Source organism: Vanessa cardui, chromosome 3, assembly GCF_905220365.1.
Source record: "Vanessa cardui chromosome 3, ilVanCard2.1, whole genome shotgun sequence".
Taxonomy (NCBI): domain Eukaryota; kingdom Metazoa; phylum Arthropoda; class Insecta; order Lepidoptera; family Nymphalidae; genus Vanessa; species Vanessa cardui.
The window spans coordinates 8653516-8725604 of record NC_061125.1 but is presented as its reverse complement, the minus strand read 5'-3'; the positions used below and the strand labels follow the sequence as shown (position 1 = coordinate 8725604).

At 31.7% G+C, this 72089-nt stretch overlaps 2 protein-coding genes across 2 annotated transcripts; both read right to left on the bottom strand.

Annotated features, from left to right (window-relative positions):
- Window positions 1-24349: 24349 nt before the first annotated feature.
- On the bottom strand, window positions 24350-29603 carry LOC124543728 (transmembrane protein 272-like). Its single transcript, XM_047122003.1, has 3 exons — window positions 29421-29603; window positions 25442-25622; window positions 24350-24988 (listed from the first exon to the last, which is right to left on the bottom strand). Exons 1-3 carry the CDS (start codon window positions 29558-29560, stop codon window positions 24947-24949), a joined length of 363 nt encoding a protein of 120 aa, XP_046977959.1. The 5' UTR covers window positions 29561-29603; the 3' UTR covers window positions 24350-24946.
- A 15976-nt stretch (window positions 29604-45579) lies between these two features.
- On the bottom strand, window positions 45580-48405 carry LOC124543888. Its single transcript, XM_047122208.1, has 4 exons — window positions 47515-48405; window positions 47081-47193; window positions 46668-46860; window positions 45580-45638 (listed from the first exon to the last, which is right to left on the bottom strand). The coding sequence occupies exons 1-4, from the start codon at window positions 48344-48346 to the stop codon at window positions 45580-45582; spliced, it is 1197 nt and encodes a 398-aa protein (XP_046978164.1). The 5' UTR covers window positions 48347-48405.
- Between the last annotated feature and the right edge of the window lie 23684 nt (window positions 48406-72089).

Below are 72089 nucleotides of genomic sequence, written 5' to 3'. Positions count from 1 at the left end.
CAAATATACTCACGAAAAATTAAAAATTATAGAGGTTAAAAGAAATGTCTGTTTTTAAAGTAAGCACACATGGAGCATTGTTAGACTTATAGTACGACACAACTTAGATTTAGCATCGGAAACATTCGTAAAACCGATCACATCTGAATTAAGTACGCTATCCCAAATTATCAATATTTATTTCTTATTTGAATATGATATTCACACAAACGTAATAACTTGTAATATCATATGACCCAATATATTCGTCAAATTGACAGGTCGATTTCACGAGAATTTATAGCGACGAATAGCGTCGCATGACGCGATTGGGAGCTTTCTATTGGCTGTATAAGTCGGCAAAAATCGGTTTCTTTAAATTTGCCGATGCTATATTTAAGTTGTGTCGTACTATACGTGCTTACCTTGACAGTACTGTTATATTATATTAATCATCAAGACGAAAATTGTAAGGCGTGTTCTACATATTATCATCGAAAGTGAACACATAAGTGTTGCCAGATGGGGGCATGAACACTGCCACCTAAGTGGCATAGTTCGGTTCGGTAAAGTCGTCGTTGGCTGAGGCGCTATCTGCCTGGAAACTATACAATGTTTTATCGCTCAATTTTACGACGTTCTGAAACTTCAGTAATTCTGTCAAATCTTTTGGTCGTTTGCTAATACTTATGTATTTGCGTTGTCCCAAAACTTGCACGTTGACTTTCTGACAAAATATCATACGAGTTTATCCATAATGTCTTGGATACCACTGTTTTTGCACTTGGCAGTTTATTTGTTCCGTACTATACTCACAATATTTTAATAATTTTATCGTAGTTTTGCGTTTGCGTGTTCAATGTTTTGTCATCATATCGTTAAAAGGTACTTTTAGGGCACCACCATCAGTAGCGCTAGCAATATATATGTAGATAGATACTAGCTCTTAAGAATACTGATTTTATTATATTATTTATTAGTATTCGCCCGTGTCTTCGATCGCTTTAGTTATTGATTGTCATATTTCAGCCAAAAAATTTGTATGTCCTTTCTTGCAGTTCAAGTTTGCTTCATACCAAATTTCATCAAAATTCGGTTCAGCGGAAGAGCGACAGACAGACAAAGAGACTTTCGCGTTTATAATATTAATATAGATTTGTTTATGTCTCATTTTCAGGCTCGTATTACCTGAAGTTAGGACGGACAACTATTACTCAAAATATCCAATTCGTACTAGAATAAATAGCGATTTCGTGGAATAAATCGAGTCTAAAATAACAATTTGATCAATACCAATAAACGTCTATTTCAGCAGTAATGTTTTTATACATAGTAATAATAATAGTAATAGCCTGTAAATTTTCCACAGCTGGGCTAAGGCCTCCTCTCCATTTGAGAAGTAGGTTTAGGATTCACATGTGGAAGAATTTCATTAAAATTAGAAATTCGGGTAAAAGTCATATATTATATAAAAAGGAGCCTATAAGAAATAGGCTCCTTCTTGGAGTTCAAGCTTGCTTAATAGAAATTTTATTTAATTTGTTTCAGTAATTTGGCGGTGTAGGAGAAACAGGCACACATTTTGCATTGATGATATTAGGATATAATAATTGCCCCCACTGGTGATAGAAGGGCTGGTCCGTTGTCTGCTAGTAGTTTCCCGCGGCTTCGCTCATAAGGGTTGGTTATCTTGTGTCGAGCAAAAAGTAGCCTATGATCATTTTTGGAGTTCAAATTTGCTTCATAGCAAATTTCAATGCAAAATGCAATGCAAAATGTATTAGATAAGAATTAATATTGTATTGCTTAAAATCGCTTGGTAAATAAGCCATTATTTGTCATAAAAAGTAAAAAATAAAAAAATAGTTATCGTGGGTTATCCCTAAGAGATAGACATATAATAATTATATTTAATACTTTTTTGTATTATTTCACATATATATTAATTGGCAAGGCTACATATATAGTCAAGGTATAATTTAATTCTAAGAAGTCTAAGTCAAGATCGAGTCTACGCGATCTTATCTGTTATTAGTGCTCTTTTACCAGTTGTTTTACTTGTCTATTAAGAGTTTACAATCTATTGCGTTTGAAACGCTACCTCTTCAGAAGGCGGTCAGACTAATCGCGTGTAGATAACATTTATCTAAATAGGGTAAGGGTGATGTCTTTGTAGGTTTATCGAGGTCACGACCCGGTTATATAAGTGTCATTTTTATAATGATATCAAAAGTTGACTTCATAAGTCATATAACATTAATACATCTTTTATTGAGTACGTATTAAGGTTAGATTATTAGATATTATTATTTATAAATAAAATTATCTCGTATAAAATTTTCAGAACAATTAATTAAATATCAATGATATTACGTATAAGTGGTGCGCTAGCACAGACTCACTCTTATAGTATAATGGGATCTCTTATAGGAATAGAATCAATAGAACACAAGACAGGGTTTACGATATTACAGGCTTTTCAAACTGCTACGAGAAATTCTTGATAGCTCAAGTATGAGTGTAGTACTTGTAGTGACGAAGAATATTGGCATTGTCAGCACTGAATGTGAAATGCACACGTTGCACTAAATTACGCTACGCCATGCTACGCTACGCTACGCTGAGCTTCGCCTGATATGCACAGGCTACAATATCCCAAGAATCTACTGTTAGTGTTACATTGATATAGAGATTTTGGTCTTGATGTAATATTAATATCTTTTTTAATATATCCTGTTTACCTACTTTTTACTCGTATATTCTAACCATTTTTATACGCTTATTAAAAGTTGTAAAAACTAAGGTTGATTGTTGGTCAAACTATATATTACAGCTGTAATTAAACAACGTTCTTAACAAACTCCGTGTAATTTAAGTGGAGCCAATAATAACTATGCACGATTTTCTTATCGACATAGTGGAGGAAATAAAATAAACCATGGTGAAGAAAATTGCATTTGACCGATTAAAATCTGCCACATGCATCCAGGTATATAATATTGGAACAGAATGACAGCAGGTAAATAAGTTCAACTTCTTAAGATAAGAGGAGTCAGATTTTAGCCTGCAAGAGTACATTTGCTAAATGTTAATTTTAAAATTATTTACTTAAAATTAAAAATCTACTAATGATTAGAGCTTATTTTTAACGCCTAACTGACTAATCCTAAAAAATTACTTTGTAAAATCTTTTCGTACATACTGTTTCTTTGTGACTTTTAAATTTAAATAATTCACAAGACATGTCTGTATCTGTATTAGTCACATATTTTTTCATAACTAATACTATTCCAATTAAAGAAATAGCAGTTGATAGACGGATAAAACAACGGTAGCAATTTGATGTGAATGATGGAGCGTTCGTGTTACATGCGAGATCAAGTACCTGCGTTTATAGTTAAAGCGTAACTTATTCTTTATTCGAATCAATTTTAAAAGAACTTATAATCTATACTATTTTTACTTATTTATGTACATTTTATAAATATAATTTATAGTGCACAAGTATGTGAAACTCCACGAAACGCGTAGTAAAACAACGCGACAGAAAACAGAGTACGTGATCTACGAGGCTTAGAAGTATGACATTATAGCATTATACAAAAACTAGTTTTCTACTGAAAACTTTTCGAAGAAATACGTCGTAGTGTCTCAACCCCAGATTTAGGGTCAGGCTCTGGGTCTAAATTATTTGCAGGATTGTAACTAAGCTATGACTTATATAATAAATGACCGACTGTAATACCAATAAATTGTGAATACAATTACAAAACCGTGTTAATATTCTAAAATTAAGATGATGAGGATTGTAAAAGAAACCATATGATAATGTTTATTTTAAGAACATTTGTGGTAATAAATAAAACTCTGTACAAAATAAATGTTCCGAGCAAGAATAGCTGACTATCATTGTGTCTCATAATCAGGTTTCGCGTGAAAATGTTGTAAGTCCTATAGTCTTGAAATTTTAATCATCGTCAGATTTCCTCTCCTTTGCTAATTAAGCGGCGACTTTGACTAATTAATTGGATGTGAAAAAAATCGCGACTTAATAATTTTCTTACGTCGTGGTAAAGTCTAGATTTTTAATTTTAAATAAATATTACTTTAACTCGCTATACACGACTTTTAATAAGCTTAAATAACATTATGAATTATATAAACGTAATACTAGATATGGCTACAGATTAAAATTAAAATGTAAATAATATAACAAATACTTTGTATCAAAAGTTATTTTAGTCTCGGTACAATTATGGTGTTGTGTCCTTCCCAAAACATATAACAATCCCTCATTTTATCACATCATTTCGCTTTAGTAAATCCGAACAATATGCCATAGAGTGATTTCACACATCAAATATTATTGATAATATACTGTATTTTGGTAGAGATAAGTTTTCCTTTGTAACAAAATTTCAGTCCATGTTAAATTATTAAACCTTTAACAAGTTACTGAGAGGCCTAGCTCTACTAAAAAATGGCGCATACAATGCATTTGTTGTGTAATGTACCTTCAAGTTTAGTCAAAATAATAAAATATTTTTATGTAGTTTGTTATTTATAGTTTTTCACAATATTGTGAGAATCTATTTCTTGAAATCATGCGCTTAAAGTATATTTTAAAATTTTTGAAAAAACCTTATTATACGAATAATATAGTTAAAAATACAGATAATTCAGAATTTCTTATTGCATCGTTTTTTATTGCAAAGTCTAATCCAAATCCAGTCCAATTAGTTCCACCAATCCTTAGTGACTAAGTAAACCAATTATTAGTAACAAAGTAAGCATTATAATTCTTTGTTGACTTACTTGAACACAAATGAGCTTCTCAGGCCCGACGGCATTACTTACGCAAAGTAAAAGCTTAAGAAAACAATGTTTGAGAAAACGTCAATGTTTAAAGGTTAAGAAAAGGATTCACAAATAAATTTGTCTATAAATTTACTCAACATCAATACAGTAATAATAATAATTTTAGAGTCATTCTACCGCTGAGAACATGTACTTCTCGAACTGAACGAGAAGGTCTACTACGTTCGGTATGAATTATGTATTAGATAGTATTGATAATAATCACAAGAGATACAAAAAAATGCTTGATTAGATCGAAAGCTAGTTTGTATTTCTTCCTCTACCAGTGGATATAAGGAAACTAATTGCCACTAGATAGACTTTCTGGAATAAGAAAAATTTTATAACATACGTACTAAGGGTAAAGCTGACACATAAACATATTTCATTTTTTTTTATTCTCATGATTACTTATTATAGTAATGTGCCATAAGAAGTTGTTTTATGGATTAATTAATGAATACACTCGCTTAGTGCCATGACAAAGGTTAGTCAACTTAATTCTAAATAAAACGAAACTTGACTTGTTGTTGATAAACTCAGTTATCCTCCAAAACTTAAGATCCACTTAAACCCTTATCGGGAGACACGATTCAGGGTTGAAAATTATTTATTCGTAATCCCGCCTCGCTAAAAATGGAAAATTTATTCGATAATTCTTAATTATCAATTTAAAAATTTCTGATATCATCCGACGACCAACCCTTTATTTTGTAAAAAAGAATGAAATAATGATAAGAATGATAAGTCACTGTATTCTTCAAAGTATTTTTTTAAAACATTGTTCTAATTTTAAAAACATTATGCCCCTTTTTCATAAAATAAACTTCCTAATTATGAATTATGCTTATGTACAGCCCAATCTTGTAATCAAATCTAAAATGTATATATAACACTAAACTAACAAAGAATTGATACAAAAAATGCTTATAAATATATAAAATTCCATTGTAACGTTTGTGTAATAAATGTAGAACTAGTTGTACATTCATGCAGATTGTATGTGAAGCACTAATCCCTACATTGTATCACTACAAAGTATCGTAAGCCCTATACTTAAATCAATGGATTCCTTTTACATAAACAATGTATGCACACAAAGTATCACAACATAATGTGACACTGGCACAACACTAGTATATGTTGTGAAACATTCATACACAGTAATTCACACAAATAAAGCTCGTGTCAAAAGGGATGAGTCGGTAATTCGATATACATAAAGTTAGGCACCAACAAGTTCAGTGGGCGGCGGCCTTGACCTTTAGTGAATCGAAAACCGATAAGGGACAGCGTACACAGTAGGATTTTCATGGCGAAATTCCGATAAAGAATATATTACACGGTAAAAATCGAATAATTTCTAATCGAAAAATCGTTTCTATTTACAAGCTTAATATTTAGTTATCAGAATAGCTGTTATACGAATTTGAACAGAAGTAATACTGTAAGTTCAATTTGTATATTTTGTAATGATTATAATTTAATTGTAATAAATATATTTATTAAAGAGTAACTAACAACAGATTTAATTTCAGAATATATATAAACGAGTTTTATTTTTAAACACGTAAAATTATATGAACTATTTGTTAAAATATATTTTTGAAATCAAAAAACGAGTTCATTGAAAATTACGATGAGATAAAACTGACAGGCTTTACAAAATGGCGACGACCGACCGCCATTCTTTTTGCTTGACGTCATATATATGATTCCAAGAATTCGTCTTCCAATATTTCATTTGTGAATATTGAGTGAGTGAGGTGTTACGCAGTTATATAATCAAAATTATTATTATTGAATCTTCCGGTGGTAGCGGATTTGACGTATCCGCTTCATGATGATGGGAGCCGCAATTTCCTGAAACATGTCATTATCATAAATATCATATCTATAAATGACTGAGTTAATACGAAACATTCAATAATAGTAATAATGACTTACGACTGCTTTAATACCAGATCATAATTAACATTTAATATTGATAGACTGATTGCCTGAACTAACAATAAATAATTATGAAGGAGAATAAAAGATCTATTTTCATATTAAATTACAAGTATTTTGCTGTTATCGTCGTGAGCAATCGGTAAACTCCGAACAGTATAAATTTTTATAAATAAAAAAAAACCGCCTTCAAAAATGAACTAAAAAGAAAAAAATAATCAGTTACATCCATATCCAATTTACGATTTTTTAATCACCTCTCAAAGTCGGTGCCAACATTGCTATATATGCATATAGGTACACAATACATACATACAAAAACTAAATCTATTTATTGTATAGATGACACCATTAGACAAACCTTACTATCGATACAAATTAAATGATTTCAATATAGGAATTTATTTACTTTGTTGGCACCGCCTTCAAAAGGTGATTAAAAAATCGTAAATTGGATATGGATGTAACTGATTATTTTTTTCTTTTTAGTTCATTTTTGAAGGCGGTTTTTTTTTATTTATAAAAATTTATTTACTGCTTTTCAGTGTTGTTTTGTTATTTATAATTACAATTGGTAGTGTTTGTCATTCACTTTAATGCCGTTAATCATTGAGGAGTTCTCCTGGTAGTCCACCATCAGCTAGACTTCATCATAGGCATGTTTACTAACATCAATTGCTTGACGACTATCTTAAAGAAATAGAACTAAGCCCGTAAAATAGTTACTTACTAATAGGTTCTCATTACTAGTTGTGGTCTTCATCATCAGTTCCACTTCATCAAATGTCACTTTTCGTGAGCATATGACCAAGGCACTTTGAATAAAACCGAAATCACTATAGGTGTGCCTATAAAATTTGAGGAGTTCTCTCGATTTCTCCAGGATCCCATCATCAGATCCTGATCTCCTGACAATGGGACCACCTGTAAAACATACCCTTTCAAACAAAAAAAGAATTGTTATAATCGGCCCAGCCATCTTCGAGTAATTCGGTAACATACATAAAAAATAAAAAAAAAAAAAAAAAAAAAGGCCCCGACGAATTGAGAACCTCCTCCTTTTTTTGAAGTCGGTTAAAAATACAGCGTAGGCGACAGAAAAAACAATGTCAGTGTCTTCATTTCGGGGAAGGTACTTCATGATCAACTTGCAAATATTGAATTAAATATCAGTTACAATAATTATACTAAAAACTGATGAAATATTTATTCCTTGGACCTATTATTGATAAAAGTTCGAACGTGTTATACCGGTATGACCATTATTAAAACACGTACAAACGGCAACGATATGTTTAGAGACTTCTGGACGATATAAAAAGATGATGACTTAATACATTACTTTGTATTTTTTAAATGTTAAAAAAGAGTAACTACTGAGTTTCTTGCCGGTGCTTCTCGGTAGAATCTACTTTCCGAACCGGAGGTAGCTTTATTTAATTGTAAAAAGTGCTTGTAAAAGTCTACTTGAATAAAGTTTATTTTGATTTGATTTGATTAAGGCGTTTGAGTCTTTTTTAATACGAAGTCCATTTAACTTTGAATATCTGATACATTTTAAGCATTTTACTTCCATCGAACCATCGCAATTGTCTGATTGATGTAAGAAATCTTCGAATGTAGACCAAGAACTGGTAAACATCGATCACATATTACACTTATCCATTCATGATTACGTATGGTTTTACCATTCGCTTAATCAGAATTAAAATGAACCTTTCCACTGTTATCTCAAACGATGTGCTTCAGCGGTAATGGCGAAACTAACAAAAGTAAGCTTATTATGAAGCTATATTATTTAACGTCTGGACTAGACTTTAATAAACACAGTCTCTGTCTATACAAAATTAACTGACGAGAATTCCCAGGCTATAAAACTAGAGTACAACGTTAATAATTAAATAAACGATTCGCTTGTGAGAAAAGTCCTGCTTAGTCCTTGAAAGGTTGATAAATATGCTATTCTAGTAACACATGTTTTTATACATTATATCCAATATACTATATGTTTGTTTTTTTTTTTAATTAATTTTTTTTTGATTAACAGGAAGGCTATGCATACGATATAATCTTAGTATCATAGCTCTAACTTTAAAACATACTTTTAATTATTATAATTGATTATTATAGATTGACAAAATGACAAATTTTATTTTTATTAAAATAGCGTTATATGCTATAAATAAAGAATTGGACAGATACATATGAGGTTTTAAAGTTAGTCATTGTCGTTCGTTTTTATTAAAACCCTGTCTACCTTAATTACAACAGATATAATTTTATTCTATAATAAAATATCAGTTTTAGCCGTTATAATATGTATTTAGTTCGTAAATGGATTCATATAAAGATAATCTAACAATTATGTATCACAAAAACATAAGACACAACTATAAAGGAGTTAAATAAATGTTTAATATCAGATGTATCTTTGTATATAATAGCATTATATTTATAAAGACAATAAATAGATTAATCGAAGGCTTAAGAGAAGTAAGCACTTTAAATAATTAAATACTAAGGGTTTCGCTAAGCTGAAAGAGGACACTCGTTCGCCTATAAAATATTTAAAGGAAAACGAGATTTTTTTGTATGGTTTTGTGGACTTGACTCTCTACCTTTGTCGTTAATTGGAAATGTAATCTGTGTTTGCCTGGACTTGATTAATTATATAATCGTAGTACTAAAGTTCAGTAAGTAACACAGCTGCGGCGTTGAAATAGACTGACATCTCATCAATAAATCAATAAACTACACCGTAGTCCAGTGGGTATTACTGCCGTAGCTGCCATGAATATAAGGTACTAGCAGTCACATCAATTACATTAATAAATATCAATGTCAAACAAAATTCTGGAGAAGAAATGCCAAAGGGACAAGAGGTATGGTATAATAAATGGTGAAATGGCTCTTATACCTGTTCCTCCATACATATATTCAAAATATATAGAAATTACTTTGCATTAAATAAATATCAGCATTTCAATATACTGCGCTGTAACGCAAGTACCACTTTATTAGATTTTATTTTAAGGACGACACGGCATTCTTATTACTATGTAAAAGATTTCCTCGTTATTATTATTTAAATTATACTAAAACTCTATTTTGATTATAACCCTTGACGTAAGCTGCGGGGGCGTTCGTAAACAAATGAGCTGTGTTGATTGAAACAACACTTCTGGTGTAAAGTGATCCTTGCATGAGGATTTGGATTATTATAAACGTAATATTACAGCCTCCACCACTCCTCGCATATTACGTCGTGAACCTGGTCAAACTGGAGTCTGGTCACCAGCGGTCAGTATCACATAAAACTCATACAACTCCAGCATCCTGGTAACATAAAATTAAGTTTAGTATCATATTTCTGTAAACATCATGTAATAACTTCAAACGTCAAAATCATTTCACTTCGATAGCACATCCTTAGCCGATGGAGGCACACTGTACAACTGTCTTAAGTCTTCTATATTAACATCACGAAGGTTGACTTCTTCTTTTAAGTGCCATGAGATGAGATGAGTCCCAGAAGAAGTCGCTCTTCCTTAACATACTCATACTTTAATTCTCACTCGTAAGTTATGATTGCGGGTTCAAAGCCAGGCAAGCACCACCATATGAATGTGCTTAATTTGTGTTTATAATTCATCTCATGCTCGGCGGTGAAGGAAAAAATCGTAGGGAAACCTGCATGTGTCTAATTTCATAGAAATTGTGCCATATGTGCCCTCCCCTTAATGGAAGAGGAGGCCTTATCCCAACAGTGGGAAATTCACAGGCTGTTAGTTTACACTTTTTTTACTTAACTGTATTTTCTTAGTAATACTAGTATTTCTTCGCTTATTCATATTTTTTGGATTGTAATATAATTTTGTGTACTTTTTTAATATTATATCTAATACGAAAAGCTTTCTTGAGGTTATTTAACGTATCCAAAATAATGATATTTTGATTTAACCAAAAATAAATAAAAACGTCGTTAGTACTAGATTTAAAATGGTACCATGGACCATTGTAAATCCAGGACCAAACAGATTCCACCTAAACCAGATTTCGAATAATATTAATGAGTCATTGGTATAATCTCTAAACGAACTTAGACCGTTAATCGTACTTCTCTGGTTTTCACAAGAATCTGCATCATGAAAGCTATAGCTGTCATCAAACTTACATAATTATATTCAGCTAATTTTAATATGATTGAAAGATCTTTAATCAGTATTTTTCTTATTATTATTAGGTATATATTATATTTTATTACCTTTATATGTTTAAAAGCCATCAATGCAATCCTCAATCATCAGTATGTATCGCCTGAAGGCTACCATTAAATCGTAATTATAAGGGTATTTTGCATTTTATTCGTTCTTATTTTATGGTATTCGAGGTAACACCCGACCGTCACACAGCTTTTACGATTTAATTTTACACTTTAATAATAACGTATTAAAACATTAATGTCACCGTCGGTGTGTTACCACTATGCGTCATTTGATTAATGAAGATCCATATGTGAAAATGTCACCTGGAATCAATGACTTCTAACTCAGGTAGACCATATACATATACACGATTATAATATAACTCAAATTGAAATTGTCATCCTGCATGGTAATCAATTATGCATACAAAAATAAAAATAACAACGTTCAAACAAGATACAAAAAAAAAATTGACATGTCTTTTTTATGGAATAGGTTGGCGGACGAACATATGGGCCACCTAATGGTAAGTCACCATCGCCTATAGACAATGACGCTGTAAGAAATATTAACTATTCCTTACATCGTCTATGCGCCACCAACCTTGGGAACTAAGATGCTATGTTCCTTGTGCCTGTAGTTACACTGGCTCACTCACCCTTCAAGCCGAAACAAAACAATACTGCGTAATGTCGTTTAGCGTAGAACATCTGATGAGTGGGTGGTTCCTACCCAGGCGGGCTTGCACGTAGCCCTACCATCAAGAATGTTTGTGTTTGTTTCTTTGAACATTAAATACAAGAAATAAAAATAACCTTCAAGAAAATTGCCAAACATAGTATGGTTTTAGATTTATACTAACACCTTTTGTCATTGGTTTATGAATATACCAACTCATGTCTTGCGCTACCCCATATGTGAGGAAAATCAAAGGGGGCAGCCTAGTGGCTTCAACGCCTTGCTGCGCAACATAGTATATTTCATATGTGTCAATTTGTCAGGCGATTTAGACACTAACTTTTATTTATCAGTTATTTTAAATTTGTTTGGACAGACTCTGTATTGTTTTACATTATATTTTGTTATGTTATTGATACAATACATTTTATATTGTGTGTATTTATTTTTTGAGAATATTTGGATTAAACTCTGTCCCCCTAAACGGAGAACCTTCAGCATTCCAGGCCTTTTTTAAAATTTCAATATTTCTTATTTCATCACTAGTTGTAGTTGTATTTGTAGTTATCTGGCAATCAAATTTTGTAGTGTCGCTGAAGATTTGTAGAGGTAATGTAATGGTAAGATTAGAAAAATATCGTATCGTCAGATGGATTATTATTCCGTTTATTTTCCTGCTGAAATGGAGTTTTTTAAACTTTAAAAATATATATTCATGGAGTCCAGACAATACGTGACACTTTGATAGAATCTATTCTATTTCTTGTCCTATTCGTTTTCAATAATGTTCAAGTCTCTTCGTATGATTATTTATGAGGTGTTCAGAAGGGCGAGTATCGATTATACCTTGACGCGTCTTGACATCGAAGATTTTATTAAATGTCACATTTTTATGAAATCATTTTAACTCGATTCTTTAGCGAGAGATTTCGGTTCGTTTAATAAATGATTGATTTTTCTGAGAAGCTTAAACAGATTTAATAAATCACCCTCGATTTTAAATCTTTTAATTTTATTAGCTACATTTTTTTTAATATAAATTTTATTTCTTGTTAACCTCATGATTTAACAACTACATACTAATTTAATTTTTAATCTCCTTAAAAATAAAGAACGGAAAATTTATTTTAATACTAACAAAAGGTAAGGTATCAAGTAAATATACAGTTATATATCTCTTAACTCAACTCAAACTAACTTTTATTTGTTATGTTGTTTTTTTTTACGTAAATATAAAGTAATGTAAATTATAAAAGATATTATTTAATTTTGCACTAAATTTGAAATTGAAATGAAATTGGAACCTGCCTGACATCGAAACTGTAAATTCTTCTCGAAAGTACTTTCAACCAAAAATACCTTCATATTTTTGGTAAATATATTAAAGATATGATGAGTCCTTCCATCGAAACTGAAAATTCTTCTCGAAAGTATTTTCATATTTTAATTCCTTCATATTTTTGATAAATATATGAAATATGATGAGTCCTCCCCATTGTTTATAGCTTTAGAGAAAAAGAATGGCATAGGTAAACACAATTTATCCCATACTATTTTTCATATATTCGAACTCATTCATCATGTATCCGCATAATTTAAAAATCACCTGACATAAAATATATAAAAATTAAAATATCATCAAATATATAAAACATAGTAGGTATACAATGCGTGTAACTTCACATGTATTGTTCGATCTGGAAATATGTCTGCGATGTTGAATTTATGGTTCGTTGCTTATTCGCTTTCTGTTCAGTCTGAATCTGTAGCGAAATATTTGAAGCGATAAATATAAGAGAGCGAATTTATTATGACATCAATGTAATAATGTCAATGAAAGATATTTAAAATGGTTTATTTAATATGAGTACCTGTATTGATACAACAACAACAACGACAGTCTGTAAATTCCCACTGCTGGGCTAAAGGCCTCCTCTCTCTTTGAGGGGAAGGTTTTTGGAACATATTTCACCACGCTGTTCCAATGCGAGTTGGTGGAATACATATGTGGCAGAATTTCTATGAAATTTGTCACATGCATGTTTCCTCACGATATTTTCCTTCACCGCTGAGCACGAGGTGAATTATAAAGACAAATTAAGCACATGAATCAGCGGTGCTTGCCTGGGTTTGAACCCGCAATCATCGGTTAAGATACACGCGTTCTAACCACTGGGCCATCTCGGCTCTCATATATCTGTATTGATAACACAATAAAAATGATAAGATGGTCAAAGTACCAACGATTGAAATAGTTAATAGCTATAAATTCAATGTACCTTTAACGCTGTTTGGCATCATAGCCGGGGTCTCATGACTTAATTCATTTATCTACTAACTATAGTTATTCTCCGAATTATGCTAAAACTTAATAACACTGATTTCAGAAGTAATTTCAATAATATATATATAAACCACTTTTTCAAAGGTAGTTACATTGTATGAAAAATTAATTATTCATTAAGACCAATCAAACTTAACTGCTCACCAGATTCATGGCTAAATCAGGATTTTAAAACAATAATAAACGAACTATCAACAACTTATATATAATAAACAGCTGCGAAATCGTTGTAGTAAGCATTATCACGATGCTCAGCGGGTTGGCAGTTATTAAACCATTGATCTCACTGAATATTGGACGTCAACAAGAAAAAATACGGAGCAATATTGGGTATAATAATAAAACAAATATAAACCGAGGTAGATTTTTGTTTCTTCAGCCAAACTTAATATTGTTATGTCCTGGTTGGAAGGTTAATTGAGTCTTGTCACTACACAAGGGACAACACATCTTAATTCCCAAGGTTGATGGCGTAGTTGGCGATATAAATTTGCGGTTACTATTTCTCGCAGTGCTAAGGTACGTATCGAAAGGCCATGGCCATTTAAATATCTGCCATCCTCTATTAATATATACATGTAGTTGTAGAGAACGGTTTTGCAATACTGTTATATCTGTGCTCGTGTTACGTCATAAGACATACCACTTAAGATATATCTAGGAATGTAATGAAACCTCATTTGTCAATATTGGTTGAGGCTCTAAGGCACTAACGCTCTAAGTGGGGTAGTCGCAACTATGTCTCATCTTATATATATGACAGATCGTTTAATCAACTCCGACGTTAAACACCTATATCAAGGGTTACAAGGACATAAGGACAAGATATCGTATACAAATTACTTGACAACCCTTATCGCTTTTGATTAGTTATCTAATTACGTAGTTCACTCTTTTAAGCCACTAACCCGCAATGGCCCACAGATACGCATAAACATGTTTAACGTGCGGTTGACGAACAGTTAATGACAGTCCTGCATAATTTGTGAATTGACTTAATACAATGTAAAGTTACCGCGCTGTTGGTAACATCTTTGGATGACATTTTCAAATATTACAACATAGCTAAAACAATGTACTATATAATCGTATCTAATAATAAGACTAATTCATCACAATTGAATTGAATTGAATGTGTATATTCAATTCATACATACGGCCCTTACTAACTTAACTTGTAATAAAATAAGTTTTACTAAATTTGTCGATCATCCGGTCCATTTTTCAGAAAACACGCTGCCAAGACGGCCGTTTAAAATGCATGGATGTTTGCATTTAAAAAATGCAAATTTCTTATTCTATAAATATAGATAGAAATAGAATCTAATAAGATATTTATAAAATAATAGCACAATATTAAGAAAAAAAGAAACATTTATTTATTTCTCTTATACAATAAAATCGTGCATTGCATACATTATTTATACATTAAATATAAGAAATCAATTATATTGAATACAATAAAAAATCACAATGCAATAACTAATACATTAATTTCTCTATATATTTAGTATATTTTAATCTACATTTGAATATAATCTATGATGGACAATATGGAATATAAATATAAGTACAGTCGGGGTAAGAAAAGGTTCGACACCTTAAGATCTATTTTCGTGTGCTCAGTCTGAGCGATAATCTTCTTTACTGATCTAGAATGATATATTGCGTTGCAATTATTTGATGTTCAGATTCAAAAGGTACTAAGAGTTTAGGACTTGATAAAGGAATTAATTTCTTGAAGGTTTTCTTACACTGATTGTACATGACTCCTACTGTGATATGAAAAAAACATTAAGAATATATTAAAATCCACATTTGTATATCTCCTACGTCATTTATTGTATAGTATATTTTATGTACCACTGATTAAAGTGGTAAGTAACCTACTTATAATATTAAGTACATTTGAATCATGTCATGTGGATATTAAAAAATAAAATCATGTGAATCTGGCTCAAATGTTACTGAACTTTAGGCGACATTTGACTGTAATAAATAATAATTACTTACATTGTAACAATGATTATTAAGTGAAATACATATAATATAAAGCCAGTCGATTATTATAAATGTAAAATGAATGATTTGTTTTCAAATGACATTACTGACTCAAGTAATATTCGTATTAAAGTGTCTTTTAAAGGCTTTGTAGAAATGATATGACATGTCTTAAGGTGATAACATAAATTTTATACTAATTAAATTTTGTATGAAATCATAGTATGGATTTGAAAATGCCAGTAATTCCTGGCATAATAGCCGCGCATTTTTAATATCCTTTGCAGTTATCTTATTTATTCTCATTGATTGCTTTTCAAGGAATATAATTTTTTGAAAATAAATACAGCACATGATGAAAATCCCAAGAATTGTTTTCGATTTGTTCATCATTTTTAATCAAAACAGTACTGACATATTATAAAAGGATTTTAGTAGTGCACTGGAAAAATTTAAATAAACTCATTCGATATGTGACATTTGAAATTGCAAAGCATTTTCCATTTGAAAAACATATTTAGAAAGGTATATTCTTTTATTAATACTTTCAAAAATAATCTACTAACGACCCATTTAATTTAAAACGGCTACCTGATATTCCTTAAATTGCCAATACATTATGCCAATAGAACTAATTTGATATGCCCTGCGGTTACAAGATTATTTGTAGATAAGTATACTATCTTATATATTTCATGACTTTTACGGCGATCGCATCTATTTCGGTATTAAATATCAATGTACACGACAATAGTACCGTATATTTTATTGTTAAGAATATTACAGCACTGTCCGGTCTAGAATATAATTGTGGATAAAACAATACAATATATAGTTCGATAATTGAATATCTGGTAAGTAGATTAAAGCCTTCAAATCTGGACAAGTCCCAAACAATTTCGGTATTTGGCAATATCAGGAGCTATATTAATATCTATAGTATATAAAACTCCTCCAGATTGTTTCAAATTAGACCAAATTTCTTCTTCTTTTTCAATTTTAAGCATCTATCTATGCATTCAACCATCATCGTCATTCAAACCACGTAGGGGTCACGTCTAATTAAAACTTTGAAACAATCAAAGCAAGGTCGGAGTTTCTTGTTTCAGATCCGTCTCGTCTAGTAAATTAATTATTTAAATGGAGGATTGACAGATTGTTTTTATGACTTTCAATAGATATATCAATGCATATAATTCCGCTATTTAATAATTTCATATGTGTGTATACAAGGTCCATATATCAAAATAATATTTATTACAACCTTTGTCTGCTTCTCTGGAACTGCTAAACCGATTTTGACGTTACTTTTAATATCAGATAGCTGATGTAATAAGGAATAACTTAAGCTACAACAATAACTTTTTTGTTAAATCCAGACGCGCACGAAGTCGCGCACACATCTAGTTTATATAATAAAATTAAACCGTATTTAGTGGCGAGTGATCCAGTGTAAGGGACATAACACTTTAGTTTCCATGGTTAAGGGCACATTGGCAGCCAGGTCTACAACAATGGTGACCTTTTACCTTTTCATTGCTCTATTTAATTGACCGCCTACTAATTACAACATTCGTTTTACTTATTCATCTGTAATTTCTACGCGAACACATTCGGACATAAAAAATTGTCATTTGTCGTCAAGGTAATAATAGAGAAGGACAAGCAATTTGAAGCCAAATTAAATAAGGGCGAACAAAGTGGAGTATTACACCGCGTGGATAGTTAAAGTATCATTTCATTTTATCGCCCACGTGAATAAGACCTTAAACATTATTCGTTTTGCATTTGATTGCGAATTTAGCTTGTCACTTTATGGCAATCGAATCGACACGTAGTCGTGCAACCGTTTCCAGTTACACTAACACGATTCAGTTGATGTTCGATTGGAATATAATCATGATCGTATTATAATCGACAACATCAGAAGAATTGGCTCTGAGTTATGATTAAACTGAGTTAATTTTTTTTTAATTGTCAAAAATTTATCGGAATCGAATCGGAAATCTGTTATAACCTTTATGTGTCAGTGGAAATTGCTCCAGGCTATGAAATCACTTGTGCCTCTATAGAAAACAATTTATTAAATTCAGCAATGACTGTTCGTATTATTTTAATTTAATTATATTTATTCACAGAAATGGAAAAGTTGAAGATATTTCGATAAAGAATCGAACACACCTGTGCGACCTAGCGGAGTGAAAGCGAGCCCGACGTCTAATCATCTGTAAAGTTAGAGCCACACGTGTGCTACCAAGCGAGATAACTCACTATACATCAACGTTGGATTTTGGTTCTTCAGAAACGAAATATATTTTCATATTTTTATTTTTATAGAACTAGCTTAAGCTTTTCTTCATTGCAAACAGTAATTATGGTCTCCTTGCAATAGCTTTTTTTTATGGTATAGGTTTGCGGACGAGCATATGGGCCACCTGATGGTAAGTGGTCACCATCGCCCATAGACAATCACGCTGGAGGAAATATTAACTATTCCCTACATCGTCAATGTGCCACCAACCTTGGGAACTAAGATGTAATGTCCATTGTGCTTGTAGTTACACTGCCTCACTCACCCTTCAGACCGGAACACAACAATACTGAGTACTGTTATTTGGCGGTAGAATAACTGATGAGTGGGTGGTACCTACCCAGACGGGCTTGCAGATATATAGACGGGCTATGCAGCTGTTATATAACGCTTAAATTAAATAGTAAATGAATTCTTGTAAAAAAATCTGATTATAATACGACTAAATCAAAATAGAATAAGTTATTCAGTTATATACTACATATTATAATACCTTTTTAAATGGTTGTAATAACAATGCTGTAATTGTGTTTGCAGGTAATTGTGCAGAATCATCTGGTAGTTAGCCACCCATTCATCAGTTAAGATAAGATATATTGTGTTGTGTTGATTGAAGGGACAGTGCACTAATTACAGGTTTAATGGAAACTTAATTTCACTGTTAACAGTATGTCGATAATTTAGATATTAGCATCATAGTTATCATACAACGCTCACAGATGTGATCACTTACCAGCACCTAACTATGATTCTTTTGTTATCTAAAAGATTTAATAATGGAAAATAAATGTAAGTAATATATCAGATTTTAATTATATATTTATAAATATATAATTGTTTATTTTAAAAACATAAGTAGCACAAATATGAGCAAAAAGTCAATAGTGAAAAATAATAAAAAAAACTAATTAATGGAAAAATTTAGTTTCTTGATAGCATTAATATAAATTACTTTAATAATTAAAGAAAACAGTTTTTAAGATAAATTGCGGAATAAATTCATTAATTAAATAAGTAGTACTTATATTTATGTACTTTTATATATTTTGTTGGTCTGAAATTTAATGTTTGTCTTTAATAGTTTAAGGTTAAACAATTTATCTCCAAGTAAAATTAATTCTTTGTGAATGTGGGATGTGATCTATTTTTAAGACCTCAAAAATTTTGAAAATAATGAAAATTTTTCTCGGACCGCAATTACGTGTAGTTTTAATTTTTTTTATTAATCTTTATATACAAGTAAACAAAAACAATTCCTTTATTCAATTCGATACCCAGTCAACGATTTTCCAATATTTTATAACAACGAAACAATATTTCAAAACAACGCAAAAACTTACCAAAATTGAAAATAAATTGAAGTAAATTCCAATTTGTCTAATGGAAATTTTTAAACGGATTTTTAGTTTACTAAAAGCTTTTTTTACGGTGCATAATATATTGTATGTGACGATTCACGTTATACGTATTAGTTTGGGCTTTTTCCACAAATATTCCTCTCAGTTCATTACGGTAAAGGTCAGTAATAGGTAGCTTTGCCAAAACGGTCAATTTTTAATTGAAATTAAAGGCAAAGTATAAGAGGTGTATTATAAACAGAAACAATGTAGAGCGGTGAAGGTTAATTTATTACATCTGCCGCAGCGTATTTCATATTTTATGGAGGTCACGGGTTTGAGGTTACGACCGTAAAATACTATGTTACGCTTCGAAAATGTCACAATATCGGCTTATAAAATACAAACGATCCTCCTTGGCTTGATCACTAATCAAAAATTGAGGTCGTTACACTTGAAGGAAAAAAGGCCGTCTATTTATATGTATGTAGGTTTTATATTACGTCTATTATTTTAGCAAAATTTATCTTTTGAATTAAAAATCTACGAATTTTACTTTTTTTATACCAGGTCACTGGCAATAAAATAAACTTTTGACTATAAATATTTTAAAACAATAAATCTTTGATAAATTAATAAATTTTAACGAATTGTTGGGAACTAGTATTAGTTATACTTTCACTAATTAAAAAGGTATTACATCGTACCTCACGATCTTTCCGAATTATACTTTTAAGCGTCTTTTAATGTCTATAAAAAAAAATTCGAACGATATTTTAAAAAGTATGATTTATTTACGAGAAAATATTACGTTACAAATAAATTGAGCTGAAACCACTTTTAATTATTATTTGGCTATGGTTTATTTTTCCCTCTGCCTTTATAAATATCATATTTATGTGTGGGCGGGCTGTTGTTATTAGTGTGTCATATATAAATTCCATTATATTTGTAGTCAGAAAGACTAGATCATTGTCTGGGCTGTTATAGTTTGTCCTAATAATAATCACTACATATTGTAAATAGTAACGAAAAATACTAAGAACCCATTAGACATAATTATACATTTAGATATAAATGCATGTATGTCTGTAATGTTGTATGTAATGATTATATAGTAAAATGATAAGCGACAAGCTATTTCACAATCTCCTGCATCATTGTACTCAATTCGAGGCGTTGAAGTTATTGCCTCTCAAAATACCTAGAGTCAGTAAGCCAGATAAGTGTCAAATCTTGAACCAAGAGATCAGCCTTCTAAAAAAAGTCTTTAGACGGTTGCAGATTTTAGAATGATGTAAAGTTTATATCATATAATTTTGGAATATTTATGGTCCAAAATATTTAAATAACTTTAATGATCATTCGGGTGATAACTGTTTGAAAAATAACATTACGAAAAATGATCAATATTTTTTGTAAGATATTTTGATTCTATGTTTATTTTGTCTATATATAATTGTGTGACAAACTTTGATATGAAAACAAACCACAAATCATTTGAAAACACCAATAAAAGTTAATAACAGTAAGACATACTTATTTTATTGTATAATATCTAATAATTACACAGTGATTATTTATGTTGCATAATTTCGATTTTATCGTATATGTTTTAATATGTTTAGTTATGTTCATAAAAATACAAGACTAATACTAGTGATTTATAAATACAATTTATTATGATGTAAATACTAATTACGCTAACACGAAACAAAATCTCATAATGATTAGACATATTATAGATATATAAATATGAATTTGTTTATTAATTTTGTATTTAATTACTCATAAGAAGATCAAATTGTTGATCAATGCTACAATAATTTCCTCGTCAGATTATGACGAGCCATCGCTGAAACAGTCTATGCAATTGGATCAAATATCTATTTATAAAAATACTACATAAAACTATGTTCCCAATTCCAGAAATAGTTTTTCGATAGGTTAAATTTTACAAGAAAAAAATGTATGCTAATGATTTACCTACATGAAGAATGAAATAGGATATAATATTACTTAGTACTACACTTAATCAATACTAAGATTATGTAAATTGTACGATATATGCTTTTCATATTCTATTCATTACAAAAGCGTTACAGAAATGAAATGCTGAAACTTAGGCGAATATCTTCGTTATTACATCGATTTACTTTGAATATTATTATAATCATCATAGTCTGCTTCTAACTCGCATCAGTTATTATCAAGATACTTACCTATTCTACATTTATTTCATTGATATTAGGTATATTTATTCGAAGATATATCATACAGATTTCAGACACAAAAGCGCAGACGGCTGCAGTGCTATTCCGTAAGAGTTAACGTTTTATCGCCCGTGAAATGTTAATAACCATCTTACAGTGATATGGTAGTTTGATACGTATCATTTATAGTATAGACAATATTGCAGATCATTATCTAATCGTCATATTGTTTTGTCACAAAATAGCTCTTTAGTATTATGACTTTGACATTCTCTTTAAACTGCACTTATTACTATTACTACCTAATAAAATATTAGTACATTTCAGTTACACACTACGGAAATCTATACTTTTCCTAAAATCATAGAATTATATATTTTATATATGTATCTACAAATTTATCTACACAGAGATTTCAAATCTAAAGCATTCTTGCTAGACATAAATATACTTATATTATATTTAAATAATTAGACACCTATAAATAATAAATTCCATTAAATTGGTACGAATATTGTATAGAGAAGAATAGATAAAAGACAGATATATATAAAAAGCTTTTTTTCATAAATTGGTCTATTCTGGGACGATTTTAATTTTGTTTGAAGTTTTGTTTTGATCATTTCAATAGTTTACTTGCTTAAACATACATAAATAACCAAGATAGTCTTGTTTAATAAAATATTTCCGATTAAAATCTGGAAATCATTACTGAGTTTTTAATCTTCTAAATTTGTGCGTATAATGCACCTTGCGTTTGACAATCACAAGGAAACACATTTGTCGTATAAAACTCTTTTACGTCTTTCTCTAAGCTAAATTAATATTAATAATTATTGATCTTTCTATAAACAATAAATAATTCTTTTAATGTATAATAAAGCAATATGTTTTAATGTGAAATAGAAAATATTTGATTTTTCGGCTTGTGATAATATGATAATTTTATATGTTGTTGCTTAAAACGAATATTAAATTCGTATTTGATATGAAACAATATTCTTGTTTTATTTATCTATATTTGAAATATTCCTCTACTAGTACTATAGTAGTACAGTAGCATTATAAAAGAACAAACACTATGATAAATACTATATTTGTTATCGCTCGTACATAATGTTTGTTATCTAACACGGCAAATAAATATTCATATAGTAATTTTTTTTTTTTATAATATGGAAAATTATTTTCTTTATTATTTATTTGATTTTGAATCGACAGTCTAAGTTTTACGACCGATTCAATCAGTTTACTCTGCAAAGAGATATCGGATTGCTATTCATCTTTTACCACTATTTTCACCATCATTTAAAAATTCCAAATGTAGTTCAAAATATCCATAAATTCATGAAACGGCGATTTTTCCAGGCAAATTTTATGTCGAACTACCACTTTGTGGAATCAACTGTCTCTGTTAATTTCTCCGAACCAGTATAACATAAGCATCAGAATCAACAAGTCTACTATTTTTGCCTTAAAAGCCGGCAACGCACCCGCAAGCACGCCAGTGTTTGCACGTGGGGTGTGAAGATGTTGTACCGGTGTAGGTAAGATGACCTTCCTGCTCGTTTGCCAACTGTTACTTTAGAAAGCTGATTGTAGCCTACGATAAAATTACCGAACCGATAACGTTTTTATTCAAACTGGAATCTCATATAATTTCATTATTAAAGTTACTTTTTATATTGTAAAATTTACGTATTCGTTTCTCATGGAATAGTTTCAAAGATCATGTTGCAAATAATGTTACTCAATATAAATATATTATTCTAATATTAAAACTATGTAAATAATATCAAGTTTCGATAAGCACACCAAAACACAATATCCAAATATCACCTATTTATAAAAATATCATGTTACCACGATTTCTATTAAAGCCCGTTCCACGCAGTTACTATGATTCCATTTCTCTGAACCTTGAGATAATTAACCCCGATAGAAACTGAAATAAGCAATAACTTACTCTAATATACACTCAAATTTAATGATACTTCGTCTGTGTATAACTTACTTTTGAAATAGATGAATTAAATTGTTGGTATTTGAAGTGAATTAAAATATAATTCGATTATTATCTTTTAAATGCATAAAAATTGGACAACAATTTGATCATTTTTAAATATTATATTTTTATGTTTGCAACACAGTATGACTACATAGATAGAATTACCATAATCATCAACGAGTGGTTGACATCGGCCAACCTCGTACAATTTATGTATATTATTATTATAACTTATAGCAGTTTTTTTTAATGTTTCTTTGAAAACGTATAAAATGAAAATCACTATAATATTACAAAAATCTAAAGAAGATAATGATCTCAAGAGTCAGATTCGAATCACAAATATAATAATTTGGACAACACATAATTTTATAATATTAATAATAATTTGTATATTAACAATAATCTATTTGTGCTTTTATAATTTTATACAAAATAACATACACTACTACACGCAGTTGTTATAAGATATGTTTACAAAGGTGACTATATCATATTATATTAAAATTGGCCACATATAGTTCTACTATATTTACATGTATTCGTTGTTACATTTAATTATTCACAGCAAATAATACATCTTACATAGCGCAAAAAAATAACTAAAATTTATTATATCACAAAGTTATTATGATCGCTTTGGTAATGAGCACGCACTTATGCACTACTGCAAAAAGCAATGCTAGACGATGAATGACGTTTATATCACGAGCAGTCTTAATTAGAAGTAGTATACTCTGTCTGCCCCCTCGAAGTGCACGTGCTTCTTGCCGTGCGGCGGTAGCACGACCAACAACCATCAGGCTTGACTAACACTATTTCTTCTACTAACATTTTTGATATCGTTTTTTGAACCTTCGTCATCACTCTTATCAGGTTCATTTATTTCTGGAATCTTCATTTTAGTGTCCGGTGCGTCTTTATCAGCCTGAGTAAGAACTTCTTGGACGTGGATAGTTAGTTCAGGGCGGACGACTTGGGTGAATGGTAAGAGTGCGCCAGCTACGTCCATCGTGTTGTTGATGTTTCTGTGCCACAGCTCGAGCACGACACTGCGCCGTTGCTACTTGTATCTCGGTGGTCCCAGCCAACCGCAGCCGAATACCTAATTAAAAGAGTTAAATGTAACCTACGGTATGGATAAATAATCTTGATCATTTTAATAGTATCTATCTTTTTGGAATTTACTAAAATTCACAAATTTGTTAAATCTATAAAATAGTAGATATTGTGACGAAGGCCTTGATCATGGATGTGGATGGATATATGTAGAGGTATAAGACGACCAAAGAAACGATGGATGGATTGTGTGAAAGACGATATAATTAGGAATAATAAATAAATATATAAAATATATAAAAAATAAATAAATATAATAAGGAAACTTGTGAGATGACGTCTGACAGAGAAGTATGGAAGGAGAAGTCATGCTGCACCGATCCCAAATAAAATAGGGCAGGAGGATGAATGGATGAATAAATTGGTGTAACTCTTGTTTTTATTGACTAATTGACTTCTACGTCGAAGTCAAACAACTTTACTTGAAAAATTATCTTACTTGACAGATCACCAGTGCCGATATGATCATCAGTATCAGAGCGATCACGCCCCACACCAAGCCCAGCTGAGTCAACGCAAACACGTACAGAGTTCGGTGGCACCATTTGTTAGGTTCAAACAGAGTTGGTGCGAAATCTGGCCACATGATGTTGAGTATCCAGTAGTTCCCAAAGCCGAACCTGTTGAACAAATAAGTCAGTTCAATGAACTCAATAGTAATTTGGACGTTCTGAAAATTGCCTATGAAAATCAGAATTATGTCAATTTTATATATTTATATCAATTTATTAGGAAAATTCAATCACAGATTTTTCACCTCATATAAAAAGCATTTTTGTCTATCTTGTAAGCAAAATGTATTTATAATAATGAAAATCAAAACGATATTGAACAAATAACATATTATCAAAATGGTATTGAAGTCGGATCCCCAAACAAGACCACTATTTAACACATTATTAGACCATAGATAAAAGCAGTTACATAAATGCAATAATTATTTCATTCAACTTTTCAACATATATTTTTGCGTTAATATTATATTAATAATTATTTAATTTTATTTATAATTTTTATTTTGGCCTATTAAAAGATTTGACATGACAAAAAAAACAATAGCCTAACATATACTTAATTACTTTACTACTAAGTAATATAAGATAAAAAGGGTAGTCTTAGTATTTACATATTTCTAGGCAGGATATATATAAATTTAATGTTCCCTAATTGACATACTCTGTAATAAAAATGGTTTGAAAGATTACTATGTAATTTGGCGGTTCTTGTCGGTTAAATCTACTTTTCGAATTAGTGGTAGCTTTACAAAAGTGATTTTATGAGCCTACTTGAATAAATAATACTTTGATTGTTCACAGGTTTTCAATCATTGAGTTCACGTATACTATTGGCACGTCTATTTGTTTGTAGTTAATTACTGTGGCAGCTGCCAGCTGTCATCGCTCGAGGGTATTCGCCGTGACTGGTTTCATGCGCTTCAATTATCAGATTGACTTTGACGATTTTAGCAATTTAACTAAACAGTATTAGATGTCATGGTTTTAAGGCGATTTCTATTTGATTCGATGGGTAAACCTCAGGTTTTTTTAAAGATTATTATTGATACAATTTATAATTAAAGAAAACTTTCTATTATTATTAAGCCTTATTAAGAGCTTCTTAACGATTTTTTAAGATTTTTTTTTGTCATGATAAAAGCTTATTTTATCCGATTTTCCCTAATAACTTATTTTAATATCAATAATGCGAGAATAAAATATTTTTGATTAGACATCAATTCGATATACGATTGTACGGCTTCTTATATTATAAGAATTCCTTTTGTTCAACTTCATAATGCCAATCAGTTTTAACTATACTAAAACTCTAATGTTAAAAACCATACTATGGTAAAATGTAATCAAAAATCATGTGGAAGATTCATAGCAATCAGAATATCTGTTTTTAGAACGAAATTTTAATTGCAGTTCGATATCACATATACGGAAAAATCAACTTATATATGGTATAAAGTTAAAAAGTAAAGTAACAGCCCGTAAATTTCCGACTGCTGGAATAAGGCCTCCTCTTCCATTAAGGAGAGGGTTTGGAAAATATTCCAACACGCTGTTTCAATGCGGGTTGGTGGAATGCACATATGGCAGAATTTCGACGAAATTAGACACATGCAGGTTTCCTCACGATGTTTTCCTTCACCGCCGAGCACGAGATTAATTATAAACACAAATTAAGCACATATGTATATATAGTGGTGCTTGCCTGGGTTTGAACTCGAAAATGCACGCGTTCTAACCACTAGGCCATCTCAGCTCCTATATATGGTATGGTATGGTATAATTAGATACAAATAATTACACAAAGAAATAAGACAAACGTATATAATATGAGTATCTATAATATATACAAGCAAATGCCAAGATTGTTGTTGGTTTTACCAACTGAAATTGTCTAATTAATGTTAAAACAATATAAACATCGTTCCCGCAAAATGAATCGCTAACAAACGCGTTCGGATGAGAGATCCCGAGGGATACCAATTAACATGACACGGTATCGCAAAACAAAAATATGACTGAAATGGAACGAAGGGGATTCATGAAGTAACATAAAAAAAAATCAGAAGAAAAGATACATGGAAGAGCTGAGCTTGCGCGTGTTCAAAGTTTACTTGTTTACAATTCATCTTTTTGATTCGTCGAGGAAAACCTGTATGAGTCGACATTCTGTCACATGTGTATTTAACCTGCATTGGAGCAATGTTTATTGAAAGTGAATGTTAGTTCGAAACCTTATCTTCTAGTGTAGAGCAGGTTTTTTTTTCGCTGGAAAAACGCTTTACGCGCTTCCCCCACGTGATGGAGGGTGGGGGGGGATCGTTGGACTCCCCGATTTCCTGGACGCCGAGTGCGCCCGTCCACCGGGTTTACCCACTAAAAAACCAGCGGTACACCCTGACGGTCGGCCCGCCTATGCGGGCCTCCAATACTTAGAGGGGGTTCCCAGGGTACTGAGACCCCTCCTGGTCCCTGCGGCGTGTAGAGCAGGCCTGAGCTGAGGCGTTAATCATTTACTTTGCATTGCTATGCATTGCGAAGCACAAGCAGCCGTTACTCAAAGAAAAAAATTGCTTTTAGGTACATATTTTATTTATTGGTCCAGTGCTCAGGTTTATAGTCGTGGTCTTACCAGTGGTCTTTAGGATGTATCAATACCCTATTTAAATAGCATCACAAAACTATATAATTTGTACACTTGTTACTAATGGATTACGATGTTATTACAAAACTCGATAAAATATAAATATTAAATTGTATCTATTATCCTTCATAACATTGCCGAAATACAAGTTTCAAATTTTATATCAAGTTAAAAAAAACCTTCGTAAATTTTCAGTCTATTATTTCTCGAAAACTTTTCACGAACTCTATTCACAATACCCATTAAATTAACTTGAACGTTAAAGGAATATTTTTAAAACTTTGAAAGAAATCTTTAAACAGCCTAACTGTACAGAATAAAAAAAAAACTTTATTTTAGACTACACTGTACCAACAATTTCGTTAAGAATAGTAGTTATATATAAAAGGGATAATAAGATAGCGAATAATAAAACTAAAAAAAACTGCGAATGGCTAGTTAACCGGTGGGTAATATTTATTAATAATGTAAGATTTACCAATAAATTCACGTATTATGAATTCAATTTCCTACCAAAATAAATCGAGATGAGCCAGTTAATAGGTACTGGTAAATCGGCTGGTATGATCTGCATAAGTACTACTGAATTTGCATGCCACTGATTTTTGTTTATAATTCATCTCGGGCTCGAAGTCGCAAGAAAATATTTTAGAAAACTCTAGTGCGCTTGACGAATATTTGTCCCGAAATGAGTCTTTTTCAGGGGGAAAGTTATCCAAAATTTCATTATTGATGGGTTAAAAATACATTAATTACTAGAGGGAATATAATAGGTAAATATTGTAGGTTAGTATTTAAAAGTAAAATAATTATAATTTCTCACAGTATATAAAGGATTTTCCGTCTTAAAATTGTGGTAGAAAATAAATTATACCCTTTGCAGTTCTTAAAGGAAACTGCTTATGAGTAATATTTTGTTTCGGAATTTTTATTAAACATACTTTTTTTAGATGTATACGCCCTCCCCCCATACGATTAGATTCAGTGATGATTAATTAAAGCATATTAATAATTAATTAATACATTTTAAATCGAAGAATATAATGAAGAGATCGTTCTGTAATTACGAATAGAATTTATAGCTATACCACACACTAAAATTTCAAAGGAAGTAGACTTTGATAAACACTTTTCAATATTAATTAGGTATAAAACTATCGACAACTGAAGTAGACATTTACTGAGAAGAGAAGAGAAACCTTATAAGGTTCTATAGTTCCTCGTACCTTAGTAACTCGTATTTATTTCACAACTAAACTTACCAACATATAAGAAATATAGTCAGAGTGTAAGCGAGTATCAGCTCGGGTACGCTAGCAGTCGATGTGGCGCTCCTACTAGCAAGCTGAGCCCAAAGCAGCCAGAAAATGCCAACACCTCCAGCGGCACCGCCAACGACCATATACACTGGTATTCGAGGCTCGGCTGGGCAGTCACGAATGTATTGAACACCTGCATAAAAGATAAATATATTTAATACACTTGTGTTTTTCTTAATTGACCTCCGTGGTCGAGTAGTGTGTACACCGATTTTCATAGGTAGGCCACTCCGAGGTCCCTGGTTCGATTATATACCGACCGCAAAAGTACAAACACACACACATACAAGTGCTTTAGCTACATACATTGGGATCAGAGTAAGGTATGTGGTGTTGTCCAATATTTATATTTATATTTATGTTTATATTTATATTTATATTTATATTTATATTTATATTTATATTTATATTTATATTTATATTTATATTTATATTTATATTTATATTTATATTTTATATTTATATTTATATTTATATTTATATTTATATTTATATTTATATTTATATTTATATTTATATTTATATTTATATTTATATTTATATTATCCGTGGTACAATAGTAGTTATATACCTATATGAAACACGATTGAAACGGTATGTGCGATATAAGTTGATGTCGCTTAGAGACTCTATGATTGCATTCCAAAAAAGGGAACGATGGGACGGTGCTCCACTTTCACAGTTCCGATATCCCAATTACGAGTTGTCAAATCGTTCGCAATATGACACCACACTCATCGAATTCAAAAAGGAATTCGAATATCGCATCCTCAGAGATATGATGAACAAAAATATTAATCAATATTTATATCTTTCTTCACTTCTAATAATATAATAAATATTAACCAAGAAGAATATTCTGTTTATCTTGTGGTTTCAAATCAAATGCATTATAATATACAACATAATGTTATTCTATATATTCATTAAGTGATCATATTAGTATCTCGTGTTATTAGATTGAATTCGACTCGACTACTTAATTTTATTAAATATAAATGTAAAATAAACAGAAAACACATAAAGAAACACCAACAAAACTATATTCCCAATTGAATTAAAATATTAACAGTATAGTTGCTAAGATTATTCTAAATAGTTTAAATTCTAATGAACATAACATAGTAGATATGTATTTAATAGCATATACAAGTGTTCATAATATATAGTTATGAATACTTGCATAATACGAGCTTCATTGTGTGATATTTGAGTAGTTTCGTATTCCAGCCATTCGAAATTTCAATGTATGTAATAATTTCAAGATACCTTTACAAATTAATTCAAGTATCATTCTATATCTATACATGTAATGAAATTGGAGTGTCTGTTTGTAACATTAAAAAAGCCCTTTTTTACTCAATGCATATGTATGTGTACACGGCACATAATATACCAAAATATAATTTTTTACAATTTTTGTCTGCCTGTCTTTAGAACGGCTGGACCGATTTGACGGGACTTGCACTGACAGATAACTGATAAAATAAAGAGTAACTTAGGCTACCAAAATTGTTTTTGATTAAAATCGAACGCCTGCAAGGTTGCGGGCATAGGTAGTTCAAAATAAATTGAAATGTAAATAGAGATTAGAAATATATAGAAATATTAAATTGATTATTTAAGGTTCGAGTTTGTAACAAATAGTTTTGCGCCAAGCATGTGTATTAAGGTAAGTACTCCTTACATAAAAACAAATGTACTTAATTTAGAAGTAACATTAAACGTTAGAGATACAACATAGTTCCTTGGCATCATCATAGATGCTAAGCTCGAATAGAGCCACTATGTTAATAGCTTGGCAAGTAAACTCATCTCTGGAGCAGTCGCAGTAAAAAACTTATGTAGATACGTAGATTCTTATGTTGCTTATGTATTTTATTTACTTTTACATTATAATGACCTCTTTGTATTCGTTCTTTGTCCTGGAGAATGTCCTTCTAAACGAGGAGTTTATAATCTAGGCTCTAAAGATACATCTTTAAAAATATATATATTAAAAAAACATAAAAGATTTATCAAAACTAGTGGTCACTCATTGATCGAAATTCGACCGTATTTCATTGCTAATAAAATATCAGATGCGATAATTCGATAGATAGGTAGGGAAAATGAAGCTCAACTGGAACCTTGTCACTACAATAATAAAAATCAAATATAAGAGAAAATGTTATTGATTTTCATCTTTGACATGGGTTGTCATTGGCAGTATGAACGTATAATACGACACAACTTAGATGTAGCTTCGGCAAACTCATTAAAACCGATTACTGCTTTATACATGATACTGATTATATAAGCAGTAGAAATAGCTCCCTATTGCGGCATTTTTAAATGGTGACCGTCTTGAAGTAGCTGATACTACGGTGTTTTTAGGAATAGAATTGGATTCCAGACTTCAGTGGACTTCTCATTTATCATCCCTAACAGGAAGACTCAGCTCCGCAACATACGCGGTTAGAAAAGTTAGACAACTAACTGATATTGATACCGCTCGTTTAGTTTATTTTGGTTATTTTCACAGTATTATGTCAAATGGCATATTACTTTGGGGTAACGCTGCAGATATTGAATCTGTCTTTATTTTACAAAAGAGAGCAATTCGGTTTATTTATAATCTTGGAGCTAGAGACTCTCTTCGGGATGTTTTTAACAGAGTAGGAATACTTACTGTTGCGTCGCAATATATTTACAACAATATCATGTATATTCACAGTAACATTGATCACTTTGATAAAATCAGTGATAATCATTGTATATGCACTAGAAGTAAGGATAAACTTATAACGCCAAGTTTCCGACTCCGCAAAGTCAATAGATCCTTCTTGGGGCAAGGTATCCGTTTCTATAATAAAATTCCGCAGAAATTTTTAACTTTGCCGTTTAGTAAATTCAAATCGTTTGTTAAAAATACATTGGTAGAAAAAGCATACTATTCGATACAAGATTTTGTAGATGATAAAACAGCGTGGAGTTAATACCTGTTGACTTCCAAGCAGGATACATTAATTGAAATAATTGTATTTATTTACATGACGTTGTATTTTTTAAATGTTAAAAAAGAGTAACTACTGAGTTTCTTGTCGGTTCTTCTCGGTAGAATCTACTTTCCGAACCGGTGGTAGCTTCACTTAATTGTAAAATGACGATTCAAAAGTGCTTATAAAAGCCTACTTGAATAAAGTTTATTTTGATTTTGATTTTGATTTGACGCTAATCGTTGCTATAGTTTCTCGTGTCAGAGAAAGCAAGTGCAAGTGCATCGACGTGTCAAATTAACGAATGTATTAAGTCATTATAGTCCAGGAATTTTAGCACCAAAAATCGTTCCGCTCTGCATAAAATCCTACTACGTGATTTTTCGATTGAAACAAAATTTCCCACCTTTTTTATACCAAACTTTTCCCCCTATTGTTGATATTTTCCGATATATTTAAAAAAAAACCAAATGTTTTGTTTTTGTAAAGTAACTCAATAAGTTTTGGAGATACGAAAAAAATGTGTGAATTAAAGTTTGAGAGCATGATCTTAAGATGTAAACAGGGAAAAATTTCATAAATCTAACATCGACTAATGAAATTTATCGAATACAATTTATTAAATTAATATTCTGTAATCCTGATTTGTAAACAGCGACTTATATCGCGCAAATGATAATGAATTTGGATACATTAATACGTTTTCATTCCTTTTTCCAATAATTCATTAAAATATTTTAGTGTGCAAAATTTCCTTTTTAATCTTTCATTTCCCTTCTCTTCACGATAAATATAATAGTTACTGTTTCCATGGTAAATTTTTTTGATTCTACTGTTTTGTTTGCGTGCCAGAGTAACGTATTACCACTCGCCGCTGATTTTCGCTTCCCGGTGACAATTTTTATTCAGCAAGAACTCAGCAACTAATAGTTTTACAAGAAAAAGTTTTATACAAAATGTGTAGGAAATATCATGCTCTCAAACTTTAATTCACACATTTTTTTCGTATCTCCAAAACTTATTGAGTTACTTTACAAAAACAAAACATTTGGTTTTTTTTTTAAATATATCGGAAAATATCAACAATAGGGGGAAAAGTTTGGTATAAAAAGGTGGGAAATTTTGTTTTCTACATAAAAGGTTTCTTCGGTTTTTAACGTCAAACTTGCCGTTTCCGAGATATATGCAAAAAAAAACATTTTCCAAGATGGCGGCTAACGCTCGCGGTTTCGGACGACAGAAACTCGGTTTTATACTTAGGAGGCACCCTCTGACATAATCCAATCGAAAAATCACGTAGTAGGATTTTATGCAGAGCGGATATCTAAAAATCTTGGACTATTATGTTTGTGTAAAGTTTGTGTGTATTCACATAAGATTGATTATTTGGGATATCGTACTTAATACGGATGCGATCGGTTTTACGAATTTTGCCGATGCTATATCTAAGTCGTGTCATATAGTAGCAAAATAGCTAATCTAATAAAAATAAAAAACAATCGCAGAAGTTATTGTTAACAGATTAAAGCATGAAAAATTTTGGTCTCATTTAACTATTTCCGTAAATCTGATTTTTCAAGACATTCAACGATATGAACTAAAAATTAGGTTGGGACTCAGTAATTGACCCTAATAATGTACAACAATTCATAATTCGTCGTATTGTAGTAAATTGAATAGAACCCGCTTCTCTCTACATCCTGTTACACAACTCGATTCGAATTGTGTGCTGTGAAATTAGTTCAAATGCTGCATACTGATAGCTAAGATGGTACACATCAAAATGAATGCGAAGTACGTGGTGAGTAAACCTTAACTATGATGGCTTAGGTAGCAGAATATATACTATATCGTTTTAAACAATAAAAATTACATATATGATTCAATCACTACCATTTAAATAAACAAAGAAGACGACAGTAATAGTAACGAGCATAAGGTTAAAATTTTAAAAAAAGAACATGTGACCTTAAAAATGCAACTGACGTTTTTCGTCATATCTTACTTTTCTCTTATGTAATGAAATATATGTGGCGTATCCTTATAATTTACTTACACCACTGATGAAACACTAATCTCGAATGTTATGTCTTAATATTTTATTAATATTATAAATTTGAAAGTAACTCTGTCTGTGTGTCGCTATTCAAGGGCTCTGCAAACCGAACCGAATTTGTTGAAATTTGGTATGAAGAAAACTTGAACTCTAAGAAATGACACTAATCTTTTGCCTGAACACATAAAAACCAATAGCCTAAGACGCGAGCGAAGCCGGGGGCGACTACTAGTATAGTATTATAGTATTATTGATGATTTGCGGTATAATAATTAATAACTGGGCAGACAGAGCCCAGAGTTGTGTTTTGTTTTTCGTAACAAATCAAACAATGCATACCTTCAATTACAGAAACGGTACATCTATCAATCAAACTTAAGTTACGTCTACTTTCTTTAAAAATAAAATAGAAAAACAAAACACAACGTCGAAATATAATTTTATTCTTAATAAGATATTTCTTTTTGAGTAATATAAAGCAATCGTACTAAACAAAAAAAATATAAATTAGATTAGTATAAATAAATTATGAAATATTTTATTTAACGTTAAAAGTAACAATCCTAATACCGTCTATAGGTAGTTGAAATTTTTCATTAGAAGTAAAATAAAACAGTTTTGCTGCCAAGATATAATTCGAGATTCAATTTCATTGTCTTTCCAAAAAAAGAGAGTCGAATTTCAAACGCTTAAAATCCGAGATTGCTAGTGATCTCATTTAAGGTGACCGCAGACTTATAACAATATGTCTTAATATTAATATAAATTTGACGATTGATATATTTCGATGTAAATCTATACATATAAAAGCGAAATACCACTTATTGATTAATTACGAAATCTCAAAAACCTACAAACTTAAATTTGACAGTTAAGTTCCTTATAGGTTGTATACGTCCACTAAGAACGGATTGTTTGTTTGACTCACACTCACACACACACACACACACATACGCATTCTTGAAAGAAACATGTAAATATGATATTGATAGTTTCGTCACCGACGGAAATATTTGTAAGACTAACTATTCATTTAGATTTACGAATAAAGTATAACTAATAATATATAAATATATATTAACGTTAAAAATATTCTTTTTATTTGAATAACGCCTCCAGTTTGCGCTGCCTTTAAAATGATAATAACAATGAAAGGCTAACTCAGTTTACTACAATATTATATAAAGGAAGGTATTTTAATAAAATCTCTTTCGATTCCAAAAGACAATTAAAACTATGTTACGAAGAGTTTTATTATTAAATTCTTTAGTCCTTAAGAATTTTTAATGCAAATTATATAATTATTTAAAATACTCCTATTAAATGTATTCTTAGTACAATAATTAGTACGTTGAAATTATTTAAATGTTGAACTGCCTGCTTTTTGATATAATTTTTATTTTATGTGGGACACTACGTGATATATCTCAGTATATGTACCTACAATACTTTCTAGCTTCTACTATGTTTGAGTTCCGGTTTGATCCAGACATTACAACCTAGTTTCCAAGGCTGTTGGCGCACTGACAAGGTTTAGAAACTGAGTTCATAGTTCAGTTTTTTTTTATCATAAGTAGATGAACTGACAAATGAGCCTCCAATTATGGTAGTATACCACTGGCCATGTCAACCCTCGTATCAGCAACATGCAACAAACTTGGAAAATAAATATGTTATATTCTTTGTGCCCGTTGTTGCACACTGTAATGTTCACGTGTAAGGTCGTAAGATCGATTTACGAGGTACATATAAATATATATTATATTTAAATATCTACTCGCCTATCTATATACAATATAAAAAAAGTAAAGTAACAATCTGTTAAATTCCTACTGCTGGGTAAGACCTCCTCTCCCATTCAGTTGAGGGTTTGGAACATATTCCACCACACTGTTCTAATGCGAGTTGGTGGAATGCACACGAGGCACAATTTCGATGAAATAAGACACATGTAGGTTTCCTCACGATGTTTTCCTTCACCGCCGAGCATGCGATGAATTATAAACCCAAATTAAGCACATATATATAGTGGTGCTTGCTTGGGTTTGAACCCAAAATCATCGGTTAAGATGCACGCGTTCTAACCACTGGGCCATCTCAGCTGAATACAATATAAATCCAATGAAAATTATTATATTATTACAGATCTGTGTTTATATGTATTTCATAAGAAACAACAGTGCAGTATTTTCATTTCATACGTATGATATAATTCACTTTCCTTTATTAGGTCAACGTAGTAGAGAGACAATTTTCGGTAGGAATTTTACAAGCTTAACACCGCTGTCAGAATTATAACAGGTGAACTTTGTTTGAACGATTTAGATCCCTAAAATGTCAACAGAAATGTCTGCGGGTTATGTACTACTTATAATAGATAAATTGCAATACCTTTATTTTAAGCTGTATATTCATATATATCTTTTTTTTTTTTATTTATATACTGGCTACTTGGTAATTTAAGTACAATATTTAATAACTAGCTATACCCGCCCGCTTCGCTGGGCATTAGTCGCAGAAAAATAAATTTTTAATTTTTAATTTTGTACTTAATTACTGATCATCAACAATATACAAATAATAAAGAAACAAATAAAGAGATAAAAACATGCGAGATCTAATCAAATTCTTAAAAAAAAAAGTATTTAATATTCGTCATTCATTTCATCTTCTTCTGCAACCTATCGAGAACACCAGTTCTCGATAGGTTGCAGATTGGTCATAACACCCATAAACTTATACGATGTTCTATAGGTACGATGAAATTTTTAATTAAATTTCTATAGTCTGTAAAAGTTTGTTTCAAACCAACACGTCCTTTTATCCGGTTCTATCGAATATCAATGTTATTACATTTACAACCTTGTCAATACTTGCGAACGTACGTCAAAGCATCCTGAGCGTATTCGTGCAAATGTCTTGGACTTCCACTGTACGAAGATCTTTGTCCAATATCAGCAGCTACTTTATCATTCGATATTGTATCTCGTAAATAAATGTACTCTTTAGCTCAGAGTTTTGATTGTTTTTTTTCGAATGTAGTTTAATGAACGAACGATTGACCACAGCATACATGTCAACAATGAATTGTTAAAACAGTTGACGACACTTCACAATATGGTTAGATTGATTATCATTGATTTAATCATTCTACGACACGCAAAAAAAATCCATACAACTAACTCTTCGATGTCACAGAGCCTGTCGTGAGAATATTTTCATATAGTCCGAGATGATATCCATCTTCTGTTTGCATAAACATAATCGGGTAATCGTAATAATTGTCATACGATTGATGCTTTTCAGCGACACCTTGATTGTTTTTGTGTAGCATAGTGATAACAATACCTCGTTTTGTAATTTCTGAACGAACAACTACAGCCGTGACTTCAGGAGCTACGGCAGCATTAAAACGACTTTCTTGTTCTGCATTCAATGGCGTTCTATCTGCATTGATAATGACTTTGAATCATTTGTTGTTTCACCTTCTAAAGCAGTTTTAAAATCTTTAACTAAACATTTATTTTCATAAAGCATAATCCTAAATTTAGCGATGATTTCTCGATTAGTTGTGGTACTGAACATGCATCGAAGATCAATCTTTGTCTACGTTGTCCATGGAATAAATGTCCAGAAACTGGAGATTTTATTTAGATACTGGAAGAAGTGAACCAATCATGTGATACACTTTAAACTTACACGCGAAATTATTGTATTGCACAATATTTGTTGCTCCAAATGATGTCATTTCAAAGCAAGAATTGTAATTTCTAATATGCAGAAGGAAAAATTCAGACTCCTCAGTAGTTCCCACAACGTAGATAAGAAGAAGTTCTGGTGGTTCAACCAGTTGTGGTAAATACATTTTGCCAGTGGAGTAGCACTAAGCAGTTTATTTTAAACATCATAGCGTGACAATATGGGCATACTATATTCATTGAACCAATGATCACATCGGGATTTATTGAGATTGGTTCTAGTTTTTGACTTAGTCTATTTTAATCACCCAGTAGTTGGGCTCGCTCGTCAGGTTTTTCAGTATCTCTTAATGAAGATGCTTTTTCGAAGATCTGAACTTGATCATTACGTTGACTAACTGTTTTGGCAACTCTCAAAGTAGAAATTCGGATTCTATTTGTTTATAAACGTATTTCTTGTTGCTGTGTTGTTTCCGTAGCTCTTTTGGATGACGCTGCTCATATATTGTTGATGTTCCGATATTTTGTTTCTTCAATGGCATGGTCTTTTCTATTTATATAAATTATTTGATTCAATGATGATCAACGATTTGCATTTTTTGTTTCATATTTTATACTTATCGGTTGATCGGCATAGAAATGCTACGTGATACTCGTAAGGACCATCTGTTGGTTATTTTTAATGACACGGATGAAATAATCACTTTCTCCGTGAAAAAATACACGCGAAATAATATCGGTTGAACGATGCAGATATATTTATATCTCAGCGCTACGTGGTGGCGAGTTACATCAATGGGGATAGCATAATCTCTTTATTCATTTAATCTTAATGATCGATCAAACAGTTTCTGAGCTTATCGATGACACACATACAAACACATCCACTTTTGTATATAGATAGCCTATCACTTGCGCAAGCACATGTTTTTCCTGTATACCAATTTTTATAAAGATCGGTGCTTCTGTTCTCGAGTTATATATACAGCAGCAGAACATACAGACAGACAAAAATGTCAAAAACGGTAAAAAATATGTCAGTCAATCAAAAAAGAATGCTTATGACGAATTACGACAAAAATAAGTGTACAGACAGACTCTAGAGATTTATATAGTAGTATAGAGTTAGTATTCACGTGCGATAGCTTTATTAGTAGCGTATTTCATGTATAACTTTGGTGTTTCTGTACCGATTTCTATGCTTCTTTTTTATGGAATAGTTAATACTGTTAACTTTTTAAATTTGGGATGATTGAGAGTGTTATAAACGCAGAAATAGACAAATATAATCAGAAAGCTTCGAACTACTAAGCTATTGGGAGTGACACGTGATATTGTGAGTCAACCATAAAAGATAGACAAAGGCTGCCATGGGATATTTTTTACTTAATTTTAAGGAGAACATTTCCGTAGTACACAATTTCTATGTAGCTTTAACCATTAAGGTTGTACACGCGACGGAAGCTTAAAATGTGGGGTAACTTTTCCATTTCCCTTCACTGCTCTGCTCCTATTGACTGTAGCATGATGAAAAGTATACTATAACCTGCTCAGGAGTATGAAAAATAATTGTACCAAGTTTCGTTAAAATCCGTCGAGTAGTTTTAGTGTCTATAACGGTTATACGGACAGACAGACAGACAGACAAAAATTTTACTGATTGCATTTTTGCCATCAGTATCGACCCCTTTTCAACCTCTGATAGTTATTTTGGAAAAATATTTCATGTACAGAATTGACCTCCCTACAGATTTATTATAAGTATAGATAATAATATTTTATATACATAACATAATGAAGTAATCTTATAAGTATGTGAAAATTTTTAAACATTTTGATGCGTGATACGGATTTAAATGAATATTAATTACGAGCCCGGATATCATTAATCTTACATGGCTCATTAATAATTAATTTATTGAAAAATAACAAGTACATTTTTCTGAGTTTAAAACTTAATATTTACAATGTGTAACTTACCTTGAGATTTTTAAAAAGCATTCTTACTTTACGGTATAGCTGACGTTCTACTTATCATATTGTGATAATTTTGACTAATATAAATCACACAATCAAAAAACCTACGGTTTTGTTAACACGTGACCATTTCTCTTATAATCTCACTCGCTCGCTTTTTTTCGCTTTTTAACGTTTCAACATATATGAAATTTCATGATGAACGATTGAGTTATTCAGAGGTGAAAATGTAAAAAATAATTAAACTCAATTATAAATTTATATTATTAAATTATTTGTCCCAATTCTGGTAAATAAAATATATGTACACACACGTTTATAATATTCATTTAATCTTACTGCGATTTCTACCCGAGTAAAGTCACATCTCACTCATCCCGTGAGTGTCGTGAGCAACGTAGTTAATCAAGAAACCGTGTTGTTTTAAAAAAAAAAACAGCTAACATAATATTTTTCTTGCAGTTTTACAAAACAAACTGCCCCGACCTGGGATTAACATTTCTTTCTCTATGTTTTCTAAATTTTGATGAAACGTAGTTAACTATATACACTGGCCGCCAAAAAAATCGACCAACCCGTATTTTTTTACTTACAAAGTTGTTATCTTAACTATGCGACGACCTAGGTGAATTGTTTTACTTATGGGACATACTTTTAACATTTTATTACCCACTTGATATTGAGTTGGAGTTGTTGTAAGTGTTATTGAGGATATTTGGAATATTTTTTAAGTATTGATAAGAAAGCGTTACTTTGTGCACAAAGTGCATGGTTAGTTTATATCCAGTTCTTAACGCGGAATCATCTCGGTTCGATGCTTATTATTGATTAAGTGTATGAAACTTTGTTGAAACAATAATTTTAATAAGTTTAAACATAAAAAATGGATACTACTGAAGCAGAAGCCGCTCAAGTCGTAGCTCTTAGTGAGGGGTTAAGTCAGCGAAATGTGGCTAGAACACTAAAATTAAGTCGTTCAACGGTGCGAAGAGTGTACAAACGCTACTTGGAGACTGGGGAGTATCGCCGGAGACCAGGATCTGGCCGGGGGCGTGTCACGAACTCGACCGATGACCGTTTTATTGGTTTGACGTCTTTAAGAAACCGACATCTTTCGGCTGTTGACGTTCAAGGTAGACTCCGAGAAAGTCGTGGTGTGTCTGTGAGTGAAAATACTGTAAGAAGAAGACTTCGAAAGCAAAACTTAACCCTTCAAGCCAGCAACAGGACCAAAACTCACAGCATCCCATCGACAAGCAAGACTACAATTTGCTAGGCAGCACGTCGATTGGACACTGGGAGACAGTATTGTTCAGTGACGAAAGTCGAATGTCTTTAGTAGGCTCTGATGGACGGCGTAACGTCATGCGAAGGCCAGGAGAACGCTGTCTTGTGTTGTATTGTGTTACATTCGACAAACAGTCCGATTTGGTGGAGGCTCTACAATATTTTGGGGAGGTATTTCTTTGACGGGACGCACAGAGCTGGTTTTTTTCCGTAATCGTGCTGTTAATGCTGAAACTTACATAACGGATATTCTGGAGCCTCATGTGATGCCTTACGCTGGATGTATTGGGGATAATTTCCAACTTATGCACGACAACGCACGACCTCACGTCGCTAGAATTGTTAAAGACTATCTCAGGGAAGTCGCAATTCCAGTTATGCAGTGGCCAGCCGGTAGTCCGAATTTTAACCCAATAGAGCACCTCTGGGACCAGCTAAAACGTACGGTTCGAGCACGAAATCCAATTCCAGAAACCCTGAATCAACTGGAAGCTGCCCTAACTAAAGAATGGCAACGGACAGGAAGACATTAAAAAGCTAATCAGGTCACTTAATAGGCATATACAGGCAGTGATTAGGTCAAGAGGACGAAGCACTCCCTATTAAAGTAAGATTTAGGCACCCAAATTTAAAAACAAACGGCATAATCGTTTTGTACACAAAAAAATAAAATCGCGAAAAATTTTGTGTTTTCGTGTTTTGTCACATATTAACCTAAAAACCTATTTTTGCGCACTATTTCTGTTTTTGTACAATCCTACATTTGCTTTTTTTCATTATCAATCTTAAAAATATAAATATGTGGTAGTTTAAAACCATACGATGGCTTTTTTACAAAAATTGGTGGGTTGATTTTTTTGGAGGCCAGTGGATACATATTAAACGAAATTCATATATGTCGGTAAAATATTATTTATTAAGTTCAGTCGATAATTTGAATGTAACAAAAATATAAACAGCCATGAATGGCTAAAATGGCTTGTAGATAGATTAAGTTATATCATTACGGTTGTCGCTCGAAACTCGGAACCAAGGTCTTAATTGTTATTGTGATCATATAATAGCTGTATACGGAACATACAATGTTGATAATGTTAAACATATATTTTAAGAAAATTTCTGATATATTCAATCTTTACGTATTTCTAAACATACTGTCGTTAACTTCACAGCTGTGACATAAAGTTGTAATCTAGAATTATTTATTTAATTAATTCTGTCATTTTATTATGTGAATTCATTTAATATTCAATTATTAAGGAGCCCTGGAAATTTTTCAAACAAAAAATAAAAGTAAACTGAAATAGGACAAACATGAGTCCGTTGAGATGCAAATACATTTCGTACTAGCAACCGGCTTCGCATAGAATTCATTTATTAATACAAAAAATGATATGTTATAAAAAGTATTTTGCACCACATAGTGCTCTACTAGAATAATGTAGTTTAGTTCCGGAGCTTGCCGGAGCGGATAACCCCTAACATTCAAAAAAATGCATCTTTATAATATTAGTATAGATAGTTTCATCGTATTATAATAACATTAAAGAATAACAAATGAAAAAAAAATTTCATACATAGCTACTAAAGTTGGTAGCTTATTGCCAATGCTTATGGCCAACGTGCATCGACCACCTTCTATCACGTAATACATTGAAACGTCCTGAGACTATATATTTAAAAAAAATATTAGTAATAATACCAGAGCACCAGTAATGCTTGAAAATGTAGTTAAAGCTAAATAATGTAGTGCTACTCGAAACATAAGTAACATTGTTTTCAACGACTTTAAAGATATTCAAATTTAGAATGACGAATATTTGGTTTGCAAAGCATTTCAAAAGTTTTAAGGTTTCGACTGTGTAAGATTTATTATAATATAATATGTGAATATTTAATCTTCGTGAATATAAGCCTTGGAAAGTAATGCTCTATAAAATGGCGGAAGTGTGTAGAAGGTACAGTATAGATTACAGAAGAGAAAGTGTCAGGAACTTCCGTTAAAGTATCCTAAAATAGGTAAACATCCAATCGATTATAGTACTCTGCTTGAGAATGATCCAAAATATAAAGTGCAAAATAAATGGTTTCCATTTTTGTCTCTGACGGTACGATATAAATTAACCCATTAATGAGCTTGCAGCATTAGAGATAAGTTATCCCGACTCTAATTATAAATCTTACAAACTTATAACTTGAGATAATTATTCTTTAGACAGACAAAGACAATCACTTCAAATTTGACTCCTAAACATTTAAAAGGGATGAATGAACAAGGGGCCACGGAACTAGACATTTTCTTAATTCTAAGTTTTTTTGTTTAAATTATAAAGCATTGAAGCTTGAAACCAGGCGTCGTAAGTAAGGACTTAAAAGTAAGGAAAATCAAATATATTGCAAATTCTCATACGTCTTAAATTTGATACGAAATTTTCCTTAATTATGTGTTACATTGTATTCTTACGAATTTTAAGAGGGATAAATATCGCGAACGCTAATATTACACAAAACACTAAGGAATTTTATTTGTCGTTTAAGAGCATTGTGCATGTCCACTCAGTAAGTGCTAATTTTAACACTAGTGTGGCTGACTTACGAGTTATATAAGCAATATATCTTCGGATTAATTCATGATTTTTGTTATATTTTAAATGGTTTGTGGGAAACAGTAACCAGCCGCTATTATCCTACAGACTGTTTGCTAGACTAATTTCTTAAAATAAATGATAAAATACTATTTTCAATCATTACAATAAATTTCACTATTAGTCCGGTCAATCTATGGGACATAGCATCTTAGTTCCCAAGGTTGGTGGCGCTTTGACGATGTAAGGAATAGTTAATATTTCTTACAGCGTCATTGTCTACGGGTGATGGTGACCACTTACCAGGTGGCCCATATATATATATATATATATAAACTATTCTCAAAAAAAATCCCGAAGTTTATAATTACGTACAAGATTCGGAATATCTTACGATATGTTATACGGATCTTTACTTTTGTCGTCCTTTTTTATTGTTTGAAAACCAGTCCAATTTAATGTTAATGAGGTCATCGTCTTTTACAAACAAGCAATTTCAGTTATTAATTTTAAGATAAGTAAGCTATATTTTCTTTAATTATACGAATATTCACACTTACCCATAATTAACATGACCACCGGCAAAGTTGAAAGACAGGCCAGGAAAACGGTCATGACAACTGTAACAAAAACAATTTACATATAAGAATTATTAAAGGATTTTTTTTAATACTATTTTTTTTTATATAATTTTACTGTGTGCTATTAATGATTTTCAACTAAAACGGAAGTTTAATGTAGTCCCAGAATAATACATAAATCTATATACCGTATACAAAAATTGATGGTAAGTTAGGTAGTGATTTGATGAACTACATAGATTTAACTAGACTATACTGGTTATTACACAGGGGTACAGTTTTGAATACAGTCATCTGAGTACACACCAGTACCACATTCTCAACGGATATTTTACGGCCGGCTTTACGGCCAGCAGTACTGTAGTGTCACGTTTAAAAGGATGAGTGAAACAGTGTAACTACGAGTAAAAGAGACTAGCAGCTAAGTTTCCAAGGTTGAAGACGCATTAGGAAGATGGCCTATTGTCCCCTGAACTTTCCGTTTACTTTTAAAATAAAAAAAAATGAAACAAAAGTACTTGCAGTATATTTATGGTTAGTGCATAGATTGAAACGTTCTTTCTCGTTATGATGTTATTTTGAAGTATGACGAAGTTCTCTTACCATCTAAAATCTATAGCCTCATGTATATGTAAACATGTTCCAGAAAATGCTATTACTAATCCCTTGAATCGTGTTCTTCAAGCATTAAAATGAAGGAAGTGCTCTCCTAAACAATGCTGCCTTCACGAATAAGAACCCGGATCTCAAGGGTCGTTTTGCCCTTTTTACGATATATATATAAGTACATAATGTCCACTGAACTATCATGAATTAAGAAATTATAATGCTTGCTACAATGTGAAATTCGCCCGCCTAAAAACGCATACAATAAAAGAAAAGCTTTATTGTTGAACTATTGGTTTTGACTTTCAGATACGCCAGGGTATAATGGCTTAAGTCACGCAATCTCTAGCACGCTAGGATCACAATGCGGGGGTTTAGGTAGGCTGGAACTGCCTGCAACGAGGATGGAACCTAGTTTTTAGTGTGAGGTGAGAAAATTTGCTTCGGAAGACAAAAAATAATTATTAAGGCCACCAAACAGCTTTGTTTTAATAAGAAAATCCTACTAAAACTATTTAAGAACTCTGAGGATTTGCGAGCAACTTTAAATTTTTTTTCCTTTAGATTTATGTCTTTCAAGTATTAATCTACAAACGCTCGCTGCATATGGACCGTAGCCAACGTAAGAATTATTAAAATAATACAATTTTAAAATGAAAAAAGTTTAACCTTTACCATGCAAATTATTATTCATTCATTATGGGGGATAAGGGTAAAGTTTAGATAGAAGCAATAAAGGTTCGGAGGAACTATTCAACTTCAAAGACGCGATTCCAAAGTATTTCCGGTATTCGCGGAAATTAAAACCGACTACCGACCGCTCATACAACGAACACGTAAGGTTTTAAAAATGTAGATTGGATTTTGCATGACAAGTTGTTAGAATTACATATTTTTATTTTATAATAGCAGATACAACATCAAAGGTTATATTTGTATTTTAGATCACTTTATTTTTCATGATATCATCTTTGGTTGGAAAGGAATATACCGATCATTCTACCTCTATTTCTTTTAATATATACATATGTGGACTCGTTTATGACTGATCATAATTTTCAATGATGCAGCATTCCTTTATACAATATAAATATAAAAACAAGCTTTACATTCATTTTCTAGGAAGACTACAATTAATTTAATTAGCATAAAACAATAAAGCGATTTACTTTTTCAGAGAAAAGTTGAAAGAATTTGCTTTCAGTAAATTAATTATATAACCTATTATAAGAAAACAAAAGTGCTATTATTAAATATATTACCTACAATTCACGATTTTTTCCAGACAACCTAATTCTCAATTACTCTATAGGACATAAAACCAAATTCGCAGGAATGACTTTTAAATATATAGACAGTCCGAGAACGGAAAAACTATAAATTGTCAATTAATTTTATTATTTTAGTATGTGAATAACTTACTTGTCCTATTCATAATCTTGGCAGCTCTGCAAATGAAGTCAATTGTCCCTGTTGCCTCCATGTTTGCATCTTTGAGCTGATAAGCAACAGAACCGTAAGTCGTAAGGCCAACTCCCAGCCCCAGACCCAGACCACTTCTTTCGGTGTATTTAGCATGTTCCCCGCATAGTCTTCGTTGCTCATCGCCAGATACCTATTGCCAGACAAAAAAATATTTTTGTTAATTACGATGAACCCATAAAATGAAACATTTTTTCTTTATTTAATTTGATTGATTTAAAGTTCCCGGTCTATATAAAGCGAAAATTTAAAGTAAATTTTGTTCTTTTTATCAATCAAAAAATCATTACAATGGATTTTGTTTTTATAATCATTTGTCAAGTGTACATAAGATAATATATCATATAACATACTTGACTGACAGAGCTCGATGCTCGTCGTGAACCAGTGTCAGATAAAGCAGTTGTTCCACTTTGCCGACCGCCCACCGATGCTCGATATGGTGACACACTCCGTCCTCTGTTACCTATAATATAAAACGTGTGATAAAAATCCAAGCTTATCTAGGAATTAGATAAGAGATTAGGTAAATATTGAACGGAAGATTTTTAGTCCAAATCTGATGCTCAATTTAAGCTTTTAATTAGTTTCGTCTGTGTCAACGAGATGAAGCTACGTATTATTATAAACACCAAAGTTTCTGCTTAAGCTGAAGGCTATTGCTTAGATATTACAGTTACGCATTTTAAAAAATAGACTAAAAGCGTTTTTAATTATTTAGAAAACACATTCTAAAGTGATAGGATGGATGGATTTCTATCATAAGTTAAAATAAATATCAACTCACAGGCACATTGACTATCTTCACTCGCTCGTCGTTCTCTAGACACCAAGGGCTCTTGAAATGTTAGTGTGAGACTTCCTCTGGGACTGATTCCTCGAGCTGCTTCCACATCACCAGCGACTAGACTCCCTCTCGCACTCCTCTCTGAAGGAGCAATACTCCCTCTTGGACTTCTCTGTGAATCTGGAATTAACGAACCCCTTGGACTTCTGTTTATATCGGGAAGTTCTTTTTTTAACGTGTCTGGAATTATACTTCCTCTGGGACTAGTTCGAGGACTTGGTCCTAGTTCTTTTTGCGCCCGAGCAGGATCAATTTGTATATTGGCAACGGAATGTCGCGGACTACGTCCGACATCTGGAACTAAAGAATTTCTAGGTTGATTCCACGATGTTCCATCTGGGACCAAGCTTCTTCTAGGACTCCTAGCTGATATATCAGGAGTTAAACTATTTCTTGGACTTCTATTAAAATCCTGAGGATTTAAGCTTAGTCTCGATCCGTAAGATTGTTCTACGCTTAGATTATTTCTAGCCGGTGCCAACGTATTTCTAGTTAATGCTGTTTCTGGCGTAATGGAATTTCTTGCTGATCTTGTCTCTGGTACAAGGGAGTGACGGGGGCTTCGATGGTATATTTCCAGTGCCGCATCTGGTGCCAAACTAGCTCTTGGGCTTCTTTGAGGTGTTTGTTCTAGTTCATCGTCAGTTTCGGTTGTTGCCAAAGAAGCCCGACGAGAAGATTGAGCTGAAGGTCTTGGAGATCTAGTTTGAGGAGAAGTTGCAGCACTACGTGACGCTCGGCGTCGACGCGAAGAAGATGTTCTGTGCAACATTTTGTTATGCTTGAAAAACTTCAAATGTTGCTAAATTCACTTTGCTGGAAATATGTTCCTTGAGGAATCTGTAACAAAAACATAAATAAAGCACATCATTTACACAGTAACAGAAACAAAATCGTGAAAGTCGATCTCATTTAAACTTGGAAAGAATTTGTATTCAGTTTCGATGTTTACAGATTTATAAGGAAAGTTCTTAAGCCACTTCTAAGGCCTCAATTTAAGTTCTTGGTTTACAAGCGCAACCAATAAATCTAAATTATACTTGAAAAACTTCTCTCTTGAGGTAATCGCCCTTAATTTAAAGCGAATTCCATCAGAAGCACGTCGAATATTAGAAGATTTTTTTATTGTTCGAACGCTAAACGTGACTTGAATTTTAATTCATTTTATAATTAATTTGAACATACTAAAAATACTAAAAATAAAAAAGGCACCAATATTATTTTTAATATATTTTATTCAAGACAGTTTAAAAAGAGTACATAATTAAAAAAATGTTTAGATGAAAAAGTTAAAACAGTTAAAATTGTAATTGTGGAAACGGATTCAAAATCACTAACATTAAAGGCAGTAGCAAAATTATTTCTGTACCACCTTATCCCTTCATTATTTATAAAGTATCGACCTAACTCTGAAAATTTATATCTTCATTAACATTCAGCAGATACAGAAAAAGCGCTACATTTTCGGCCTTACAGTAACAGTTTTTTAATAGCACACCATAAATCTCTTTCTCCTGATGTTTTAGGGCGGCTGCAAATTGAAACGCGACCGGTTTAAGAAAATCTGTATTCCGTTTGTAAAGAAAGATAGAACGGTTAGTCCTGATTACACTTCCATGTCTACAGAAGACATCGAAAGTTCTCTCGTACTTTTTTCTTGGCAGGCACAGATTATAGAGTTTAGGCATAAACATACAGAAATGAGACTATTTTGTAATGAAAATAAATGTTTTAAATTAAATTTATTTTTACCTTATAATTAAACTATGTCAATCACATCACTAGTTGCTCTTGACAAATAATACATTTCTCTAAATATATGACGTTGAATAATTTGAAACCAACTGTAATTCGTCAATCAGAAAATAAACACTAATCCTATGAGAGGTAAATTTTATATGCGCATTTGCAAGAACAGTATTACATTCATGATGCATATAGTTCGTTAAAAAACGAATTTAAAAAAAAAAAAAAATTACCGGTATTTCAAACAGTATAACGTATTTAGGAATGGGATTTTTATTTTATTTATTAATGTCTTCGATTCTTACTTATTCAAATTATTGTTATGTGATTTAGCGTCTTTCAGGAAATCGATTTATTTAGGAAAGTTTTTTTACGACACATTAATATTAAAGAGTCCGTAGGAAAGTGTGATAATGGAAATTTCCGTAACCCTTTTTAAACATTGTTATACATGTTAACATAAGATAATTATAGTCTAGTTTAATAAAAACAGGTTAAGTTAATATATTGTAGCGCGTGTAACTCAACTATTATGTATGGAGCAGGTGCTTACTAATAACAGATTATTAGAAAAAGTATATCGTGAACTAAATCATACAATACATTTTGTTTTATTTATAGGTGTAAACAATCATTAGTGAGGTAATAAAGTGAAACAGAAATAATGAACAGTCCTTTGTTAGCAGAAAAACAAACTTAAAGTAATTAGTAAATAAATAGTAAATTAGTTTGAAGAGTATAACTTGTATAATACTATATTTTATTTAAATTTTCATCAACAATTTTAATATATAGGTCAAAAGATATAAGTTAGTATAGAAATATTTAAGATCCGTAAACATTGTATGAGTTACAATCCTTAATATCGATAAAGAGCGTTATGAAGTCCAAACTTAAACAAGCTGATATTCTCTTTATTGTAAAATATAATAAATCGTTCAACATTGCTCAGAGTATATATTGCATTGTTTGAAAGAAACCTTAGATACTTTTTTTGCAAGACAGATGTTTGATGGTTTTGTTAGAATCTACATTTCAAATCGGAAACCGAAAATGATGATTCAAGTGAACTTATGAAGAGCACTTGAATATGTTTATTTAATGTAATAACAAAAACAAGTGAAATCATGATGAAATTAATAAACAAAATACCCGATATTAGTAAATTAGGTATGACATAATAAATTATAATCAAATCTACGTTTCTTACTGGTCGTAGATTTTGTTTTAATTTTCACAATAATTACATTCAAATTGGTACTTAAAATTATTAATATAATATTTTTTCTATATTTAATTTCATATTATTTAATTATTTCATATTTTAATTCGAATGTCATATAGATTTATCTTCAAACCAGCTCAAACAATATTTAATTCAAAATATAATTATACTTTTACAACTGATTTAAATTTGTCGTTTTACTTAAATACGTATTTCTAGTTCAGCATAAAGCTGATGAAATATTTTATCATCTTATCAAGAGTTCTTTGTTAATTAACAATTTGAATGAAATCGCTTATGTAAGTACATAAAAATATTAAGTTATTCAGTTTTATAAGATTAACGAAACAGCTAAGTATTTCAACAAATTTCCCAAGTGAATAATTAGCTAAAATGTCTCCCGATTGCGCCACGTTGCTCTTTCAGTATTGCTCCAAGTTTATATTGGAAACACCTGATAAGATCGTAAACTCGACGTAGGGAAACTATTCTAATAAAACTCGATCACTGATTAATTCAAAACGGCACTCAGATCAAAATCTTAATACAAACATGTTATAAACAATATATGTACAACATTGTGCTGAGCAGTAAATTATTAAATAAATATATAAAATATGAATATCTTTCCACCAACCCGCATTGGACCAGCGTGGTGGAATATGTTCCAATCCTCCTTAAAGGGAGAGGAGGCCTCTAGCCCAGCAGTGGTAATTTACAGGCTGTTGTTGAATATCTAAAGTATATATTTTTACGTAACATATTTTACTTCGCAAAAAAATTGACGAAATATTCAGACCGATGCGGCAATACATCTTTTGGGTGCAGTAGATCGTAATAGAAAATAGTGGAAAAAATCGCGCCAGCTAGGTCGTTAAAATGGTGCCGGAATATCCTGCTTTCGCGATTACGAGGTAAGTGAGACGGAAATTGTGAAACCCGCACGCACTACGCATCCCAGTTTAAATGAGTTTTATGGTAATTCGGTTTGGTCACTACGCCTTAAAGTGATACATTTAGTAACGTCGATGTTTTGACAAAATAGTTGCAAATCTCTTCTCTTATTTAAAAAAAATATTGAGTAAATAAAAAAAAAATCACTTTATTACAAACTAAAATCATCACTTTGAAAATATTATTATTTTTTAATAATGTTAGTACTTCGGAAACTGTATTTAGTATCACCAATTTTTCTCACGCGTCATTTTAACTAAACCGGACATTCTGAACATTACTAAATGAATGATCGGTGTGTGAAACTATCATTCTAATTTGTGTTTTAAAGATAAATCATTTCAATTCCAGCAAAAAATACTTTACGTTTAATAAATAAAACTGGATTACAATTACAAGCATGAAGTTTATTATTTTCTTAACGTTCAGAATTCAATATTATGTTTACATATTCCACTGGACAAAGAGCTTCTTTCCTTTATAAGGTCACGATTTGAGCTCTTCCAGTACGTTACGAATACTAAATATTCATAAAAGTTTCATTTTGAAATCATATTGAAACGCTACAAACTTGGTACAGCTTTGTACAAGCGCTTTTGGGGTTGAATCCCATATCCACTTATTAGATATTCCACTCCCAAACTGCAATACCATTTATTCCTTTGTTGTAATTAGGTAGGTAATTAAGTCGGTCTAATTAAAGGCATAACGGACATAACACTTTAGTTTCTTTCAGTAGCAACGTCTATGGGCGGTGGCGACAACTCACCATCAAATTGGTTAACTTGCTGGACTTAATAAAAAAAAAGAAAAGTTATATATGTAGCAGACTAATTCAATCTACATATTTAACTTTAGAAAATTTACTCTCTAGACTACGTGAGATTACACGCTTAGAAATTGTAACGCTACATTCGTCATTCCTTACTGACGATATTGGGTGAAATTTAAAGTTGATATTTTGGAATTTATTCTGGATAGCGGAAGAGTTTCCAAACATTGTACCAAAACTCTATTTCTCTACTAAAACTTTTCGAAAGTGAAAAGTTTCGGGTACAACTTGTAATCGAATCGAGTTCGGGAATGTTTCAATAAAAGACAAAAGTCCGAACCCAATCAGATATAATTAATCGAACCTCGAATTACTTTTCAATTACAAATTGGTTACAATTGTAACAGAAAAGTTGAGGATTTTTGGAAGAAAAGTTCTTAGGTGTGTATACGAGAACATGAACTATGTAAGCCTTGTATATACATACATAACTACAGAAGTATTCAAAATTTAATGTGTCTTTTACGTCTTGACGCTTAAAGCGCTGTACGGATTTAGATGAAATTTTATATGGCGATAGTTTAAGCCCCGAAAAATAAATATACGCTACTTTTGTCATTCATTTAAATGTGGTAACGCTTTGTGTGCTATAAGCATTTTTTTATAAATTACGGGCGTGTTAAGTCACGGGTTCAGCAGTTATGGAGTTCACGGATAAAATAATTTTCAGTGTTAAGGTGAAAAAAGGAAATCCTATTGATTTCCTCTCATATGAATTTTCAAATGAATTTTCTCTAATATAAATGAGTACGACGTGTGTACGAGTGTACGATTCAGTATACGGTACGGTCGTGATTAAACCTAAAATTGTACATCACTATGTAACTAGTATGTAACAAATTTTGCTAAAATTATTCTCTCCCATATAAATGAATTCAAAATAACCAAGTTCTAAACTATGTAAGACATCATTTGTTTGGTTAGCTCTATAACTCGATCTGTGTAAGCCGAACTTAAACTTGCATCTCCAAGTTTGGGAAACAGATAAACTTGAAATGTGTTTAGGAGCAAAAGTTTCACATAAATATTATTCAAAATTCAACACACTACAGACATTATAGAGATTTTGTATTTGAAGTCAATATCAAACTTATATTCAAGTAAATAACAAAACACAGACTATATTATTCTTTGTTATCATTGCAAATAGTTTTTATATGATAACTAGCAGTTGTCCTCGGCTGTTATAGGTTGTTGGTTGTAATTTTTTAGGCAAAAAAATTTTTCAAGATTTCATCAAATTCGGTTCAGCGGTTTGGTCGAGAAAGAGCGACAGGCAGAGAGTTACTTTCGCGTTTATAATATTAATATAGATTTTTCTATCTATTGAAGCAGATTGGGTATAAATTTACTCCCAAGTGTAACAGCAAAAATATATTAATCTTATTAAAGTAACCTTTGTTTTAATGTAAATCTTTGGCACGCCTTGGGAGTAAGACTGAATCATATGCGTGACGGTAAATGACATAAGGCTTTTATGCTGCCATACCTGTCTATCTCTGTAATATACCTCTTTACTCCCAAATTTAAGGTTTGAATTTTGTCGAGCGTCTCGTGACGAACTCGATTCTTTAAATGGTCTATTTTTTGCACGTACCAAACAAAAATTACTGTAGATCTTCAAATTGTCAAAATAGTATTCGTCACCTTAAGATCTATTTTCGTGTGCTCGGTATGAGCGATAATCTCCTTTACCGATCGAAAATGACATAATGCTTCGCAATGATTTGTAGTTTACATTCAAAAGGTACTGAGAGTTTAAGACTTGATAAAAGAATAAATTTGAAAACTGACGCTGGTTTTCTTACTCTGACTGTACAATACTAATGTAATATATGAATAATAATATTTATTCCTTTAAGTTAAATTACGAGATAACGATTTTTAACTCACTGTCAAAATAAAACAAATGATGTCGCAGATACTGAACAGAAAGTGTAGAGATAAACGAGTTTACTTAATTGAGCCTAAAAACTGAATAGCATTCTATAAGAAGTAAGACAAAGACAAATTACGCATCAGTTCTTTCGCTCAGAACTGAAAACTATCAGTTCTTTGAGACATGAAAATCCTTTTTGCGTCGGGAACTGTAACAGACATGACCTTGAGTTGACCTTTCTTATCTAACTTGGTAATGTAGTTTCGTATGCAATAGTATATTGTACACTTAAATCAATCGTCACAGACATTATTTGATTTATTTAAGATCCGTGAATATCACCCAGTGTTTGTGATTAAAAAGTATTTATAATTATTTGGTAGAGGTGAAGACGAAAATATAAGCATTTCAATTTATATCATATAATAAGTTGTTTGTAGACAATACCAAAGTGTTTAAAAATTATAAACATATAAGTATTTATTATAGATAGATAAAACTTGGACTAGACCTTATCACTTACAAATTAAAACGAATAAATTATCGAGTCGAGATGGCCCAGTGGTTAGTACGCGTGCATCTTAACCGATGATTGCGGGTTCAAACCCAGGCAAGCACCGTTGTTTCATGTGCCTAATTTGTCTTTATAATTCATCTCATGCTCAGCAGTGAAACATCGCGAGGAAACCTGCATGTGACAAATTTCATAGAAATTCTGCCACATGTGCATTCCACCAACCCGCATTGGAACAGCGTGGTGGTATATGTTCCAAACCTTCTCCTCAAAGGGAGAGGAGGCCTTTAGCCCAACAGTGGGAATTTACAGGCTATTGATCTTGTTGTTATAAATTATAATATAACAACAAATAATAAGAAGTCATAGATTAAAAATAATGTATTATTCGTGATTCACATTTCGATTTGCATTAATCCGTACTACCGAGTCAAGTTTTATTTTTAAACTATATTACACGTGACGTCACTACTAAAGCCTTCTCTTTCAGTCATATTGTAAAATTAATCGTACAAATCGATGCAGTACATCTGATCCGAGTGATTGGATAGATGATTGAATTTCAAATGTATACACATTGTCTGACCTCCGGAATCCGCAAATAATGACATGAGTTCGTTAACGATCATAATAAATTGCCCTTGTATTTTGAATAATTAACTACCCTTGAATTGAAACATTGATTAATACGGCGTATCACTCAACAAAATATTACATAAATGATAAAAATGTATGGAATAAAAATTCTTTGATTTCCTTCATAGTGATTAAACTTAGTTTAATTTTTATTGTAATTTATTGGTCGAACACGGGTAACTTTTGAGTTTCTGTTGATTCTCGCGGAATCTTCTTTTCTTTCTTAGCACGCAAGAGCCTACTTAATAATCAAAGAATTCGATTTTGTTTTGACGGAAATAATTATTAAAAAATCTAGTCTAGCACACTTAACTTAAATGTGTCTTTTGAGTTCTTTTGAAGCCATACAATACAAAGTACATACGAAATTCAGTGATAACATTGCTAGTTAAGCGTATATTATTAGTGTACTGACAAGAATGCATAAAATACAACTAAACTTCAATGTTATTGAAACAAACTCGAATTATTAAACATATAAATAACAATTACCGTTAACATTCTAAAAGGAAAACACTTCTTGTTTGTTGTTCTGAGAAATTTTATTGAATTTTGAAAACTTTCCGCCATTAATCAAAGCGAGCTGAATTAATTTGCCACTTCGGATCATTAGCTGCTTTCATTCGGTTTTAAATATAATACATTATATTATACTCGAGAGGGAAAGGGTTTATTTTTGTTCCTTAAATATTCTAAAATATTATATAAATGATCAAACATTAAGAGTAATATATTTTGTAAAAAGATTCGACTAATACTGGTAATATATGTAGATAACATCTTGTCTTTCTCTATGTAAAATGTATATCTTATATATTGATGTCTTATATTTACATTGTAAATCTATTTGATCGATTTAAATTGATATAAAAATAATTGAAAAAAAAAAATACCCGTTGAGTTTCTTTCGCCGGTTCTTCTCAGGTCAGGGTATTTTCAATAAGAAAGTGTAATACTTCTACATTGAATAAAGTAATTTGAGTTTGAGTTTATAATTTTGTAGTGATCCTGTAGTTTAATTCGTGGCCTTCTGGATCCTGTATCTTATTAAATTACCTTCTAGACAATCGAGATATGTATTAACACGTATTACATATAAACCTATCTCAACCACAAGATAAATTTCACATTGAAACGAAGCATTTAATCGATCTTCAATGACGTAGATTATACAAGATTAATGAAATGATTAGGTATGCATTCGACTAAAAATAGCATTTTGAATGTCGGCGAGTTACTAACCTAACTATGGAGGTAAAATTATAAGGTATATAAATGGTGAATTGGAAAAGTATGGTATTTTGAATTGATTTACATTAATCAAGAGCTATCTCATATATCTCATAATCACTGTCTGAATTATTAAATATTCCTTGCCAAGCGCCACCAACCCTGGGAGCTAAAATGTAATACCCTTGTGTCTGTAGTTCCCTTGGCTCACTCAACCTTAAAACCAGACCACGAGAATACTAAATATTTCTGCTTGGCAGTAGAATATTAGTGAGTAGCACCTACAAAGACAGCCTCTTTGTAGGTGCCAACTGACACACTGCACAAAAGCCTGCCACCAAAAAAAAAATGAAATATTTTTTATAAAAACTTCTTTTACCATTGGAATAAACTATAAACAGATATGTACATAAGTATATGTGCAAAGTGTTATATATGAGGTATAACCTTAATAATTTCAATCATCTGGTTATTCATTGAAACGCGTACGGATAACGTATTTTTTATTCAATTCCAAGCGTTTTATTCCTTTAAACCTTATTTTAAAAGTATCAGTGTGAACAAAAGCCCGAGCGAGCTCAATAAGACCATTTGAGCGTTCGGAAACTCGTGATAAAGTGAAAAAAAGGCTTTAGTTGATCAGGGATTTTGTAATTGTTGAAACTACATCGTATATTGTATCGGGCAAATCTACAATTAAATTTTCTGCCGTGAAATTTTCTTTTTTGATTTATTCTTTTGATATTCGAAATTTAAAATCTGATGTTCAAATCAAAGTCGGAGTTCACAATTCAGTCATTTTACTATTTCTTAAAAGACTTGAACGCTAATTGGATCTTTTATAAATATGGTTAATTTCTTTTTTAAGACGAAGTATCTTTTACAAGGTTTCGGTACAACTTCATTAATTGTATTTAAACTAATTATATTGATACCATGTTTAGATATAAGAATGGGGACGTTGATGATTTTTAAAATCTGTATTAATATAAGTTTGTATAAAATTTTGACGTTACTTCCTCGGCAAATTTGCATCAAAGTAAAGGTAAATATTTTTTTCATTTTTTAAATGTAACATACTTTATCATTTCATCACAAAAGCCATTATTAAAACATAGAGAATATGTTGTAATTTGCAACAAAAACTTTAAACTTGGAAGGGACTCCTATGTACAAATTTTAAACAAAGGAATTCCAGACGACCAGTAACTTAATTTTTTTTTTTTAATTTCATTGAACCGGTATCTCGTACAAGAACACTTTCTTATAACCTTACGAATTCCATAATCTGAAGTGATAATTTTCAGTTCTGTAAATACAGAGGTGGACCATTAGGCAATTTATATTCCTGCCTTCCTTAAAATGACGTACTATAATGAACCAGAGTTTCCTGTAATTAATTGATGAATAAATAACACTCTTTACCTTTTCCAGCTGCGGCTGATAATTTAATGCTCGAAGTTTATTTCCCAATAACGAAACCGATAAACATTTGTGGGTGAAACTAGATTAGGTAATAAAGGCAAGTCCCCGTTAGAAACAATCCAATCCTTTACAAGCGAAATGGTATCATAAAATTCGTTTCATTACATCAATCTATATTGTCGCCATTTTTTTTCGTTTTTATTTACTTTACGGTATAATAAAAAGGTATTGGGTTTTTCTTTACATTCGTGCTTCGTTTTGCAAACAATAGTTCTTAGATATGATCTCTATGTGAACGGTTATAATTGCATGTTATATATGCATTAGACTAACTATTGATTAATCAGTGATCTATGCTTTACGCAATATATTTCCCATCGACATTTCACATGAATAATTAACTCGTAACAAATCAAATCAAATCAAAATAAACTTTATTTAAGTAGGCCTTTACAAGCACTTTTGAATCGTCATTTTACAATTAAGTGAAGCTACCACAAATTCGGAAAGTAGATTCTACCGAGAAGAACCGGCAACAAACTCAGTAATTACTCTTTTTTAACATTTAAAAAAATATAAAGTCATGTTAGCTAAATACAATTATTTAAATTAATATCCTGCTTGGAAGTCAACGGGTATTAACTCCATGCTTTTTTATCATCTATTAAATCTTGTATCGAATAATATGCTTTTTCTACCAATGTATTTTTAACAAACGATTTGAATTTACGAAACGGTAAAGTTAAAAATGTCTGCGGATTTTTAAAAAAAAAACGGATACCTTGGCCCAATAAGGATTTATTAACAATTTAATTAAGCATACTAAACATATATAATGCGATAAAGAAACCACCAAAGCGATCGCCGTGAATTGAATAATTCTTCATTACATATAACTTGGGAATCGTACGATTTGAAACATCAATACCACCGTTGAATCGCCGCCAACCATCGGTACCGGTACGAAAGAGACTTCACTTCTGGCTCACGCTTCATGCAATCGACACGAGGCTAATTACTTAATAGAATAAATTTCCTTACTTCTTTTTATTTAATAAATAGTTTAAGTAATTAAACGTTTTATTTGCGACTCTCGGGCTCGCTCATTGAACTGTTCCGCAAATAAATTCATACGTATTTGACCTGCAATCAAAATCTTATATTTTATCTTATATTTTACTAAATACTAGTCTATATATATAAAAATGAATTGCTGTGCGTTAGTCTCGCTAAAACTCGAGAACGGCTGGACCGATTTGGCTAATTTTGGTCTTGAATTATTTGTGGAAGTCCAGGGAAGGTTTAGAAGGTGAGTAAGTATGATAAAAATGCTAAGAATATAATAAAAAACTATTCTATTTCTGATTAAAAATCTAAAAATCTGATTTATTAGAGGATTATCATTGATTTTCTATGATTATCGATGTTAGACAATAAAACAATGATGTTTCAAAATTTATTTTGCATTATTTACATCATTGTTACATCAATTTTTCGAATTTATATATATATATAAATAAGTAGCATTTTCGATGTCACTTTATAACTGAAGAACGGGCTCACCTATCCTAACCAAATTTTCAGGGGTTGTTCGGACTATTTAGTAGATGGTTTATGTGAAGTTTGCACAAAATCGGTCGAGTGGTTCTTCATTTATCACATTTTTTGTAACAAATGAATTCAATAAATGGCGGGTCATTTTGTTAATGGAGATTTTTTAGACGGGGAATTGTACTGTCAAAATAAAAGTAAGTATTAATTAAAAATGATTACACTGATCCACCAGTTTCAATAGGTAATACGAATAATTTCAATTTATTATTATAAAAAAAAAATACATTTAAACGTAAATATGCAGAAAAAGGTTAGTGCCATGAATTTTTATTCGTATCGATTGTTGGTTCGACCACTAGCACAAAATTATATCTCGAGATATGGTAAACTATATCATCAGTACATCGTTGACATGCATGCCAAAATAGAAACTGACCGTCTTAATTTTAATCGTTAACAAAGCAAAATTAAGATCCGAAGAATATATTAATTTGCTAGATGCGATAGCGAATGATGCTAATGTAAATGACATCGGGCGATTGACTATATTGCTATCTTCGTTCATTAGTTGCCCACGGCATATGAACAAATATGCACAAGACGCAATTTCTTATGTGGTCGACATAATCGTATAATGGTCGACCGGATCTGTTCATTATATTTACATGTAATCCGCAGTGGGATGATATTAAAAACAATTTATTTAAAGAACAGTCGACAACTGATCGTCATGAAATAACAGAACGTGTTTTTTGGCAAAAATTGAAAGCACGTTTTATACGATAATATACTGACTCGATAACAACAACAACAATAATTGTAACTACGTTAATATAATCGTAAATCGACCTTTGAGTACTCTTTTCATTTTATTTTACTTAGGAGGACTCTGATAAATATTTTGCATACGCAATTATTTTTATTACTTTTTAGTGCATATTAGTTTGTTTTAAAATATTGTTTTGTTTGAAGTCGGTTTTTCTTTTTGTTAAAATGTTAATTTATGTAAGTATCTAATTTCAACCGAGTCAAAGGCCTTCTCATAGTCCACGAATGCAAGACACAGGGGCCGATTATACTCATGGGACTTCTGTATAATCTGCCGCAGTGTATGGATGTGGTCTATGGTGCCGTATCCGGTCTGAAACCCGGCTTGCTCCGGGGGTTGGAATTCGTCGAATCTTCGCGTCTATGAATCTGCATATGAATCTGGGCTGTTCTGGAGTACCTGCAGCGTTGCCAAGTTGATTGGCGATACATCCAAGTGATGAGATGTCTCTACGAAGTTGTCACCATGTCCGTCCGAGTACAGAATCAGCAAACTAATACCATACCATTGCATCGAAAAGTGAGACAAGGGGACGTTATTTCCCCCAAATTGTTCACTAATGCAATGGAGGATATGTTCAAGACGCTGAACTGGAAAGGACGTGGCATCAACATCAATGGCGAAGACATCTCTCACTTGAGATTCGCAGACGACATCGTCATCGTGGCAGAAACGCTGCAGGACCTACAACAAATGCGGAACGAGCTGGCTGATTCTTCTATGCGTATCGGCCTACGGTTGAACTTGGATAAAACCAAGGTCATGTTCAATGAACATGTTCTACCGGAACCGACTACGATACACGGTACCGTCCTCGAAGTTGTCTTAAATTACGCGATTATTTCGCGATTATTACACGAAGTTGTTCAAAAATATGTGTACCTCGGGCAGACTCTGCGATTAGGTAGAAACAACCTTGAGGACGAGGTGAATAGAAGAATTCAGCTGGGTTGGGCAGTCTTTGGGAAATTACGTCGAATCTTAACATCGTCGATCCCACAGTGCCTTAAGACGAAAGTCTTCAATCAGTGAGTCCTACCCGTCATGACATACGGAGCCGAAACGTGGACACTCACGACAAGGCTGGTCCACCAGCTAAAAGTCGCTCAGCGTGCTATGGAAAGGGCTATGCTCGGCGTTTCTTTGAGGGATCGCATCAGAAATGAGGTGATCCGTCAAAGAACCAAAGTCATCGACATAGCCCACCGGATTAGTAAGCTGAAGTGGCAGTGAGCTGGTCACATTTGTCGTAGAACCGACAACCGTTGGGGAAAACGTATTCTAGAGTGGAGACCGCGTCTCGACAAACGTAGTGTAGGACGTCCTCAGGCACGGTGGAGTGACGATATACGCAAGGCGGCAGGCAGGAGCTGGATGCGAGTAGCCGGAGAAAGACCACAGTGGCGTGTCTGGGAGAGGCCTATGTCCAGCAGTGGACAGAAACGGGCTGATGATGATGATGACGATGAAGTATCTAATTGTTGTAACGTGACTATTTATGAGCAATATAAATCAGATAATATTTTCAAAATATTATAGGCAACATCACCATAATAAAACTTGACCACCTATATTATTTATCTGTGTTGTATTTAGTGAAATTATATTGATTTGTATTGCAAATGAGTTTCAAATTAAAACTTATGGTATAGCCAGTTTACAATAAATGGTTTTGCAAACTTTATGTTGTAAGGACTTAATTATAGCGACATGGGAATTTATTACACAACCTCATGATTCCTGTGTCATTGAAAATATAGAAAAAAATATTGATAGTGTCGCTTTTAATGTTAGTATCAGTTATTTATTGTTACTGTTAGATCACCAGTGTCGCTGATTGCAATGGTTTCTATGCTCATCACATTTGGACTATTTAAGTATTTAGATTGTGGCAGTACGAAGTTTGCCGGGTCAGCTAGTTAATATAATAAATTCGAAGTTGATTTTGTTTGTTTTGCTTTGACGTCTTAACTACTCAACCGCGCGTGACTTATTTCATTAAACACAAAAAAAATGCACGAACACGACTTATAATACATATATAACACTTATTGTTCAATATGCATGCAATGTACTAACGTGTGACAATCTTTCTATCACGTTAACATTAAAAAAAACTATTCATACGCTTGTTTTTATTCAGTCCAATCAAAAAAAAGTTGATGACAAGATCGCATTGTCATCAGCTTCGAAATTTGTCTGTTAATATTAGCTTAAGAATAAATTGCAACACGATACTAACAGTTGAAGTTAAATAGACATTTTAATAAACGCACTAACAAAACGTATAACTAAACGTATACTGTACAAAGAATAAGTCTTATATTGTTAAGGGACAGTTAATAATCGGATATAAAATGTCCTCTGCACTTGCAATTACACGTTCTTCTTTAAGCTTCACCATTGTTTCCATCGAGCTCAATTGGGTATGTCTTTGTATTTGATAAACTGTTCTAGTACACTAATCGATTACTCTATGCAATATCAAAGAAACCGACCGATTTGTCTCGACAACAATAGTGGACACGATCGAGACCGACTTACTAGATGGAAAAGCATCATTTTTGTCTCGAGCAAAGGGATATTTTGACTAGGTAACAACGAATAAGTGTGTGGGTGTATATCAACCTGCCCACGTCGACATGTAGGAAGTGCACACACCTACATATTTCTACGTAGGTGGAATATCACATATTCTATAACAATATATTGGCAATTCCTAAATATAATTAAATTTTTATTTACATTAAGAACATTTTTATTATTACCTTTATTGGATATAGAGGAAGGGCATGGATTGTTTGAGAGATGATTATGATGATACATTTTAATCTTTTGCCATTTAAATTATGTTATATTCTGTTATTCATATTTCAATATGTTATGGTATTTTTAGCAGCTAACAAGGTAAAAAGCGAAAAATCTTGTGATCAATGCTGATAAAAAATGTTTATTTATATAATATATACCCATACATTGCAATACAGTCCAGTATAAAGCCTTACAAGCTTAAAAGGAAATGGACCTTTTTCAGTAAATCCATAGAAAAGTTTGAAGGTATGTTAAATTAGGTTCGTAGTATGTTTATCGTATACAAAACAAGCATGAAATACTAATGAAACGAGTTCAGAATTTTACAACATATTTGTTTTTACAGGAGAGCTTTAACGTGAAAAGTATTAAACTACGCAAATTATATGGAGATCGGTTTAGTAGTTGGAGAAAGTTAAACAACCTTTCACGTCAACGCTATATCCAATAGTATGAAAAAGTGTAAGCTGTAATATTCATCAGTTTCCTGGAATTATTTTAATATACATAATGTAAAATAATAAATAAATATACACAATAGTTATATTTGATATCTAAATAAATTAAAAATATAAATACATGATAGTAAATAGAATGAAACTCAAAAGGTCGTATAATTAGTATGGATGGATCTTAATAAAAATGTAGTGTTACAAAATATATAAAAAATAGCTAATCATTATTTTTAGCAATATGAAGATTTCTTTTGAATAGTTATTTCTTATTCTTACTAATTCGTTTAAAATCTAAACGATATTTAATAAACAATCGAGAAAATTTGCCTCTAATTCGATTCAACTCCCTTTTTTCATCTAAGATTCTCCAATCCACTCCAATACAAAAATACCGCTGAAGTATGAAAGCAATATTTTCCTCATCGATCCAATTTTCGGTGGACAAAGGTTTTAAGATAAATATTCTAAACATAATTACCGCTCGCAAAATAATCAGCTGAAACGCTTCCATTTTTAAATTAAGGTATAAAAATTCTATTAGAACATTTTAGCATGTTGGCTCAAAGTAAAACGGTGCTGTTGTAATAAAATTAATAAAACGGGCCATTATACACACGCTGAAATATTTTACAGTAATGACCTTTAGTCTACAGTATTTTTATATTATAACTAAATAGCCCACTTAAGGGTAATTGACTACCTTATTGCAGACTGGCTTGATCAATTAAACTCATCAATTTAGCCAATTATACAAACATTTGCTACTAGCATACATATCTAACAACTCACATATCTACGTAATCTACAATCTACAAATATTAATATTATAAATGTGAAAGTAACTCTGTCTGTCTGTCGATCTTTCACGACCAAACCGCTGAAGCAAATTTGATGTATGAACCAATTTTAAAATCCAAGAAAGGATATTATAGGCTGCTTCTTTGCCTAAGACAATCACAACCAGAGCCTCTAACACATATAAATAATATTCGTAATTAAAAATTTGTTACCGTAAGTGAGGTTTCTGTTTAAGGTCAAACATCGAAATGGGTCATCAAATATTTTACACACCAAATTGAGAACAGTAATGACATCTAAGCATTTTCGTGAACGGTAATTTAATATATTTTTTAAGTTTCAGGACACAATAAAAATATGATGAAGCAAAGTTATACGTACAAAAGTACTACGCAATGGAAATTATCGTTGTTATTTAGATGTTGTTATACACGCCCGGCTTAACACGGGTGTAATTTATTAATAAAGAAAATAATACGGTCATAAATATTATTTATACTTTAAATTATAGCGCTCAGAAATAATATAGCTTTCAAACTGTGATTATAATAATGAATTATAACATACAATGTAGTATAAAAAAATTTACTTACTGATAATTGGATTCGAATGAAAGTTCAATTTATACTATCTATGTATATATGTATATATAAATTAATTCGTTTAAAAAAATAGTTGGTATGCCGTGTGTGCCGTGTGTAAAAAAATAGTTGGTGTGCCGTGCATAAATATAAATGCATTTATTAAGAAGCGGTTATTTTAATATTAAAAATAGACACTCTAATTTTATTGAAATATATAGATCACGAACTTATCACAACAAATATATATATTATAAATTTATAACAAAATAATATGCTTTATATTATGTTAAAGAAACATTTTATATACAAATGGATGTACCAGAATGTAATGATTTTAGAGCAAAAACTACAAAATGTTATGAAAATAATAAAACCACCAATAATTAATCCCTTTTGCCACATAATAACGTATGTTATTAATATTTGTATGGATATTCAATAAACATAAATCATAATTAAAATTATCAGCGTATCATCATGATATACCGCGAAGTATGTTTGTAAATAATGTAATTAAGGACGCCGTTTTTATCGTCGAATCAAATTTATTTATGACATTTCATTATCGTTTCATTGCGAATGTAATTTACTTTTAGAATACTGAACGTAATACACACATATATCAAAGTATTATTTTACATATTATTACAATTGATTTAATATTTGTTTTCTTTAATCAATATTCTTCATTAATTGAAGTTGCCGTATTCAAGACTTCTTTCGATCTTCTACCATTAAAGAGACAGCCAAGCGGTTAGAATGAGTGCTAATTGAAGGACGATAGCGGGTTCGAACCTAAGCAAGCACCACTGAATTTGTATGCGCTTAATTTGTATTTAAAATAATCTACACGACACTAGTGCAGTAATAAATATTAAACATTCCTACCCCATTACATCCCTTGTGCCAGTCGTTTCACTGGCTCACTCACCCTTCAGACCGGATCACAATAATGTTATAAATAATAAGTATTGCTTTTTGACGGTAGAATGATATTTTAACTACCCATACAATGCCAATTTCATTTGTTTTTATTTAATTTATCATCGCTAATTTAATTAAAAATAATGTTGACGTTGTTTCATTTAAATGAAACAAACAAACCCACGCAGTATCCGTAAATCAAGGAAAAGGATTTTGAAACGTATTTGTAAAGCTTTATAACTCATCGTTTCTTCGCTAAAGAGGAATATTTTTTCCGAAAAATCCTGACCAATTATGTCTTTCCTCCCTATAATTTATATCCAGTCCCGTGACACTGAGAAAGAAAACATTGTAATCCATTTTTTAATAAAGGCAACAATTTCGTCATTCGAAAAACGCGACGGTGCGGTGTAATTTAATAAGCGTCGGCCGTTTCGGAGGAATTCGAAGAAATTGGCGATGACAAACATAAACAAAAGGAGGAGGTATAAGCAGATTTGAAGGTTGGAAATAGAATTTCTTTACTCTGAATCGTTACTGTCAAAATTGAAATTTTGTCATTTTCATGTCATGAACAGAAAATTGAAGATATTCGAAACACAAGTTTTCCTGACTTATCTCAGTAAGACTTGGTTAGTTTACACATTATGTAACAAATGTATTAGTATCTCTGTAAGGAAGGTGGTCTGTGGTGTGGTTTAGTATACAACTAGGTGAGTGCGTCAAAACAAGTCTCAATAGAGTGTCGAAGAGAGTGCGGTCATAATAATTCCAATGAAAGGTGGTACCTATAAGATTTAAGAAAGGACAGATTTTTTTTTTTCATACCTTAGAGGCGTAAGAATGTGATGTCCTAATTTCGCAAAATGAAAGTCCAATATAATCTGAGTCAAAAAAATTAGAATTTTATATCACCTGCATTTATAAAACAATTTGTCATTTCATCATACCATCTTGCTTATTTATTAACATATTTATCATAATAATCTCAACATTAAGTTTATATTTTTAATACCAGCTCTGAATTCCAAACCAGCAATTATTGTGTTTTAGAAGTCAAGTTATATACGAAATTTCATTACGTACATAGAATATTAACATAAATATATATGTAAGTGTTAGGAAAGCCCTATTTAGCTGATAAACTAGACTTGCAAATTGACGTTTCAAAAGTGCTTGTTAAAACCTAGTTGAATAAAGATCATTAAGTCGAGTGGAGAAAAAATTCTTAATTTATATAGCGTGATATATGGAAAACTAGAATAATTTTATGAAACCGAGTTTAATTGATATTGGTTCTAAATACATAAGCAACTAAATAATATTTACATAGGTTTAAGAATAGATTGTTAAACATAAATTTCACTAACTACCATATCATATTACAATATAAACAAATATTGCGTTAGTATCGAATATAAGATCGTATATTCTGAGTTCCTCTTTTATATTTAAAATAAAGAAACTCAATAACTAGTACTTATCTGATTTTCATTACCTTCATCATCACGAGACACTCAGAGGAAGACGAAAGGCATAATTAAAAGGTTGTATTACGGACAGAAACAGCTTTTGACAGGTATTTTTTTACAGACAAATACGATCTTTTTACATCAATATTTTCTTTAAACCACAAAAAGTCTATAACAACATTAAAAGTGCAATTTTTTGAACTTTGAACTTAAGAGTCGTCAGACCGTAATACTAGTAGCGAGGGTAGTCCAATAAATCGATACGGCAGGCCATTAGCCTAGAAAAGCGTTTGTCTTGTAAACATACCGGTAATTACTGTCTTTTAAATATATTGGCTATGATACGGTAGAAAACTTAACAATGTTTGTATTTGACAAAATTCTATTCCAAATATTGTCAAAGAAATAACGACGTTAAAACACCACTGCATCTCAATTAAGGCTCATATATACACATATAATCAATGTGACTTAATTTTTTTTATTTTACGGTACGGTAGTTTAGCGGACGAGCATGTGGGCCACCTGATATTAAGTGGTCACCATTACCCATAGACAATGAGGCTGTAAGAAATATAATATTATCTATTCCTAACATCGTCAATGCGCCACTAACCTACGAATTAATATATTATGCCCCTTGTTCCTGTAGTTACACTGGCTCACTCAACCTTCAAACCGGAACTCTACAATACTGAGTACTGTTGATTGGCGGTAGAATAACTGATGAGTGGGTGGTACCTACCCAGACGGGCTTGCACAAAGCCCTGCCAAGTAAATAAGAGGAATCATTGCTTAGTCCTTGAATAGTTTATAAAATGTGACATTACTTTAGTTACGTCACTGGCTGTTTAATAGATTTCGATATTTCTTGAGAAACGAAGATACTTGTATATTGTAATCAATTTTAAAAAGCATACTTTTCTTATTGATACTCGTTCGTCTGGGATTTTAGTACGTTATAATTATACGATTGCATTGCATTAAGATATATTCAATCACAAGGCTAGCTGCTTAAGTCAAGTAAATAGATACGTAAGTATCACCTTTTTTATATTTTGTGCTAACCCAAAATTACTATTTTAAGCCAATAAATTCTCAAGAGCAACCAAAGCTTTTCCAAAGCATTCTTTGCACTCTCGTTTTTAGAAATTACATAATAGCTGTTAGTCTCATGCGTTCTCTTCGGTCAAGTTAAGTTTGCTATCTCATTAGATTAAGTGAAGGAATAAACACACATGTGTTTCGACCTAAAGTTATGCTTAACAAACTTAAGCCACAAAAGTAATGCCCCCATTAAAAAAATATTTAACCTTACTTGCTCCTGAAATTTACTTAATACCTACTAACACTAAATAAATTCGTTTTGGAAAATAATACGAATTAGGTTGATGAAAATTAACATAATTTCACCTGTCTTTGCGAAGTAAAGGTGGACGGAGTTTTGACGAAGTCTCTCGCTTGAATTACTTAGGGTCAGAACGCAGCAGTATTTTGCCAAAACTTCTTAACAAACAGTCTACCAGTAAGTAATTATACTTTATTATGCCGTTACCTGGTGTGCCGTTTTATGTGACATGAAGTTTTAGACTTAAAGTTATTAAAGCCACATTATCTATACAATACCTTTAGTGTTCACATTACTGCATTATAGCATTCAACAAAAAATATTATAGAAATTGATCGCGTCATAATTTGCATGCCTCACAATTGGGCTTAAAATCTCCTTCTATTTCGAGTTGATGAATTTTATTAAAATTGGCCATGCAGATTTTCTCGCAATGATCTTGAATCATAAGTTAATTGTACAGATATTCAGTACTGATTGTCTTGGTTTGAACCCGCAACATGTGGCTATTTATGTGTTGTAGACACTGGGCTGTTTCGGCTCTTATTTGTGCTATAATAATTTCTAGATACCCATAGACCCATTTACTCGAATATATTACGCGTGATCATAATAAATAAATAAATATTCGACAACATCACAAATGCACTTGTATTATGGAAAGTCAGAAGTAACGACGGTACCTAAAAACATCCAGACCCAAAACAACATAGAAAACTAATGAATTTTTTGTACGGATACGGACCTGGAAATGTACTCCACGTAAAAACCAATTCGTCGTTTTGGATTGATACAGATAAAAAATATTTAATTATCTATAAATTTTGTAAACAAAACCGGAATCCCTCCTTTATATCTTCGGTTTACTTTAACCGAAATGCATAAGTTCCGCGGTAGAACCCATTAGCGGTATAAACAAAACAATTATAGGAACGCATCGCAGTGCAAATTGCGAGCATAGTTTCCCGTACATTATCTTAATTGCACTCCCACCACTAGTAAATCCACAGCCGCAACTAATTGAATCGCTTTATTTATGCATAATATTAATATTATTATGTACCTAACGCTTTCGGAATCACAATATGTTCTTAATTTTCTTTTTAAAGAAGAGTGGTAATACTCCATTACGATGAATTACTAATATTGCTATGGAACGGGGACCGCAATAACTCAAAGGGTTAAAATCAATCTTGCAACTTTTTTAATATCTTTGGATTAGCGTTGTAAATTATCCATGAATATTTTTTCTAGGGTATTTATTTCAATCTTCAGATGACAATGTACCAATACACACAAGAGTTTTAAAATATTAACAGCCGCCTTTTAAACACCGCCGAACAACCGTTTTACCCAACGGTTATCAGTTCTGCGACAAATATGGCCAGCCCAGCTTACTTATCCAGTGGGCAATGTCGATGACTTTGGTTCTCTGACGGATCGCCTCATTACTGATACAATCTCGCAGAGAAACGCCGAGCATAGCCCTTTCCATAGCACGCTGAGGTTAATATTTACAGCGCCAATATCTGCGGGCTTTTGGGGCTAATTACTACTAGCTGGGTTTTCAACAATTCACTAATTTCCAATTGAAAAAAAATGATCTTTATTTTTATTCTAAGAGGTAAACTAATAATAATCGTCATCATTAACAAACCTCACTCATTTAAACCATCTGTCAGATTGTGTTAATCTTATCCAGGTACAGCCCATCATTATATTCAAATAACAAAAACAAAATCATTCAAATCCATCCACCCAGTAGCAATTTCTTGGTGAATTATTTAGGTAGAGAAGGCTATTAATATCTTAGATATCGTAGCTGGTAGCGAATTGATAATGCTATTAAATATTTATACTTCTTACAAAACCGCTGTGAATGGGCAACGGCTAAATATAAATTTGTACCTTATTTCTTCCAAGACGTGTCAGATATATGGTTCAATGGAATTATGGTAGTCGGAGGAGATACAAATAGGGAGACTGCAAATGTATTTGCACACACACATGTATACTATAACTCTATGTACTATTCTTTGGAGATTGTCACGGCTGGTGAAATTTTCCACAAACCCATACATTTCATTCCTAGAACATGATTATTCTATAGAGAAGAATAAACTTTTTTTTATTGAATTATCTATTGAGACAAATAACAAATAAATTTAATGGCCTGAGCTTGTTTCTTCAAATTATGCATTGTTTCATATATTATATGGGCATATATTTCGGACAATTCGACGTCATAGGAGATATGTATGTTTGTATGATCCAGGAATGTACCAGGTATTTTAATCATATCATACACACAAATCTCCTATGACGTCGAATTGTCCGAAATATATGCCTATGAATATAATATCAAATTGTGGTAATTGACCACTTGGAATAAGAAGGCTTATACATATATTTAAGTAATTAAATAATTAACAACAGGTATGGTTTGAATGTCATTCCGCGTCGTTGCCTCGGTCAACTCGAAAATCTTTGCGCTGACGGTAAAATGTTAACTTAAAAGTTAAAAAGTAGGCCAAATTATATACTAATAAAAAAATTGTACGTAAAAATGTAGTTACACTCTTTGTTCTACTACAAATTTTACGATGTTGCAATAGTAGATTCAATGCCAATAACATTTAAAAGAAAAATGAACTTTAACATAAACTACTAAATTGAAATAAAACAAACTCTTATTTTAATGAGATGAACATCTGACACGCACAAAAAGTAAACGAAACACGAAAGTGTAACAATGTTAATTATGTAACTCGAAAATGCTACTGAAAAATTCCAGCCGAAAAAACCCAATTACTCAAATTGGTTATTGGAACTTTGGATCTATGTAGCCGGAAAATCTAACCACTGACCTACAAAGCAGCAAAATCAAGTAAGTACTCGTTAAAAATAACAAGCACTGTCATTTATCGGCTGTATTATTTATAAACATACTTTCGAAATGACTTATAACGCGATTCATAGCAATGCAAATTTAATGTGAAGTGCGCATTATCTTAATAGCACTTCGCGTCTGTAAGCCTCATGCTCCGCGGAGCACGATTGATTGGATTACACTGAAATACTACGTCATTTATACGGCAACATTTTTAAAGCGACAACTTGACCATTAATGTTGACACACACACGCACTCAATATACAAATCTTATGCGTTTTATAATACTGGCGTTAATATGCTCTGCTAGTTACACGTACTCTTACGTCACGAAAAGGAAATGGAAGATTAATATTTCAAATACATGTGATGCGTACATTTGGCAGGTACTAAGTTAACAAGCTTTTG

Excerpts from the sequence above, each read along its gene's own strand:
- LOC124543728 (XM_047122003.1), bottom strand. The coding sequence starts at position 29,560 with ATGGTCGTTGGCGGTGCCGCTGGAGGTGTTGGCATTTTCTGGCTGCTT. Across the intron at positions 25,623-29,420 it reads ACTATATTTCTTATATGTTG|GTTCGGCTTTGGGAACTACT; the intron begins GTAAGTTTAGTT and ends TTTGTTCAACAG. Across the intron at positions 24,989-25,441 it reads CGGCACTGGTGATCTGTCAA|GTATTCGGCTGCGGTTGGCT; the intron begins GTAAGATAATTT and ends TCTTTTAATTAG.
- LOC124543888 (XM_047122208.1), bottom strand. The coding sequence starts at position 48,346 with ATGTTGCACAGAACATCTTCTTCGCGTCGACGCCGAGCGTCACGTAGT. Across the intron at positions 46,861-47,080 it reads CATCGAGCTCTGTCAGTCAA|GTATCTGGCGATGAGCAACG; the intron begins GTATGTTATATG and ends GTCTGGCAATAG. Across the intron at positions 45,639-46,667 it reads CAAGATTATGAATAGGACAA|GCAGTTCCAGCCTACCTAAA; the intron begins GTAAGTTATTCA and ends TCCTCGTTGCAG.